This window comes from Corvus kubaryi, unplaced genomic scaffold, assembly GCF_017639235.1.
Source record: "Corvus kubaryi isolate FWS band 111438036 unplaced genomic scaffold, C.kubaryi_AGA036_p1.0 37270, whole genome shotgun sequence".
In the NCBI taxonomy this organism is placed as follows: domain Eukaryota; kingdom Metazoa; phylum Chordata; class Aves; order Passeriformes; family Corvidae; genus Corvus; species Corvus kubaryi.
Genome location: NW_024581083.1, coordinates 4,466,688 through 4,538,776, shown reverse-complemented (window position 1 = coordinate 4,538,776; position 72,089 = coordinate 4,466,688). Strand labels below are relative to the sequence as shown.

General features: G+C 37.7%; 1 protein-coding gene across 3 annotated transcripts; it reads left to right on the top strand.

The window, feature by feature from the left end:
* Positions 1–24,134: 24,134 nt before the first annotated feature.
* Positions 24,135–47,148, top strand: GABRA6 (gamma-aminobutyric acid type A receptor subunit alpha6). Of its 3 annotated transcripts, XM_042025431.1 has the most exons (11): positions 24,135–24,400; positions 24,555–24,673; positions 24,937–25,004; positions 26,236–26,456; positions 26,568–26,650; positions 27,244–27,387; positions 27,810–27,962; positions 28,049–28,201; positions 31,157–31,416; positions 41,106–41,366; positions 46,348–47,148. In XM_042025431.1, the coding sequence occupies exons 1-11, from the start codon at positions 24,363–24,365 to the stop codon at positions 46,396–46,398; spliced, it is 1,551 nt and encodes a 516-aa protein (XP_041881365.1). In that variant the 5' UTR covers positions 24,135–24,362; the 3' UTR covers positions 46,399–47,148. The 3 variants fall into 3 exon arrangements, with proteins under 3 accessions (XP_041881365.1, XP_041881366.1, XP_041881368.1); XM_042025432.1 differs by lacking the exon at positions 28,049–28,201; XM_042025434.1 differs by lacking the exon at positions 27,810–27,962 and having other exon boundaries at positions 24,138–24,400.
* Positions 47,149–72,089: the final 24,941 nt, after the last annotated feature.

Sequence of the window (72,089 nt, the reverse complement as noted above, 5' to 3'; positions counted from 1 at the left end):
ACCCTAATTCATTTATATTCTACAACCCTTGTGAAAAAAGAGGCACAGTGAAATCAACTTCCTATGTTGTTTAATAAACAGCTTTGTAAATAAAAGGAAGGCTGAAGTTTGAAAGCAAGGTGTAGGCAGTGAGACTGCAATAATCTTTGTTTGCACATGCAGACAGGATAACATCCTTAGCCATCTGTCTGCGGAAATACCAGCTTTTATTCTTTGACTCTGAAAATAGAGTTTTTAAATTGTACCCTGAAATTTCATAGAACACAAAAAAAAGTAAGATTTATTTTTATAGTCCTCACACTATATAGTAGTAAACAATAACAATATTTCTTAGAAATATAAAGATGCAATGCTTCTAGCTTGCCCATTTGCTTTACATTTCCCCATCTATTCTGACTGCATTGGGTGGGAGAAAGAATGGATTTATTAAGAATTTGTATGAGAACAGATTGACCCAAATGTCTGTTACCAAAATAGATTATATTAGCTAGAATGAAGTGTGTTTCTTCCATGCAATCAGCAACAGCCTTATGAAAATGTCAACACTTATATATACATTCTGGATGCAGGATAAGTCAAATTGTTTTTCAAGTCTGAAAAATAAATACATTAGAAACACTTTGCTTTGTACTATGAGCGCAGAATATAACTCTCCTAGAAATACTGTTCTTGTAATCAGTTTCTTTCAATGCTGAGTTTTATTCATCACTCTTGGTAGACTACCAAAATAACTCAGCTTCAGACAGTCCTTTAAAGTGATTAATAATTGAAATTATCAGATAGACATCTGGCGTGATCAGTGGTGATCTCTGGTAGACCAGTCTAGAGCTCCTTGTGTCTGGTCAAATCATCCCCCAGCATGAAAGCACAGCAGCTCATTCTCGTAGATTTAGGATAATGTATAGTTTCACTGGAGATTGCAAAAGATAGGACAAGTCTCTTGCCCTAAAATCTATTGCAGTGCTTCCATTTCATCCTGCATGTCAGAAGGAACCCAAGAACCCCTGCACACCAGACACCAGAGCATTTAAGTGTATGAAGACATTAAACCTGCAACGTGTTGCAACCTGCTCTATCAAAGATTGTCCAACTTGCTGTATTCCACCCTTTTTTTCATAACCTTTTTTCATTTAGGTTTTTATTTAAATGCATGTCTGTAAGGGCACATAGGGGAGAGCAATGCCTACTTTAATCTCAGTAAGTTACAGCTAGTTCACTTTTATCCAGAGTTTTCTAATCATTAGCTAACACAGCTGTAAGATCTGGGCTAGATAAAATTTATTTTAGAGTTGGGTGTCAATTTATTAATAATGATCTCCAGAATGTTTCACAGTGCCGCAGAATCACTTAAAATGGTCAATCAATTCATGTTAAAAAAAATACAGCAGAGAAAGAAACAATACAAATAAAATGGGACCCACTTTTGGGCCTAAGCATTCAAAAGCAGATGATAAGAGTTAATAAGGTCACTTACTATCACTGTATGTCATTCATAAGCTATTTCTCTCAGAAGACCCTCCTCTACACATTGTTTGTAATTGCTAAAACATTTACAACTCTATATTTACATGCAAATGACCAATACATTATTATTATTTCTTCTAATAAAATATTTTGCAAGCCATGACTATTTAACCACCTTCTGTTTTATATATGTGTATGCAGAAGAAATGCTACTGGCCTACTTATAAACTACTAAGTGCTGTTGCTTTATGTGTTCACCCTTGTCTTGGGGTGACCTTATGATGTGTATCCCATATCGCTGCCTATGCCCAGAAATTGATTTCTGTGCCTTTCTATGCCTCTAAACTGAGCCTGAGAGGGGGAAGGAAAAACTGAGCAAAACTTCTTCAAAGCAGTTTGCAGATTGTTCAAGGTCACACACAGATAGCAATTGGTTTTCCCAGCTGTGACAGGGGAGGGAGGAAGCACCCGGCTTGCTGTTTCCCAAGGACAGTTTTTTTGGCCAGGGGTTCAGCTGCTTTTTCTCCGGAGAGAGACTGAGAGTTGAATTTTTCCTTCCCTGGAATTTTGGATTTTCTCCCTTTTCTACTGGACTGCTTGATTGCTGTAACATCAGAGCACATCGGGAGGACTTTCCACCGGGCACAGAGGGCCTGGCCCTGGGCCAAGCCCCAGCTCCGAGGAGACCAAAGGGAGGACTCTAACACTTTCCCAGGTTTTTTCCTCCACAGCGAGAGATTTTATTATTTAGCATTATTATCCTTTTCCCGTGTGTTTGTTAAATAAATAGTTTTATCTCTTTCACTTTCCTTTGAGGAAAATTTATTTTTTCCGAACCTGGTGGGGGGAGGTGTGGTAGTGCCTTCTCTCAGAGGATGTATTTCTAAATTTGGCCAAACCAGAACAACCCTTTACACCTTTCAGTTAATTTACCTACATCACTGGAGTTACCTCTTATTTCTTTCATTTCCTGAATAGATTATCCCAAAACCTACTGGAAGGCATCCAAGTATTTACCAGGTATAGTCACCTGCTGTCAAATTTATGTGCTACCTTTTCATTAATAGTCTTGCAAACAGGATTTTCTTACTGAAATGCAGGTATCAACCAGCCATGGATAATATTTTGTGTTTTATATGAAATTATATCTTTAAACACCCTTAATGATTATTATTATGGAAAACTCCCTAGCCTGAAAGCTCAGCATTAAAATATTAATGTTAAGGCTCTAAGTTTATGGGTTTTATATGAATTGATTCATTATAAGAATAGATGTTTAAAAAATGAATAAGCAGTATTGGCCTGAGACCCTACCAGCACTCCCACTAACCTTAACTGTTATTTATATCTACATTTTAAAGAGTGAAGATTTGTACTTATTATAAATCCAGGCATATACTGCACACAGATTTAGCATTATATGATGCATCTGGAACCCTGTTCCATGAATTCAGTTGAATATTATTAAGAAAAACAAATGGTAACATCAATTGAGACTAGAAAGCAAAACACTGTCCACTCTCCCTTTCTGTGTTGTGGTATATCATTGTAACAGATGACTGTATACGAAGATGTACTTCCCATTGTGTTGGCTATATGTGTCATCTGTTAAATAAATCCATAAAATTATTTGGATACTTGTTTTAGAATAAAAACATTGCAGTGGGGGCTTTACTCATCCCTAGTCCCTACTACTGTGCAAGCTTAAAAGTAGAAAAGCTTAATATATATTTAAAAGCAAAAGAAAACACCAAACAGAAATTTATGTCTCCCATTCTGTAGGAGTTTGTTACTTAGCAAATTCTCTTCCTACAAGGAAACAGCTATACTTACTTAGGTTTATGATTATTTAAGTTTAGAAAATATTAGAATTGGTATTCAGCCAGGAACATTTAATAGTTCCGTTTCTAAAGGAAAAAAAGAAATGAGAAAAAGAAAAGCTTATGAAAGCACTGCAGTTGTGGTTACATTTCTTACAAAATTAATTATTTTAATGAAAAGTAATATGCACAGATGTTTCTAACAGGCCATACTGACTAAATGTCACAAATAATCTTAATATTCCCATTGAATAACCGTCTCCAAGGCTGAAATTCTTCTTAATTCAAGGACTAGCCTTAGAAATGTGATTTTCTTCTAGCAGCAGAAAACAGAAGTCTGCCTATAGCTTTAACAGATTTTCAACTGCCTTTGGGCCAGATATTTAAAGTGCCTAAAGATGTAGAAGATGCAGATGGGATTTACAGAAGTGACTAAGAGAAATTCAGTGGGAAGTAGATACTGCTGTCTAAATTGCCTTTAAATAATTCTGTTAAACATCTGACTGTATCGTCAAAGCACCTAAATAGATCTTTCTTTAGTAAATGCTTCTCTTAATCTTCAGTATTGCTGGACAATGTGCTCAGTTGTTCAAGATATTTTCTTTTTGCTTAGCAATCACACCAACTTTGAGATGTTAAGAAGCAATGGGTTATTTGGAGATATTATTTGAAGTAACTAAAAAGTTCAGAGTGTCCTGCAACCCAGAAGTCATATTCCATTGAAGTCTCTCAAATTCAAAACCAGAATGCTGTCAAATTTTTCTACATAGCCTTCATTGTACAAAATGAAGTCTTCATTTAGTTTCACTGCTTTCAAAATAAAATGTCTTTCCAATGATTTGATTACATTTATTTCATCATTACTTTTTTGGGGGTCATGTTATACCAAATGATGTCCCCAGGGGGGAGAAAACAGTAAGAAGAAAGGAAGAGGTGACTATCATAAACACACATATGAGAGAACAATTTACTTATGGACTTCTTAATTCAGATTCAACTTACAAATCAACAAGAAAGTTATTTTGTTATCATTGGACCTGTTTTTTTTGAGAGAAGAATATGTATCAAGGCATCTTTGTCATCAGGGTCTGCCCTGGGAGCTGATGGGACAGATGTGAGGAGAATGGCTTCTGCATCCCTGACTCCCTCCCTGCTACAAGGGCCAGATGCCCATCCCTCCCCTCTTTACTCCCCACTGCAAAATTTCCTTCAGATCATGATACTTAAAATAGGAAAAAGTCAGGGCATGTTCTCCTATCAGACAGATTTAATGCAACAGAAGAAACTATTTTCCAGCTGTACCTTTCACCTTGTGCTCCATGACTGAGCTGAGACCAATTATATATATGGGACTTTCTGTCTCCAGCCATGGAAATCCTCAGAACTGGGACAAAACCAGCTAAACACCATTCACCTGTACATGGTCACTCAGAGTCAACACTTCATACTCAAATGGTGTAAAGAAAATAATCAAGTGTGGTTACCCAGAAGGACTTGAAATATAGGTGAAATGCATGAGTTGTGATTAACAAGCCTACTAATTTTTAAAGTCATCTGTCCAAGTCTTGACAAAAGAGATCATATTTGCTATCAGGAGATTAAGTTAAAAGTGAAAGGCAGCAGAAAACTGTTGAGAACTCAGTACAGTGGATTCTTAAGTGACTTCTTAAAACAATTTTTAAAAGGATGTTTTGGTTTTATAAAGGAAGATTATGAAAATACATACCCTTTAGGTACTCTAGGTATCATGTATGGCTTTCCCTTGCAAGGGTTTTCTTACTCCCACTTGAATGAAGGGAGAGAAGCAATTTCTAATGCTCTCTGAAACTCCAAGAGAAAACTTTAACTATTCAAAGTTAGGTTCTGATCCTACACATTCACCCGAAAGGCCTTGCTTATTCCACTCATCTTTCCCTGTAGATACTTCTGGCAGCCATGAATGAAATTTCTCCTTCCAAATAAGTTGCTGCCCATCATCTGACAAAAGAATAACTCTACAGATCTAAAGACATGTTTGCCGGTTTTGCCCACTGGCGGGAAGTGGTGATTCTACTACAGCTTATAAACCCAAATGTGATGAAGTTTTGCTGTTACTGGTGAACCTCTGCTGTCAAATTTTCCCGTGATCAGGAAAAAGATATGTGCTTTAAAAATTGGAGTAATGAGAATGTTTTAAATAAAAAATGTTAAAACAACACCTTGTGCTCCAGAATACTGGAAAAATCTCCACATATTCACATTCTGTGACCCTATCTACTGATACAAACAGTGGTTATTTATCTCAAATTATCTTTTGATGATATAATTGCAGCTAGAATTAAGTAAATCTCTGCATAATGCTAATCTTGAGTGCATTTATGAGCTTCATTAGTCACATTTTTTTTGAGCATCTTACAGACATGCTCCATTCTGGTCATGCCAGGGAGAAAGTGACTCTCGGAACTGGACACTTTTGAGATACCACAGCCTGTGGAAGGGAAGGATAGCAATGCATCAACAGTCCAATTGATTGGTACAAGAATTGGAATTGTAGTATGGTAGTTCTGGAACTCTGGATTTTTTCTTTTTTTTACATTCGAAGTCATAAGTAAAATGGCAGGAAAACTGTGTATGAAACATCTGTAGCTTAACCTACTTGCATTACAAAAAGTAAAAAAACCAGACCAGTAGGGGAAGCCTTACCTTATTTTTTCTAAGCAACAAATTTAGAGGTTTCAAAATGATCAGGAGAATCAAATTGAAATCATGAGCAAAAGATTATAAAGTCGAGAATTCCAATTTAATTACTGTAGGGGTAGTTTTCCCTTGATTTATATTTTAGCTTTCAGTTTGGACATTTCAAAGCAGAACACAATTTTGTTAATTCTAGTGATTATATTATTGAGCTCCAAAATAAAACCAATACTAACATCCAATGCTTGCTCACCTACCCTAGTGAGTTCTCTCATAGTCACTGTTTTAGAAATGAAGGGGAGAAAGATTTGTAAGGAGAATTTGCCTATGTTGCAAAGGCTCCTGAATTCTAATTCTTCTCACATAATGGAGGTCTTCTCTAAATAAGGAAAAGTTATTCTGAGTTATCAGTTCTCCTTCTGCCCCATTAACACAGTTTTAGCATTTAAAAATCTCTCTCATTTACCTTAAAAAAAAATTTCAGTACCTAAACTGTATTTTCTGACAAAACTGACAAATTTATCACTTGCAAGAACTAAGAAAAGATCATAAACTTGAGATGTTGAAGCTGAGACAAATCAATTAGCTTGCATACACATAGGTATGCTCACCCTGTATTGAACATAACATCTGTGAGTGTGCTGAAAGAAATAATTGTCCTTCTAGGGAATGAAGTACATGTTACAGGTGTAATTGTACACATCAAACATTTTTCTTTCAGCCCAGCTGCAGCCTTCTTTTTAGTTTTAATCATAGTCTTATGCACTATCAGAACTATTCCAAAAGATCTGATTTTCTTCCTCAGTTATCTCTGTCATTATTCAAGAAATTTCGGTATTGTATGCCCTAATAATCATCCAAATAACTGAAAAGATTAGGGGAAAACAAAAATACATTTAACCCCCCCCATCCCAATTCTTTTGGTAGAGTTGTACTGAAAAAGACAAGGTGGTTCCTAAAAGGACTCCACAGATTGTAAGTTAAATCATTATCACGTATCTCTACTGTAGATCAACTAATGATTTTACTAAACTGCACCTAAACTTAATGTTTAATGTTCCATTAAATGGGATGATTTATTTGTGCTATGAATCTGGAAAAATTTTAAAGACTCATTTCTTATTGGAAAAAATGGTAATAATGGAAAATTGATAATAAGATTTAGTAGAAGACAAAATATGAGAAAAACTTACTAAAATAATTTTTTAGTTTATTAAAACATTGCTAACAAGGTAATCACAAATTTGAGACTTCTCTCACTGCATGAAATGACAAGATTTTAGGAATTATGCAAAGATTCAGATTTAGATAGGGCAGGTTTTGCAGAGTAGGAGAAAATTACTATACTTACTTGCCTGTAGTATACACATATAAATTAAGACAATCTGCATTTCAGGTGGTTATATAACATCCAACTTAGTTGATTGTTAAAATAAACTGAAAAACTCAGCACAAGGCAATGAAAGACCAATATAATTTTCTTCATATCTTAAACATCCTTATATCATTGTTACTGGCTTTGGATCAAAATGAACAAATCCTGATATAATGAATGCACATCAAAACTTGATTTTGATCATAGTTCAGCACAGTTCAGATAGAAGAAAGCACATAAATAGTAGCCTGATCTTCATCTTGAAATAAGTAACAAAATTTTCAGACTCCTAATATTAAAAAAAACCCAGGATCAGTCCTCCTAATGAGCAAAAGTTACATAACCATGTTCAGATAAAAGTAAAAAGAATCTAGGAAGTTCAAGCAAGTGTTGAGTAGATGGGTGGCTGGATTCACATGCAGCTGTGTACATAGTTTTTTTCTCAGATAAAATATTTTAGTAAAATATGGCACAGAGTAAAGGCTGGGTACAAAGATATTCTTCTTGAATGGTTCTCTACACTCAGTCAAACTGGGATTCTGGTGTACCACAAAAAAGCAAACTTCAAGAGCGGCAGCTGCTCTGCCAGGAATTTCTAGTACCTCTAGAACAGGTGATCACCAATAATCATGCAAATCTCAACCAATGAGCTAAAGATGTCAAACCCCACTTTCTTCTTTCTTCTGTACCTACAAAATAGAAATTCAGCCTATTGTGGATAATAAAACAAAAGAACATAATCAAACTTTGCAAATGAAAATATATAGTGGACATAAAAGATAAAGCAACTTTGATAAGGGTATAGAAAATAATAAATATTTTATTAGGACAATTTTGAAGCACTAATGCCTCTAATTTAGGGAATTTATGAGTGAAATTCCACAATATTTGCTGCTGTAGTCATAACCAAACTGCTAAACTTTAAAGACCCCCATTGCAATAAATTTTTTGTGAAAGATTTAATAAGTGCACATTAGTACTAACACAATTAATTAATGCTATGGATCAAAACCAATTAATAAAAATCAGTGATGCATTAACTGTTAAAATCAATAGATTTCATATTGAACGTTACTCTCCATAAGATTGTGCATATATATTATAGGGCAAAGTAAGCTGAAAATAAGATTTTTCCAATAATTTGAATTAAAAGAATATGGTTTTCATGCAAATTATCTTAATTGGCGCTAGGAGACATTTGATACGTTGCATAATGTGAAAGTTTAGTTGGGTGCTAAGGCAGTCTCAAAGCCTGGGTAACCACCCTCCAGTGCAGCCACTGTGCGTGCAGCCTCCAGCAGATGGAGACAGGAAAACAAATGAGATGGATGCAGCAAGCAACTGCTGGTCAACTTCTGAGAACTGGCATTGTGCAATTAGGGATCTGCATTTTTCAGAGCCATAGAAAAACCCAGCTGGATCTGTGTTTTCTTTTATTACGGTTGCTTCCAAGAATACTCTCTCCACCTCAGGTGCCCCCATTCAGTAGGAATGTTTTTGAAACTGCACTGTGGCCTAAAGGAGGCTCGTTGCTACTGTGTGATTATTATGTCCCATTCCTCTCCTTTCCCATTTCCCTCTGTAATTCCACATTCTCTGCTAAACTCTGTGTCACAGACTGTTATTATTTCCTGTCGTTCACTGTGTCAAATGCTGATTGTGTTGTTGTGCTCTTTCTGGTGTTTCAGGTACCTTGTGCAGGCTGGCAGCACCTGCGTGGTAGATCAGAGGGGGTGGGAGGAATCACAGAACAGTTGGAGTTGGAAGGGATCCAGAAGGATCATCAAGTCTAAATCTCAAGTGAATGGCCTGTACAGTGATAGAACCCTCGACCTCAGCATTACCAGCATCATGCTCTGACTAACTTGAAGGTTAAGTTTCACACACAGTAAGAGTTCCTCTGATGAGAGGATGAACTTTTGGTGCAGGACAGAAAGACTAAACCCCGAACGAACCTTTCCTCCCATTTCTAGAGAAGTTTTTTGTTATACATGGAGAATAGTTTTCTTTACTTTCTAGTAAACAGTATTAATGCACTAATATAAAACATGAAGAAAACAGAACACACTTCAAGAACAGAAATTCCAGCTACATAAATAGAAATAAAACTTCATGGGAAGATTGGTCAAACATTGGAACAGACTAGCCAAAAAGGTTGTGCAAGTCTATCCTTGGAAACACTCAAAGCTGAGGTAGATTTGAGCATACGCAAATTGATTTGACATTGAACCTAGATCCAACCTTTGAGCAGGGGGATAGAACAGATTACCTCCAGAAGTTCCTTCCAGCCTAAATTATTTTAGGATTTTATGAAAGCATATGGTTCCTTTTCTTATCTCAGATATACTAAAAGAGAAGATAACAATACCATTATAATAATACAAGGAAAAAGTAAGCAATTATGGGGGTTTTTTTCTTTTTTTTTTAGGACATAATAGAAAATAATCAAAATAATATTTTACTAGGGTAGGAATGCTAGTAAAAATAGTATTTTTATCTGTTGATAAAAAGCTACTTGTCAGACAATGACAACTCGGATTATTTAGTAGTCTTTGGTTGCTGAAAGTGACAGACTTTCAACAATACTCCCACAGAAAGAATTTTTGACTGAAATTTATCTGTCATTGATTTTAAACATACATTATTGAGGAAAGATAGCAATTCCTGTGAGGCATTTGATTAATAATTTTCAAAGCTTCTGCAGATAAGGATTACCACGTCAATGGAGGCTGTCATGTAGAAACACAAGAGCCAAATGTACCAGCACTGCAGAAACTCAGATTATCATAGACTTCTGCAAGCTATATCATCTAAATCAGAAAGGCAGATATGTAGGAGAAAAGAAGGACAAGGAAGGCAGTATCATAATTACCTTTGACTGAGAAAAGACAAAGGTTTTTTTGCAATGGATTTTGACATTTGGAGTTATGAAAGATAACAATATCCAAAACCACAGATATTGCCTGCAAAACTTCGACTCCATTGCAGCCTTCCAAGAGAGTTTTCCTGATCTGTGGTTAATGGGAGCCCAGATAATAAGACATGGCAAGTGTTCAGAGCTGCTGTTGTAAAGACCAAGTCCTTAGAGCAGGTTTAGATCATGTTCCCCTATTTAGGAGACAATGTGCCTGCTGAGGACCTGGGTCAGAAAAGTTTCCAAAGCCAACAGATGCTCCTCATAGGAAGAAGTCCAAGATTCTCTGCAGCTGAGACAGAACTTGAGCGTTCCCTCAGAGTATTTATTTTAATAAAAAGACATGAATAAGAAATTTTATTATCATTATAATTTTTCCAACTGGCTATTGCTATAACTTATCCTTCTTCACTAGTGTGGACTTTTGTAACGCTAGGGAGCAGCGGGAAGTCCCCAGGCAGGTGCAGAGGAGGAACTTTATTTAAAAAAACCTGGCCTTTTTATGCCATTGATTGGTTGTTAGTTTATATAGTTTTAAGGCACAACAAACCAAATTTAACCAACCACCATACAGCACGGTGCAGGCACGAGGCATTCAAGCAGCATGTCTCACTTCCTCTATTCTAGCTGAGTCATTCTCCCACAGTCCATTTCTGCTTAGGCTAAGTAACAGGCTGGAGCCATGATTTCACCAGAGCTTCCCTTTACAAAGCTTTACCCATCGGTCACAGACTTTTATAGAAAGTTGTACATAAAAACAAATTTTAGTAAGAGCTGGGCCATTAACAGACTCCCATATCTTCTTGTCAGCTGTAATTTTCTCATGAGGCAAGATTTACATATACTAGTTCTTTCTCATGAATCAATTTTCTTGCACTTATGTGAACTTAAATATGTGTTCTTGTAGATTCACACTCAATAATATTAAAATTAGAATAGTATACCCAAATAAATACACCACTAATAACTTCAGATTTTGATGTAGATAAGCTAAATCAGAAGTAGTTGAGGCTTCAAAATGTAAAATGATGACTCTGCAGAAAGACATTAATTTCCTGGGATACAAAGGAGGATGGAATTCATTGGACACAATAAAAGGTGGCAAAAGTCAATCTAAAATTACTGCTGCGGTAGTCTTCAGGCACTACGAAGCAAATGCTACCTGGGAAAAAGTTTGGAGTTTGGTGATGGACAATTCTGTTCACATAAATTTTGGGTAAAAATTACATAAAAAATAAGCCCAGTAATAGAGTGTACAAGCAGTGGAATTGCAGTCTCTGGCAGGAGCTATTTTTTATCCAACCCAGGTGCCACACGTCCTAGAGAAAACACAATATTACCACTTCATCAGTTCAGAAATTATGCAGAACAGTTTTCATCCACTGATCACCAGTTTCACCCACAGATTTCAAGGCATTTCAAACAGAACCAATATCCTCCTCCCCATCCACTCAAGCACTCAGACTTTAGAAAGCTGAATTTATGTTAAGACCTTAAGGCCACTGCGACCAACACACTGATTAAACTGAGAGGAACAGCATCTGTACCTAATTTTCTACAACTGTAGCATTTGCATAGGGAAATCATGTTAAAGATTTAATTAGAAATACCAATACTGTTGGGAAGAAAGTGCTGACATGTCAAAATTAAAATAATATAAGCACTTAGATTTTTTTTTAACTGTTACAAATACTTTTGTGAGAAATGGAGAAAATGTTGCTATGCAAGTTGGGGAAAACAAATTGAAAGGATACATTAGAGCAAAGGAAAAAAAAAACCACCAGTATTTTCACAGAAGCCAGCATGCAAAAAGGAGGACACTGATCCAGAAATAATTATACTGGGAAATAGGATAAAGAAGATAAAAATAGCTGTCATTAAACTGTTATTTTTCTTCCAGTTGTCCTACAACATAATGGGGTTTGTCCACTGCCTAAACTATTTTGTCTTATATATTACAGGTATTAGCACATATTTGAAAAGATGCTACAGCTGATGAATGTATGTTTATATGGTTATATGTAAAAAAATATTACCTACTATATACAAGAACTACTAAACACAATACTGCAAAAAACAGTGGAGGAAATAGAAACCATCTAGGTAAAGCAAATATGTACTTTCAGATGGATTTAATTTTAAATTGATGGGTTATTTCACTATTATGAAGTTTGAATGAGACTATGGAAAGTAAAATTATCAACTGTGAAGCATGAGGAGATGAATTTACTGGGAACAGAGTGGCACAGTCCCATAAAACCATAGGATAGCAGGCATTGTAATAAATCTACTAAACTATAGCCTTGCTTGATTGGAAAATCCACTGTCCATGCTTATGCTTCAACCACTCCCTGTGCAAATTAATACTGTACAGTCTTGGATAAAAGCACATGTGGGGGATTTTGGTTGTTAGTAGTCATAGCCATTATATTGGTCTTGCTGTGAGGCACAACATAACTGCTGACTTTCTTTCTTCAAGGTTCTAAAGTACAACCCAACTCTTTCAGGTACTCTGTACCCAAGGTCTAGAGCTTCTCTGCACAGAGCAGTTCACTGCCATGCCTTCATGATGTTCAGCAAAACCAGGAATTATGGATTACATGTCTCCTTCCTTAAGTCTTTCAGTAAGAATGTTCTGGATGAGATTTCACGTTCCAGATCGGATTTCCTAAGATTTGTCTGCTTTTCTTTATTTGCAAGGGTCCTGATGATGATAATAGAAGATAGGAGAGTTCATATGAACAGGGCTAGAATATCATGCATATATGAAGAACTATCAAAAATCCACTTCAATCCACTCCTGACACTGTGTTTATTTATCTCTCTATTTAAAGACTGAAAGGATCAATTTTTCATTAAGGTAAAAGTGTCAGAAACCTGATAAAGCTCTGAGTATTATATCTATTATAATAAAATTACTCTGGAATATGTTTAATTCTTTTACTACATATCATGTCAAAGAATACCTGGCAAATATTTGAAGCAAACAATTTTTCTATTTTCTTTCTCTCTGTCTTTCATTTCAGCCACTGCCAGATCCCCTTTCTAGTAAAGGCTATAAATATCTAGAAAGCACTTATTCTAAATAGTATTTCTATATTTTATAACCAGTGACAAATTACTGATTTCAAGATGCTCATCCAAGAAATACAATTTTATCTACTGTAAAAATAGTAGTAAATAGCATATACAGTACCATAAACCTTTGAATATAGGAAAAAAAACTACAGTAAGTTACAATTTTGAAGGCTGTTGTAAAAGAGAGCCAGATGATTCAAAATTCTTAAGAACTGGAGGACTGCTAAACAGCACATGATAAAAATACTGATAGCCTATATGAGTTTATAAAATTCAACAAAAATTATTTTACATTAAATATGTGGCAAATACATGACCAATGTAATAATCTTTTTTGATTCATGTAATTTTCTATATAAATAATTCTGCATGAAATTTTTGAAATAAACCTGCATCTTCAATTATCTTTTTATTCAGGATTGCATTGGAAAAGTGGACTTATTATATTTATTGCAAATAAGTTACATTTTTCTGTTTTGTTGTGTTTGGGTTTTTTCCCAGCAGCTCACACTATAATTTTGGTTGTGCTGTTTTTTAACACTTACATGTAAATAATGCTTACTTTTTAAGCAACGAGAAGATACAAAAATAGATATTTCCTTAAACTGCATTGTATTAGGCTTTATTTGAAACTTTCATCCATATGTCAATTGGCTGAGATAGTGAGCTCCCATTTAGAGTGAGACATTATCAGAGACTGAATGTTATAATTTATGCCTTAAACATCTTCATGAAAGATTGATGCCTATTATAGCAAAACTGTATTACAAAAGCTGCAGAAAAGACCACCATACTCTGAATAGGCCTTCTGACCTCCACTACTCCTTGATGAAGATAAGATAGCGACTCAGGCCTGGGCTGGGGGAAGAAGAGTACACTCACAGAAGGATCAAGTTTAGCACCCTTGGGGTAGAGACCACAACCCTGGGGTTATCAGCTGCCAGGCTCGAACAGACCCTCACACCAAAGGGTGATGGGGAGAGAGGTTTTGGGTGTGTAGTGAAAAAGCCTCTGATGAGAGGCAGTGAACGCCCATCCTCCGCTGTGCAGACCAGCTCAGCTGTGGGCCCCTGTGCCCCAGGAAAAGCTGCATCCACATGAAGGACAGCAGAGGAGGTGACATGGCCCATCAAAGGCCCCCCAAAGGGGTCCCCAGACCCTGCACCAGAGCACTGCAACATGATGCAACAGATCCACAGTGTTGCAAGGGACAGTGTCGAACCTGCCCTCCCCAGGGGAGCATTTAGGGACAATCTTTACAGATGTGCACAGTAAAGTCACTAAAACTGTAACGTTCTCTGAGAGGCCTAACAACTTCCGTTAGAAAACAAATGCAGCACCTTGGATATAAATATATAGTGATTTACTTGCAACATAAGAAGGGGCAAACATTTTTTTGCAGTATGAGAAATTAATATTTTAGTGCATCTGTTTGATAGTCTGAAATATTTACAGATGGGTAAGCAAAAAAATTGACTGTAAAATACCTCAGGAGATTTACAAAGACAGGCTACATTTTCCAAGATGTTTGGAGAGTTAATCTTTTACAGCACCATAACTTTCATGATGTTAGGACTGATGTAAAATAAAAAGCACATTCACTATTATGATTAATATGCAGGTTAGGTGAGTACAAAGGTTGAAATACTCTCCAAAATGGGAGGTAAAAGAAATTTCAATATTGTGAAATGAAGGAAAATAAGGAGAAACCTTTAAGGATTACCAAATAATCCACAAGTAATACTTTCAGAAATCTTGCTTCTTCCCCCTCCCCTCCTTTTTTCCCCTGAGATGGCAAGGAAGCAGGGGAAAGACTGATGGTTGTAATTACAGGAAAATTATTTGCCACAATAAAAGGGACAATTAAACATTTTAATTTCAAATGTTTATCGGAACGGATTTTGTATAAATGGTGCTCTACCGTATGCACTATTTAAAAGCTGGTCTAACTTGTGACTGCCAAATAACTTACAAGAGGCTCTTGCTTTCTGTTTGAGCACCCAGCTAATGACACATTCCTAAATGCACAGAAATACAAGTGCATGACTTTGGAACTTACGCATTTAAATTACGTATTTCAATTATATAACCATTTTTGAGAGAATATATAAAACAGAGACAAATATAGATGAATTAATTTTGCTAAAGTGCTTAGGTGAGTACCTACAGGGAAGTGACATAAATCCAATCTCTGATCACAGTCAAGTCTCATGTAAAAGCAAATAAACAAAACCCACTGAAGATTAAATCAGAAGTTCATTTTTTCACCTTCCTTTGTGTTTAAAATGAGCTGAAGGTTTTTAATAATATTTTTAGAAGAAAAATCATGTAGAGAAATATCCATATCTCAGAATTAAGTCTATAAGAAAGTTACCTTTATCCAAAACTTATGCGAAAACAAATTAAATTTAATCCTAATTCTCTACAATAAAACAAACCCCATTAGGAAATAGTTGGCAAAGTCTTATTAAACACACATCTGAAAGTTGGTTTATTCCTTTAGGCTAATTTCTAAATGTGGACTCCTAAAGACATGTCTTCAAGGAAAGAATATTAACCAGCATATTACAATCTCTTAAATAATTTGTCTAATTTATGTATCTTGTGCAGCCATGCATATATTTATCCAGACAGCTTTATCTTGATATCAGAGACAAAGATACTGAATGTGTCTATGCTCTATCTGTACATCTTTGCCAGCCCACCACCTACATGACTGAACAGAAACCCATTTAACTACTACCACACAAATAACAGAAAGCCAGCATGGATTTATTTGGCTTTTTTTCACTGTGCATTTGGGCTCAGCATTAGGTGATATAAACCAGAACTGCCTCCAAAAAAGCAGAAATGTCAAGAATCTGTGTTTACTGATTCTTCAAATGTGAAGGATGCCAGGCTAGAAACCATCTCTCTCTCATCAAACAGTTCCTGTTGAGTGAAAAGAAAGCATTGCCACCAGTATTACAATTATATAATCACAGGCATGACTATTAGTTAACACTGTCGAATTTGCTAAGCTTCACACCAATTCAGGTGCAGTGAGCCTGCAGTTCCCAGGACCTCCTACCCCAGGTACTGCTGCTAAAGAAGGATTTCCTTCTCATTTGGAGCTTGTACCAAACACCTTTTTTAGAAACTTATCCAAACAATCAGAGCATCAATGTGTTCTGGGTTGACAGTTACATATTGTCATAGGTTAGCAAGCATAGTCCCAGAAGGGACGTCCTTGCTAAGGGGTGTTTACAGTTTCCTCTGGGAACTGATAGAACCTATCAGCTGGCCAGTTTGAATATGGACAATTCTCTAAGCCACTTAAAGTTGTGATCACCTCTGTGATCCACATTTAAGAATAGGCAAACTCCCCCCCAAGCTCTCTCTCATTTCCGGCGCTGGGACAGGTGGCTGCGGGCCCCGAGTGGGGGCCAGCGGGCCGGGCCACGGCCATCCTGAAGCCATGGACCTCCCCCCTCTCCACTGCGATAAGAAAAATTCAACATTCCAGCTGCAAAGCTGCAAGGCTGAGGTGAGAGTAACCCTTTTTATTGCTGTGAAGAGCTGAAAACCTGAGGGAAGAGAGAGAGGAGATGCTTAAAGCTGAAATTCTGTTGTGAAGCTATGATATATCAGAGTATCCTGTTGTAATTCCATGAAGATATGGGGGGTGGAGTGTTCAACTCGTGAGCAAAAGCACCTGCGCTGAGATAGGCAGATGCTGACACAGCTGTAATTTCATGAGAAGTTTGGACAGGGAGAGATGGAAGCGATGAGGACTTTTGCTCCAAATGGGAAAGGAGAAAACCTCAGTCTCTAGAGATGAACCAGATGAGGACTTTTGCTCCAAATGGGAAAGGAGAAAACCTCAGTTCCTAGAGATGCTCCCAGAGATAGTGCGAACGATGAAGATGATGAAGACCCTTTGCTCCCAGGGAAGGAGAAGGGCCTCTGTTTTTGTTTCTGAATGGCTCAACCTTAAAATTGTACCCCAAAAAACTTCAAGAGTGGACCCTCAAAAGCAGTTGCGGGAAAAGCTGCAAGTCGGGGGAAAGGACTCACATGCAGGCAGAGAGACCTCTTCCTAAATGGACTGAACAATATTTGGAAGTGGGCAGCTGTCTCGTTGTGATAATGTTTTCATAGCACGAGCAAGAAGAGACTTCTCTTCCTAAATGGACTGAACAAGGTTATTATGGAAGTGGTAAACAGACTGAACATCTTAAGGGTTGTCTTTTTACATTGTCAGTGGGAGAAGGGAGGAAGGTGGGGGGAGGAGGAGAGTTCTGAAGGTGGTATAATTTTTTTTTCCCTCTTTTAGGTCTGTTAATAAACTTCTTTATATTCTTTCAAGTTTGGTGCCTGCTTTGCATTTCTCCTAATTCTTATCTCACAGCAGATAAACAGTAATGAGTATTTTGGACCAAACCACTACACTAAATTGGTGTTTCCGCCCGGTTACAAACCGAACCCGCGACACATATGGAGAACTTGCTTCTGCTAGATTAGGACTTGGACACTTGTCAATACAGTCAAGCTAGCAAAGTCTATGCAAGTTCAGAAAAACAGAGAATATGAAGTAGAACCTGCTTCCTGCCTTCTATAAGTTTCTGTCCTCAGATAAACGATATTATTCCTGACAAATTAACATTAAGCCTCATTCTTTAGTTGTGAATGGCTCTGTAAAGATTACTTAAATTGAAATAATAATGGATGGTTACTACCAAGTACAGTTAACCCAGAGAATCAGATTTTTTGCTTTCTGCATTGTATCTCTGAGGTAAAAGAGAATATCCTCTTTAAGAACAGGTCTGTCTTTGAAACACACACTTTTGAAACATCATAAGAAAATTTGGAACCTGACTACATAAATGAGATGATCTGGAGAGACAACAAGGCTTCAAAAAGTTCACTGACAGAATTATCACTCCACCATCAGCTCTGCTGTTGGTGATGGTGCTTAAAAATCAGGTGACTGAGACACATAGAAGTACATGATGAGACAGACTGTTAGAGAGTATTGCTGTCACTCCCTGATTCCTTCCTTCCGCAGTTCAGAATAGGAAACAGTTGCTGCCCTCTTGTCTGTTAATATTGAGAGGTGACTGGAATGGCACGTGGCAAAAATGCCGGCAAAATAAAAGGTCTTTCTGATGCCTTAAAGAACCTATAAATGAAACAACACACACTTTAAAGATAATATTAATACAGGAGGTAATATAAAGGTTGATCTTTGTTGGAGGCCTTCAGGGGCAGATATGGAAAATGTCCACAAAAGCCCAGCCCTCCATAGGGTGAATACAGTTTTATAAGTTTAGTAAATAAGCATCATTGACAAAAATCACCAATTAGGAACACCAGTGGTGATTCAATTCCTCCCACTTCAAGCCCCTTCTAATTACTCCCCCCTCAGATGGAACTGAACTTTGTTGATGAAAATGTGTCTTGAAGAGCTGTTTTTCAACCTTGGTTTCTAAAGAGAACCAAGATAGCATAGGGGTCTTGGAATATGTTTTGTCTTTCTGCCTATCAGGGCAGGGAAAAATACTGGGAAAACTAGCTACGGATGCAATAATAGGCTATAGACCTCCAAATGTATGTGTAAAGAATACAGAGAATATATAAAAGAAAATGAGGCAAAAATCATTAGGCATCATTTCAAGTGCTGGGGCAAAGGGGGGTTACATGGTTTATTCCTATGTGGTTTCTACCAGGTTTGTTTTGTGGTGTTTCACCTCTGTACAGCAAGGAAGAAGCCTAAGGCCTTCAGTTTGGTTTAGCCTCAACAGGCATCTAGAGAGAGCCCTCAGCTTTGTTTATGCCTCAATATACATCTAGAGAGAGCCCTCAGCTTTCAAAGAATGATTCATGGATACCTTACATTTCCCAGAAATATTTAATGCCTATGATGACAGAAATCCTAAGAAAAACAAGAAACCACACAATACTTGTATCGATTTGTACACACGATGTCAGCCAGTTCCATCTGTACTTTGAAATGCCATTTATATACCTGCATGGTAGGTGGAACAAGTACTAACAACTGAACAGCAGTCTTTCCCATATTCTTCAAAAATGCTTAATAAAGAATTTGTTTCATTTTCTGCCCAGTAGATTTGCCAAAAGCAGGCTTCTTTCCATTACTGAAGTATGTTTATGCTAGACTGCATATTGAATATGTCTAAGAATCAGCCTGAGATTTGAAATGTTATTGTTTCTGTCTGTTTGAACCTTTGATTTTCCTGGAAATAAAAGCAAACTCAGGTTCAATCTCCTATTCATACAGGATCAAATGCTTAAGCATTTAATATGAAAAATAAGAATGTATGTCTGTGCATGTGTTTGCAAGTGCATAAATTTGTATGTATCGATTAGAAACATTTTACTGTGGTTGAACTTTGTACAGGACAAGAATAAGTAGGACAGAAGCATCTTTACCTTCATGTGTTCCCTCAGTTCTGAGAGCTGCTCTCTCCTGTACCAGCTCCTGGTGTTATAGGGTACCAATAGGCAATTTGTGAGCAAATGACTCATCCACACTCAGAATTATCTGTGGCAGGGTGAGGTCAGCAGCATAGGTAACAATATGTGCATACATTCTCCCTGAAGGATTTGGAAGGCAGAGGAAACATTTTGAAAGGGTAAACAGAGTAAACACTGACAGCAAGATGAGCATGAAGGAATAGTAATCTGGCAGGCATTCCATTTATATAGAACTGTACAACGTTAAAAATATTTTACTTATATCTCACCTGTATATTCCCTACAAAAATAATTAATTCACTGGGAAAAAAAGCTTGTAAAAAGAAAAGCCAACAAAACATTGAAATGCAAATTTTTCCCACAAAGTAAGGGCAGTTTTAAAATAAAGCGTCCCCATGACCCTTGAGTTAATTTATAATCACACGCACAGCATAAAATCTTATTTATTCTTATCTATTATGTAGATGCTGAACAAAAAGAAAAGGGGGGCGCATTTCTTTGTCAGGGGCTGAACAGATAGCAAGTATCAGATTAACTGCAAATATGAGAGAATCAATTGCAGTCTTGTAAGTCTTTGTGCCAAATTTGTCATATTTTAACTTCTCAGCTGCCACAGAAACTTCATTTCTGTGAAGACTATTTTCATTTCAAAATTCCTCAGTTTCAAGAAGAAAACAAACACATTTCTCAAGAAGTTTTCAGCTGTTGCAAATGATCTAATTTTCAGCAACAGTATTCCTGAATGAATCAGAAATTTGATCTTTCATCTCAGTGCTAATGACATCCTACAAGGTGATAAAATTAGCAGCTGGAAAGTATAATCTTGCCACCATACTTCTCAATTTGCCATTCACTTTTTTCAAGCCTACTGTTCAGTTCATGCCATTTTCTCAACAAATTTCCAACTTGTCTGCTTATTTAAAAGCCCAAAGCGTATGTTGCTGACAAGCCTTTTATAACATTTTCATTATTCTCATGAGAGATTTGTCTACCAAGAAACATTTCTTCCTGTCTCCATGATCACTATTCCTTTTTAAAGGGTGCTCATTTCACTTATAAAATTCTAATTTCCAACTGATTTTCTCAGCTATGTTTATTTTCAAACTGGTTTGATAACCAGTCTCAATAGAATTTGCTGGTTTGACATTCTCTGATAGAGAAATTTGTGCATTTCATAGTGTGAACATTTCTCTTAATAAACAGAAAACAAATACAAGAGTATGCAACTTCTTCATGCAAAGAATTTCAAAACTGCTGAGAAGGGGAATATATCTGTTTCACTCTTGAAAGTTTCAAATCCACAAAAAGAAAACATTAACTGAAAGTCGAGATAAATTAGATTTAACAATCTGTCCAAAGCCTGTTTCAGCTCCTGAAATCATCTAGCTCTGTGACAGTAAAGCCCCCTTCTACTGCCTTTACCATGGAAAGGCTACTTTTAGCATTTTAGAAGGTAGGCTGGAATATTTTGAGTGGCTTAAAGATTTTTTTTTAATGTCTTTGACTCTAACTGCAAATTTCTTATGAAGAATATTATCATGTCATTTTCTTTCAGGGAAGCCCCAGACTGAAATTATACAACTATTTCAAAGACTGCAGTCCACTGCCCAATGTTCCTGCTTTGCCATCAGAGATCCTTGCTGCCATGCAAGAATTGCTAGGTATCACGGTATCCCGCAGTGGTAGGGAGGAGAAGAGAGATCCAACAGGCAGGAATTGTGCAGCAAGATTCTTTTATTTAATTATTTTTCAAACTCTTTTATAGACTTTTTTCTTCATAGTCTAATTGGTCAGAGGATCAGCCACCCCCTTGGGGTGATTGGCTAACATCCTAAAACATCCATTGTCAAAATATTTTCCTACTGTACTATAAACAAAGCTTTGCAAGGTCGCAGGTGTTCATAGTTTATAGAACTCTACTAATATCTTCGTGAGAGAGAAAAATATCTCACGGGACTGGAAAGAACCAAGAGAAATTCTTGCTAGCTGCATGTTTTCATCCACAGCTAGGCTAGACTCAGAAGTGAGATAATAATAGACAACTAAGGGAGTCCAGAGAACATCCCAACCTGGGATGTATGCCCAACCTGGTCCAAAAAGCAAATGTATTAAACTCCCCCAATTTCTAGGGTGAGGGGGAAAAAACATAAAACAATTCTATTTCTCTGACTCACATCCCAATCTACTCTTAGTGAAGACAGACTGTTTATGTTTTTACACAATAGGAGTCTAGTTTGGAACAGGGTGCTATTGAAAAAAAGGCAATTGTCAATTATGTGATTAACAGAAAATGTGACTTATCTAATTCACAACGAAGCAGAGTGAAGTAAAAGAAGTAAGGACTGGTTATTGGCCCTATGCAGCACTGGCCTTTTAATACCCAGGACATGCTTATTAAAAGAAGCTGCTAAAATAAACTTTTTAAAAGAAGACAATTTGGATATGTTCTATTCAGCTGGGGCACGCTGATGTGACACAGCATATGCTTAATTTTATAAAGTTAGCTCTTCTTGCACATTTTGTGAAGGAAATTTGAACACTCCTGTATTTTGCCAAGACTTCTTTTTCCTTTATTGAAAAAGGACATTATTCCAAGAGGACATGCAAGGTAAAACATGGAACACAGAACCCCTAGAAGTAAATAAAGTGATCCAATGGATTCAGAAAAAGAAAAGAAAAAAAAAAGAGCCCTAAACATTTAAGTGTATTTACATATTTAATACTAATGGAAGCATATTTACAAAAATAGATATTAATGGTGTTTACATGCTAAGTACAGTTTTAATATTCTGAGAAGAGCGATGCACACAAGTAACTCAAATGTGTCTAAGATTAAACATATTTGAAAAATGGGGTAAAGTTTCAAGTGGTAAGTTTTAATCAGGACCAGAGAGAAGAACATAACCCCAGAAGGTTCTGATTTGTTGAGTTCCCTTTTCTTCTTTTTCCCTGTTCCACTTAGTATTTCATACAAACCTCTGATTTTTCAGAGATGCAGTTGTATTGTCTGCAAATGAATTAATGCAGATAAATGGTTCTGAATATCAAAAAAACCCCCTGAGATATACCAGCCCATGATGAATTCGGAGAGGTTACATCTTTGGTGTATTCAGAGAACATTTCCAGGGATTCCGGGAACTCATGTTTCCAACTCTTCAAAGGCAGACGTGGAACTCTGGCAGTGTGCAGAGCCCACCTGTGTGGATTATATCACATTACTGCTCATGACAACACGGAAAGGGACTCAGTGTTAGAGGGTATCTTGTATTTTTAATTGCATCATTGAATTCTCTTGGTTTTGTAGCATCACAGTCTCTCTTAAACACAAAACACAAAACTAGAGCACAGAACCCCAGTTTTGGTCTTAATCTAGTCTTACTCCTGAATAAATACATTGTTTTCCTAGTTTCATGCTAATACATTATTCCATTTTTTGACAATGAATAAATTTTCTTAGAAGCTGGTAATGAAAATGAGGTTTATGCAACAAAATAGTATGAAAACAATTAATTTGCTTCGGTATATTTATTTGTCCCTCTGTATTACCATGGAAAGAAAATTGACCCAACTCCTTTGTTTAAAGTGTAGCTAAATTACATACCTGTTACATCATTCACCAGTTTTTTGAGAAGTAATAAGGCCACAGGAAAAGCCGGAGCAGCGTGAACTTTTTTCCTTTAGGGCTGACTACATTAACACTCTTACTGAAGGAACAGACAGTAATGATCCAGTCAGTACTTATCAGGACAAAATTAGTAATGATTTATAATCCCAGTGGTTTAAAAGTAAGGAGCTCCTGTTCTAACAAAAGTCCTGGTAATGCCTTGGTTTAAAGTCTGAGTGAAATCTGTGTGTGTAACCCTCCAAAACAGCTTAGTATTAAAAAAAAACCCAAATAAAAAAAGAAAAACAAACAAACAAATCTAGAAATCTGAACCAGAACCAACTTTTAGTGTTCAATCTCCATATATCAACATTTAGATACTGGAGATCTCTGTACAGTTCTGAAGAACTGTTGAGAAAGGTTAAACCCCCCAGTAAATTGTAAACTCAAGGGTTCCCCCCCCCCCCCAAAGTTCTAATGATGTAGAAGCTGCATAATAATCTCCCTGTGAACCATAAACATAATAAAAGCTGAGGCCATTTCTAACATAATCTCTATCAGCAAGATGCCAATGCTTTTCCAGATTTCCTAACGGGTGCCTGCTAATTCCATGCCAAAACTAGCAGTGGATTTCTTCCTTTTAATCTTCCCTAATACCTTATTCGATTATTGTCACTGCTCTCCGACCGCGCACCGTCCCTTCAAACCCTAATTCCCCCCCGGAACAGTCAGATGAGGCTGAACTGCGGTGGTGAATCCAAGGGACACGCACGGCCGCGGATACCCCGCACGTCCCCACCCCGGGCAGAGGCCGGCCCAGGACCGCGGGGCCGGGGCTGAGCCAGCCGGGCTCTCCCAGAGCCTCACCCGGCCGAGCCCCGGGGCCCAGGGGAAGTATGAACACCGACAGTGGCTCCAGCTGACGGGTTTGAAAGCACCCCCGCACACACCTGCGGCATGGCTCTGCTGCTCGCCTGGGCTTGTGTGGCTGTGAGGTGAGTGAGACCCCGCCGATCCCCGACGGCTCCCCGCAGCCCCGAGGAGCGGGCGAGACGCTCTTCCCTCCCTGCGCTCCCCGGGGCCGGGGCCTCGGCCTCGGCCGGCGTGACTTCGGCCGCGGGACTGACGGGGACTCGCCTCTCCCCGCAGCATGGGGACGGCGCTGGGGGACCAGGGCGACGGGGCGGACCTCTACTCGGAAAATATCACTCGGATCCTCGACAAGTTGTTGGACGGCTACGACAACAGGCTCCGACCGGGATTTGGAGGTAGCGGGGAAGCCCCGTCCCCTCGGGGAGCCGGCGGGCGGGGAAGGGCGAGCGGCAGCGCTCTGGCTGCCCCGGGCAGGAGCGGCTCGTCCCGCACCCGTGGCAGGAGGGAGGCGGTGGAACCCCAAAAGGGGAGGCAAAGCAGCAAAATTGCCCGTGCCCCGCAGCTCCCGGCTGTTGCGGGGCGTCTCCGTTGCCCTCGAACAGAGGGGCCCCGCAGCCCCTGTCCCGCTCTGCTCCCAGCCCCTCTCTGTGTCCCGCAGGCTCCGTGACAGAAGTCAAGACGGACATCTACGTGACGAGCTTCGGGCCGGTGTCCGACGTGGAGATGGTAAGGGCCCCACTCGCCGCCCCTGCTCTCTTTTCCCGGGATTCATTACGGTGGCATCTGAGTTGACCGTCATTAAAGCAGATTACGAGGCTTAATCTCTTTGACAATCTCTAGGGCCCAGCAGAGCAGTTTGGCCGGAGCTGCATACAGCTATTTCCCGGCAGCGCCAGCTGGGGCTGGGCGCACACAGCCTTAGGTGACGGCATGGGCCACAGGTGAAAGATGCCTCTTTAACCCTATGAAGAAGATGGTGAGCACCCATGTCCCAGGACAGCTTCGCAGAACGCTGCCTGGTAGGACGCAACCAAATGAGCAGCTGCAGGGGAATGGCGCCGTTGCTGACACGGCTGCCACTGGTCATGCTGGGTGCCCCCAAGCTCAGGCAGCTGCGGACTTGGGTGAACTCTGGCAGCTACAGCAGCAGCCCCAAGAACACGTTAAGTAATGGAAGTGAGGATGGTATTGCCATTCTCTTTCTGGAGATTGACTTGGGCTGCTATTTTTGCCCTTGTGCACTCCTCAGACCCCTGCTCACCTGAGCCTGCAGTCCAGTTTGCAGGCAGGGAACTGTGGGCTCTAAGTGCTACCATAGTTTTTCCGCTGCTCTTCATCAGTCAGTCTAAGAGAAGGCATAAGCATTAATTCTTACAAAATTTGCCCCTGGCCGGGTTTACCTCTGTTTCCTAAGCAAGTTCTGCAGAGGTCCTTTCTGAAGGCTTGTGAAAATATTACTAAGAATTCTTGAAAATAATCCCATAGATTAATAATAAATTGACACCATAATCCTACTGTGATGTGACTCAGATCAGTCATTACTTTGTAAATATCCAAAGAAAGCTGCAGAAGACTCACTGAACATGTCTTTTTGTTTCTGACAATTAAACATTGATAGTTTGGTTTTGCAATTTGAAAGGTAGATGTTTGTATTTCCTTAGACCTCAGTCACTTTGAATTAAATTATTTCTGAGAGGACAATGAGGGTTGTTTTTTTTTTCCTTACTCATGTTCACTGATTCATTTGTAACTATTCTTCAAGTAGTAAGAAAATAGGATATGTTTTCATGGACAACTTTTTTTAGTAACTACTTAATGGTAATAGGATTGAGTATTTAAGCAGTAAATGAAATGCCATTGACATGTGTGTTAGTTTGTCTCATGGAGTTACTGTCCCCACAGCCACTTGCTATTGCTGACCCCTGCACAGAAGTCAACCCCTGTTTATTTTCCATAGGAGTACACAATGGATGTCTTCTTTCGTCAGACATGGACTGATGAGAGGTTGAAGTTTAGTGGGCCAACTGAAATTTTGAGGTTGAACAATTTAATGGTCAGTAAAATTTGGACACCAGACACATTTTTTAGAAATGGAAAAAAATCAATTGCTCACAATATGACAACTCCTAACAAACTTTTCAGAATTATGCAGAATGGAACTATTCTTTACACAATGAGGTGAGAGCTTGTTCTTCTGCTTTTGGTTGATCTGTATTTTTGATTCTATCAGTATTTTTCTACATACCATATTTTTTCATTATCATTTTTTCATTATATTATGTATTCTAGACTAACCATTAATGCTGATTGTCCTATGCGGTTGGTGAACTTCCCAATGGATGGACATGCTTGTCCGCTGAAATTTGGAAGCTGTAAGTTTTTTCTGTATCTTTCAGTTTGTTAAAAGAACACATTTGTTCAGAAGGTCAGAAGATCCTAAGATATTGCTTAGTGACATAGCTGAAATTTTTAACTGTATTTTTATACTAGAATTTTACTTTTTTCTCTGAGACTCAGACCATTCATATGGACATGGATTTATTCAGTGAAGGATGACTGTTGAAGCATGTTTTATTGTTTATTATTCTTACACTTCTGGTAGTCAAAGTTGGTCCTTCAACAAGTCATAAAACCTCTGCTACATTTGCTATATTACTTATAATTTTGAAAACATATAGTCTGTGGTAATCAATTTTGAAAATATTTCATTGAGCTGCGGTAATAGGTGTGTATGTTTTATAGCAAATTAAGAAACAAAGCTAGTTCCTTTCAGGTCTCACCTCAGCCATTCTCTTATTGTGGATTTTTTTTTATTTTTTTCATTTTGTAGTTAATGAGTTTAGGAACTTACTGGAGTAGGATGCATGTTTCTGTGGGCATTTGAGCTACAAAAGGGATTATTCTGCTTATTTTTTCAATTACTTATACGTAATTAGTAATGGTAAATTTCCCCTCTGTTTCTCAGATGCTTATCCAAAAAGTGAAATAATTTATACTTGGAAAAAAGGACCATTGCATTCAGTAGAAGTACCACAGGAGTCTTCCAGTCTTCTCCAGTATGACCTCATAGGACAAACTGTATCTAGTGAAACAATTAAATCTAACACAGGTAAGATGGAGCCATGTGGAAACTACTGGTGTTACGAAACATCTTGATAATAAATTACAGGGTTTTTTTTTCATATAGAATGAAATTAATTTAATTATCTTTTGCCATTTTAAAAAGTAAAATCCTTGGACACATTCTAACCATTGTCTCTTAAAAGACAGCTTTTCAATACAGTCCCGTCAAACACAGAATTTTTCATGAGATTCTTAAGAATTCCCACTGCCTCCCCACCCCAGTAAAAAGAATACATAAAATGAATATTATTGTAATCTGTTTCCATAAGGTCACTTTACCTTTTTTTAAGCAGTTTATTTTTATGCACTAGGAGGTCTGTGATTTCATCAGAACATACTATGTTGGGTTTAAGCCAGTAATGTTTGCTCACGTTGCCAAAATATGCTGACATACTTGTCTCTTAACAGGTGAATATGTAATCATGACAGTTTATTTCCACTTGCAAAGGAAGATGGGCTACTTCATGATACAGATATACACTCCTTGCATTATGACAGTCATTCTTTCTCAGGTGTCTTTCTGGATTAACAAGGAGTCTGTTCCAGCCAGGACAGTTTTTGGTATGCTGCATTAAGGTCTTTGAATAGCTCAGTGTCATCTACCATTCATTCATTCATTCCTTCCTTTCACTGCTTGTTTGTTTTAGGCGAATATTCACTCCAGCTGCTCTACTTCCATCTTCAAAGGAAAATAGGCTACTATCTCATTCAGACATACATTCCATGCATCATGACTGTAGTCCTGTCTCAAGTTGTGTTTTGGATCAACAAAGAATCTGTTCCAGCAAGAACCGTGGCTGGTATTTGTGTTTTTCCTTTTGTCATTTCATTTCATTTCATTTCATTTCATTTCATTCACTGTATTGAATCCATTGTATCAATCAGATACTATAATCCAGGGGGGATTAGGAAAGGCAGCTAGTAGGTTTCAGTCAGCAAAAGTACATACTAAAGTGAAACCAAGTGATAGACAATTTGCCTATGAGGGTCAAAATTCTTGACTCAGAATGTTTGTTTACCCAGACTTGTTTGTGATGCTTTGCAATATATTTTTGTATGCAGGAAGGGACAATTTCAGAGTAAGTGTCAGCCTCTTCATTTTTTAAAGAGGGTTTTTTTGACCTAAGGATTTATTGTCTTGTGAAACCAACATGAGTTAAAGCTTTAAAAAAAAAAAAATCACAGGGAATGGAGTTATTATCTGACACAAGGTACCTCATCTAACACCCATTCTGGAGTGCTCTCTTTCCCTTGGCTACAAAGGTATCTAAACAACTAACAAGGGCTTTAGATGGATAAAGATCAGTGAGCTGAATAATGTCCCTAGCACAGGTTGGACTTAAAATGAGAAAGATGTATCCATATTGCATGGCAGGGCTTTTCTTTCCGGTGTTTGAATTAATGCTCTTAAAGCTTTAAGTCTCCTGGTTCATACATATATGAGGTCCATACTCCAAATATGATGCTACCTGCTTTGGCTTCATGTTGCATCTCTGGACTGTTGAGTTACATCCTCTACATTTTGAGTAAAACTTACTTGCAACATAGTGGTCACAGAAGGTAACTGTACATGCTTGAGAGATGTGCAAGTAGGTCTGTAGCTGATTTGGTAATAATTATATAAATACCCCAAACACTGGAATAACAGCTCTTAGGTATTGTACTGAAGAATAACACAGACTTGAGAAAATATTTTATGAAAACAGTAAAACAGACACCTTTCTGTATTGTGGAAAATAGTAACGTTAGCATTTTAAAAGAACATTTCAATCTTTCTCCCATTTGTATTTCTCCCAGGGCACAGTCTGAATTTGTAGTCCTGACTCGTTCAAAATCCCATGGATTCTGAATACCTTAATCTAAGGAAAAGAAGAGGAAATTCCTTATGACAAAAAAAGACTTCCAGTCTTTTTCAGTGAAAATTTTTTAAAATGGAGAAGGTTTAAAATGCATCATATTAAAAATACTTAAATTATAAATTTTCACTTTTACTTGTAAGTCCCAAAACTAAGCTTGAGAGAAGAGAAATTAATAGTAGAAGAACAATGATGTGCCTAAACCAGTTTCTCAGCACAAAATAATTTAAGGACTGTGTTTACCTCCAAAATGGATGCCAGTTATCAGATTGCAGTGTTTGCATTATATAACACATCCTTCAAAACTTACCAAGAAGTGTTCAAAGTATAGAGACAAGGGTAAACAATTCACAGTTGCACAGTTTACCAACTGTAATTTGGTATTCAGTTTGATAAAGTAGCTTTCCACAGTGCAGAGCATTTCATCAATATTCACTCCACACTGAGAAAATTCTTATCTATACCTGTAATAGAATAGGAGACCTATTCCTAATTTAAATTCTTGCTGCAGAAAGTTTTTATTCAGACACAGAATATATAAATTTATTACAAACTAGCACATAGACAGATTGTAATCTAATCACACATCATTTCGAAAAGTTCATTCTGGACCTTTGAAATTGAAATGTATCTCAGCATACTTGTATTCATATCATAAAATGAGTCTGGCAGATTTGGGAGAAGTAGGGGTCCTACATATTTCTATACCATCTCCTATTTGTATTTCATTAAAACATGTTAGGTAATGACATTGGGACGTAGTTAACCTCAGACAGCTGGCAAGCCACATCATGTGAAAGAGTTGCAGAGAAACTCTGAAAATAATGTCACCCTGTCTGGATGCTGCTATATGCTATGACAGTCCTTTCCTCCGAGCATCACTCACAGCATATTACTTCATCAATTCAACATGACCATCACGATATGACATTAAACATCTTTTACTTCCCCACCTACCCTTTCCCAACTGCAGAAAATAAAGAGGATATTTTCCACCTTACTGTCTTTAAATACCCATGGTTTTTACATTCTAGCAGGCAAAAGTAAATATGAGTCACAGAGGCTTCTATATAAATGATTGAGTTTGTTCTTGCATTTTTTGCTTGTATCAGGCAGCAGTAGGAAGTAAGTATATTTCCTACATTATTAATACTGTACACTTCAACACAGAAAGAATAAATTCATGAATTCATGTGAAGAACACCATGGTGCCCATGAGCTACATGACCAGATTTGCTCTGTGAAAATAGATAAGCGCTCTAGAGAAGTAGCTATTCTGTCCTTCCCTATCTGTAACTACAGGCACTTTTAAATCAAGATGCTGTTAGTGAATCTTAAAATATGTATCCAGTGATTAAAGACAACAGCTCAGGGGACCCAAGTGCTATTACTTGAAATGTTTGAATCAGGTTCCAACTGTTTTTAATGTAGAATTTGATTGATTTAGTCAGGGTTCTGTAAGCCACGGTCTGTCTTGTACAACAACAGGAGAAAGAGAGGATCACTGTTGGGGAATGACAATATGTGAATCCAGGTTTCTGCCAAACATTCCACTTATCAACCCCCCAAGGATCCTTTGTATTTCAAGCCTGGATTTTTTCATAGCCATGTTTATCACAATCCTAGGCAGCTGCACCATGTAGAATGTTGTTATCTTACTTTCCAGTCTGCTCAATGCATTAAGGAAGTTTTTCCAGAGCTTTTAGATGCTGAATCCAGTATGCATGAGTTATTTAAGGATACAAAATACTTAGGAGTGTTGTTGGTTAGCTGGGATGTAGGGTGACAGCTAAAACCAAAAAGAGTGTTGTGCTTTGGTTTCTTTCATATATATGAATTTAAGAGTAGCAGGCCTGAAGCAAAGTTCTAATGCCCCCATTTCTTACTCTTGTTTTCAAGGAATCACTACAGTTCTCACAATGACCACTTTAAGCATCAGTGCTCGTCATTCTCTGCCCAAGGTGTCCTATGCCACCGCCATGGATTGGTTCATAGCTGTGTGCTTTGCCTTTGTCTTTTCTGCACTTATTGAGTTTGCAGCTGTCAACTACTTCACCAATCTCCAGACTCAGAGAGCGATGAGGAAGGCAGCCAGGGCAGCAGCACTGGCAGCAGCACTATCAGCAGCAACTGTACTGGCAGAGGACGAGATTGTGTCGGTAATTGCTTGTTTTTCTGATAATAAGCATCATATAGGAACAGGCAGCTGAAGTAGTGAATGTAAAACAATATTAAAGTGATCTTAACCTGAAACAGATTGTGTAACCAGATCATGTCTATTTATCAAAGGCATTGTTCTGATTCCAGAAAATGAATATAATTCATTTATTTTTAGTGTTTATTTAAATTTGCAATATGATTTTCTAGAGAGAGATTTATTTGGCGATATGTTTAAGGAAACCTCTTAGACTGTTACCCATGATACTTCTCCTGAGCTATGCTGTAGGCAGTGTGGTCAGGCAGCTGTGGTTCTCAGTAAGTCTGCAGAATCTGTGGGATGGTGTACCATGAAAAAAACATGTGCATTGGCCAGATGATTATGGGATCACTGTAGTACAAGGGCACATACCGTAAGTGCGTCATCTGGAAGATGGGTAATTAGCCTTTACATAAACTTGGCATCTGTTTCTTTTATGAAAATCTGTGTTGGTGGAAGCTTGGGGAAAAAAACCATGAATGAAGGATAGATTTTAGTATATGTGAAAGACAGGAAGTCTTTCTAGTATCAAAAAACTGTGTCAAAATTGCTTGCAAATATTATTCTGTACATCTCATGCTAAATCGTGAATGCTGTCTCACAACATATGTTAATATATTTATCACTGTGGTCTTCCAGTTTCAAAATCAGTTCTACTACCACCACAATTTCCATTTTTAGAGTAATAACAGAATTTGAACAACATTTTGCAAAACCTCTGAATCTGTAATTGAATAAGGAGGTCAGTCTAAGAGGTGCCCGTATCAAGACAACACCTTACCCACCATATAGAAATTTTTCTACATTTGCTGATAAATAGCAGTTAAAGTAACAACATTTAAGTACTTTCCAACCATTAAAATCACAATTGATAAGTTTTGCTGACTCTTTTTTGGAGGACAAGCTATCAGAAAAAAACCCCAAAAAGTTCACCTGGTTTTATATAGCGCGAGGAAAATACTGATAGCTACTACATGATGAAGAGGAATAACAGCTTGGATCTGTCCTTCACACACTTTATTATTTAAGTTTGAGTTAATCATAAGGTGGTTTACTAGAAAGAAAAAAACCAAACTAAACCAAAATATACTACTTTTGTTTTCACTGAAGTCCCTGCTAAGCAGTATGAAAACAGGCTGACTCTGCACATGCTGCTGGTGCATTCACAGCCACTGCCACCCCCCCTCCCCGCGGCCCCATTCCCAGTCTCAGGAACGTTCCAAAAAATAATCTGCTTCTGCCCAGATAAGCTAAGAACTTGTTCCTGATGATAGGGCTCCTCCGGATTTACATGGTCTATGAATCATGGCAGACCAAGCTAAGCAACAAATACAAAATTTCTGTTGAACAAATGAATAAAAGATAAAGAAGTTAAAAGACTCAAGTTTCTTATCAACGTCTTCAGCCATAAACAGCAAAGAGCCAAACTCAAGACACTCCTTCCTATTTTGTAAATATTAACTTGTTAGATTTTCCAAGTAAAAACCAGCAAAAAAATAAGCATCTAGGAATAAAATACACATCTAGGAAGCACACTGCAACCATTTGCTCAAGAAAATTATTTACATCTAGCTGATGTAATGTAGCATACACTTTTAGAAGAGTAGTAAATCCCGTAACATTTAGGTCCCAAAGTAAACTCAGTCTCTAAAACAGCCACAGTGTCCACAAAATTCTATAGACCTGATCTTGCTCAAAGCAAGACAGAAATTTTCAAGCCCTATATGTCCACCACTGTTTTCTCCCAGGACCAGTTCTCTATGAGAACATACTGCGGTAATAGAAAGAGCAAATTCAATGAGATAGTAAAAATGAAGGGTGCTTACAATTGAAGGCAAGATGATGTAGTCAAAAAGGCTTCTAGAAGAATTAGCTATTGGATTTAGAAGGTTCCCTTCCAGAAAGGCATTCTGGGAAAAAGGAGTGATTACAGGATAACAGATTTTAAGAAGCTTTTCCTTTTTCAGTTTTTTTTTTTTCCCCCCTGTGGTAGAGATAAGGGAGAAGGAACTTTTGTATGTTGTCACATTGATAGATGTGCTGCAGTCAGTGATATAATTTCAGCTGAAACAGACCTGAAGTGTCTAATTTGAATGCTAACAGTGTATTTAACACAGGCTGATTGCATGAATATATGACCATTTCCTCAGGACTGTCATTCTCACTGAGTGTTGCGCTTCTATAGCTACATTACTGGTCTTAGGACAGTTATTTTTAAATAAGGCACACAGCATAATACTCAGTTTCTTTCTTAGTGTAGATTTAGGAAGTCCTATCTGAGGTCCCAATTTACTCTGTTGCCCTGTATTCCCCAACTTGTTCCAATTGTTTGCCTCTAAATTCTTTCAGCTCTTTTCCTTCGAGATTTTTCTCTTATGTTTTGGTTGCTACAGTGCCCAATTCTTATTCTTTGATAATTTATCTTACCTCTCCTACGTTTCTTTTACCTTTTTTTTTCTTTTCTCCTTGTTTTCTCTGTCTTTTTTTCTAAAAATATTGTTTTCCAAGTTATTAGGAAAAAAAGCTTAAGAGAATCCATATTTAATACATCGTTTTTAGCAGTCTACTTTATTTGATTTTAAAAAAATCTTTTTCATCTCTCATACCCTGTACTTTGGTATCTTTTCTTTTCTAATCTATGATTTTTTTTTTTAATTTCTTTTTTACTCTTTAGATGGCCTAGTAAAATTTTTCATCTATTATATTATAATATTTTTATGTGTGATTTTTCAATGCGTGAAAGTTGCTAGAATTTTACGTCTATGAAGGCACAAGTATAGGAGGAAGAGTAGCAAATTGTGTCAAAAATGCTGTCTTTAGCATTTTTAGAAGTCAGCTGATATTTTTAGATGAGGACTTAAAAGTTTACTTGGTTTCAGAGAGTCCATTTCTAAAACGAAAAGTCAAATGTACTTACTTGAGAATTTTTATGGCTGTACAACTGCCAGTGGAACTCTGCTACCAGCAGCAACATTAAGAATAACACACAGACTATATATTTTTAATGATCTATTATTTTAACTTGCCTGAAGAGGGGAATAAAGAAAACTGTGGTGGGAATAACCTTAGGATGTCTGAACTAGTAGTACTTTTTGTATGACAGGAAGACCCAGTGCTGCATAAGAAAAGCCCAGGGAGACAGGTTTGGTATAAATGAAAATAGAAAAGAGTTACAAAATAGCCAGTTAGAAACTTTTCCTGCTTGAGTGAGGGCCTAAAATCAAGATAAACATATCTACAGAATATATTCCTGTTTCTTTTTTTAATTCCAGATTAAATGTTTCTTGAACAAAAACAAACAAAAAATTTCAAAATATTATCAAGCAGGCTCCTTTCCCTCAGTCTAGTTAATTTTATTTAAAATTTTACTTTATTCAAATAAACTAAACTCTCTCACACATGTTTTTATTTTTATAATGTAGCCAAAAAACCTGTACACTCAGAAAAGAATTATGTCAGAGGACCAAATTCTGCTCTACTGTATAATGAAAGTAGGAGAAAATGCTGCAGCCATTGAACTGTGGTGGGTTCAGTAAGAGAGATGAGGCTATGCCCATGAGCTCAGTGGAGAGCTGAGAGCCCAGCAGGCCTGGGCTGGCTCCAGGAAAGCCTCTCTATTTACCTCAGTTAACTGACAGCAGAATTTGGCTTGCTCTCTTCATTAGCTGCAGGCAATCCCTGTGTGAAATACAAAGCTATGGGTGTTCCGCTGCAGAACACGATGGCAACAAGCTGAGTAGTCATCTGGACCCTGACACAAACCTGTTCTTACTCATATGGTGGCCAAGCTAGTTTTAGCATGTCAAAACCAAACATCTTATACATACATATATAAAACCATAATGGCACTTAGCTTTTAAATCCATTTCGATTCTATATTTTCTATATCAATCGCATTGTTTCCTCTTGATGACTTTCTTTACCTAAGAAGATCCCAATCCTGGAAGTTGCAGGGGAAGGGAATTGGTGATACTGTGGAGCACAACATTGGCAGTAATGCTTTATGGGATGATCAGGGAGTAACCCCGTGGATCAAAAGACATCCTTTCCATGTGAGAGGCTACATGTAAAAGACAAAAGATTACCACCCTCTAACAGCTTGATTACAGTTATGTTCTAGAAGACCTCTTGTTTTTACAGAAATCAGCACAGAGCAGTGAAATACCTCTGGGAGAGCTTCCTTCTCCCTCCAGCCTTGTGTTTCAAAACAACATGGCTTGGGCAGGAAAGGATTCTCATTTTCTTTGACAACCCTGGCCAACTGCAGAGCAGCCGTATGTCACTGATATAGAGGATTTAGTTTCCTATAATTATGTCAGAATATATTGAGTATGTTTAATGAGTATCCTGGTGTAACAGAGTACTTCTATCTGGATTATCCACCACCCCTTAGGTATTATCCTAGAAACAGCTACATGCTTTAAAGTCTTGACTGAGAACATTGAAGCCTAATCCCAGTACTTTTTTTGCAGGAGTGTAGTAAGGACAAAATAAAGTAAGTTTAATTATAGGAAAAAAACATATGGGCAGACACTGATTTAAGAGCCGAACATGACTTTGAAAATTTAAATCTGTTTAATGTAAAAACATATTTTGACAGCAGAGAGGCTCTGTGCCAATTACATGTTTTTTCTGGCATGCTACAAATAAATGTTAGGAGGAAGCTCTACCATAGCACATCCCCATTGAAAAGAGAATGACCAGGATTCCAGTCGCTGCTCTCCTTACTGCATATCTGGTTTATATAACAGTAATTTTAATAAAATGGGCATGGGGTATTTTTCAGTTATGCTTCCTGCAGCTATAGATTTTTCCATGCAAATTAAAATAGCTTTGAAGTAATAAGGTAACAGCCTCTCCCCTTATTCACCTTCACCTGATGTTTAGGCTATATTCTGAGAGAAGTGAATTTCAGTTCCTGGAGGTTAAGAAAGAATTTGAACATGGTTTTCCCATGCTTCAAGTGAGTAATTTAACCTAAGTGATTTAACCCTTTTACTAGAGTAAAAAATGCTGAAAACAACTCTTCATGTTTTTCGTCAGTGTTTCTAGCAAACATAACTTAACATTCCTAAAGAGATGCCTAAAGCTAGGGTTATTAATGACTTCTAAACTATATTCAGCTTTTGATTATGCAGGACGCTGTTTATATCTATAAACAATACACATCATTTGCAATAGACATTTTTTGTATCAGATCCCACAGATGAGACATGCAAAGAAGTGTCTAAATTAGGGTGTGAAATGAATCTCTGTCATGAGATGGATACCGAAACTGCACAGGACTGTATTGGATGAGGTTCCTTAGTACATGGCCGAAAGATGATGTTACATACCATAATGAACTTTCTTGCTGTAAGTTGCTGCATATGGATTGTTCAATAGCTAAGGAGAGTTTTTACAGTTCACACTGGTGGATGTAGGGGCTCAACCGTGTTTAGCACCCCCTTGGGGAGATAAGTCATTAGCATGTGCTGTTATATCTGTAATATGAATGGTTGAAATTACTCAAACTATCTACTAATGAGCAGAGGCAAAAACGTTATATATTTAATTAAGCATTCTGCCTTTTACAGACACTGAGTTCTGGTTCTAGGTTGGTTTGTGTGTGTGTGTTTTGATATGAGGAAAGCTCAGTGTCTTAAATAAATTATGAAGAAAAGGAGAAATAACATGTTATTTTTATCTAAACTTCTAGAGTTTATTCTCATGAACCTCTTTTTACTGGATTGCTAGTAGGAAAAAGAGATGTGAATAAAAGAGAGATAAGGAAGGACATACAGATATTCATTTGTTTAAAGTTAGCCAGTATCTGGGTTGCATATATAAGATGCTCATGTTACTGTTAGATCATAAACTAAACTGATAGTAAGAATATGCATTTGCAGTACAAGGCAACAGAGAAGACAATTCTACAAATATGAATTACAGAAATCTCTTGAGGGAAAGAAACACAAGAACGAAGTGCATTCATAAATCACAGTTAGCATCCAGCAAAAAAAATCAGAAAAAGCAGACAAAGAATTCTGTTTACTCCAAGGTTATATATGCTGTATTGTTTTAGATCTGGAAGGCAAGAAATTTGCTGAAAGCCTCTTGAGATATTCTGAGTATAAGCAAATTCTAGTGATATTGAGGAGAGTTGTGAGAGAGCAGAACTTTATAGATGGGATGAGAGTGCTTTGTGAGCTTTGCAGGGGATGAGATACCTTGCCTACAAAAGCTTAATAAGAAGGCAGACTATATAAGAAGGCCATCTACATACCAGTGTTTGTCTAGTCCAGTGTGATGGTGTCTCACATTAACCAATGAACTGGCAATCTGTTCTGTGTCACTGCCTACTCATACAGAGTCGCAAGTTTAATTGTCTGGTGGACTAACATTCCACATGAGTGCAATAGTCCTCCTCTGAATCAAGGTTCAGTAACTTAAGAAAATCCATTATTTTCTTATGACACAGTGTGCCATGCCTCAGGCTTCTTGTTCTTGCTACTTTTAAAACAGTCCTTACTTGACCAATTGGCTCTGTGAGCTATGCAAAATAGGCTATTCATTTCCATTTTCTCTCTGTGTTGTGTTAACATTTAATGATGTTATTGTATGTAATCTTTGTCAAAAGGAGAAGTTAAATCTAGATATAGCAGACAAATTACTGTAGCTACTTTTCAGAACAATTGTAATAAGAAATTATATGGTCTCCCGACTCCCTCCTCTTCTTGGTTTACCAGTGAATTCCAATGAAAAATATGAGGTGGGGTTCTGGGACAGCTGTCTGGTCTACAAGCAGTTCCCATACTGAGAACATCCTCATTACACATCTGAGATAAATTTGGACTTAGAATTCCATATCCTGAGAAAGGATTTACAAGAAAATAGACTTGACCCTGATTTTGCTGTTATGGGGACCCTGGAGTGTTAAAGACAGTGTAAAGAACTACTCAGGGTTTTTCTTTAGACGAAATCACATTGAGATAATCCTCCTACTTTAGCAATCCTCCTATAGGAATGAGATTTAATAAATATAAATAAAATAACAACCAGGATTACACTCTTCCAAGGGCCTATTCAAATGATCACAAAGATTTTACTACCTCCACGTTCTAAATATGTTCAGTACTAAACATCTTCCAAATACCATATGCTACAGCTGTTCTACTTACTATTAACTCCATCACCTCAGCACTGTAATTCCCGATTTATGCTTGAATAATCCAGAGTAGAATTTGACCCACCTTGTACCAGAATATTTTAGATAGAAAAGGCTAAGATTCAACACTTGTATTTTTAGGAACCACATGTTGTTCACAAAAGGTCAAGTTGTTCCACAGTAAATTGAAAAACAAGATACCTTACAACTTGTACAGCTCTTTTCAAAGGAGGGCATGCAGGCAAAATGGAATAGAACTTGAATGAAAGCAGGAAGGCAGGCTCAACTAGCCAATCTGTTTATAGAGTGGGATTATTATTATGATTAGTGCAAATGGACATGGATAACGCTCTTTCTGTTTCTGTGACACATCTGTAGATCCTCCTCCATTTAAATCTCTCTGTTGTTTGCTGTGTTACTGGAAAATACAAAACGAAACATCTGTGTTCCAGATAGGCAGAGAGATAGAATGCTGTTTAATACCCATTCAGACCATGACACCAGTCATATAATGTATAGAGGGCAAATTGGAAGTGATGATTGGTTGCAGGGGGAAGAAAAAGGGCAATAGATAAGAGAAATACATAATGAAAAAGTACCTTATTCCTTTTAAGGTAAGAGGATGGTCTCTTCACCTTTTATTTAGAGTAAAATCAGCTGTGAGGAATCCCATCTCTCTCTAATTTTAGTTGGATACTAGTCCGTTCAATCATGAACAGAACTTGGCATCCTGTTGTAGAAGTGTCACTTGTTCTGATTCTCTGACAGTAACAATGACTTCTGGAAGGATAATTCCTGTTATAACTACTTTAAGTCACCCAGGATACACCAGTTGTGCTAGGTTATTCTGTTATCTGGAAATTGTGGCCCAAGTACAAGAGTAGGCAATGTATTTCAGAAAATGCTTCCTTTCCTTTTAGTGACTCAGTCGTTTATCCGATTGACTAAAATCTGTTCCCGTGCTTAGAAGTCCTGCAAGATACCTCCCAAAAATGCTGACAGCAGACTACATTTAAGTGAATGATTGTCATTAAAACACTCCAAAAGAATACCTTTGGAAGTTGCCTATCTAATAGCATTTTTCTACCTTAAAATCATTCCAATGTTAGTCTTCCATTTTACTATGGATGTATGTGCTGTTACATTGGGAGTTATTTACATTGTCCAAGACTTCCCTCATCCGCTTCAATCATTTGGTCATTGTTCTGCTGACCAAAAAAACTTTGTATTCAAATCCAAGAACATCTGTGTATGTTGTGTGATTTTGTGCACAAGATTTTCCATTAATAATCTGGGAAATGAGTTTTGCAATCCTTTATGGACGAAGTTTTAGGCTTAAGCTCTATATTAACAGAACTGACTTCATATCAAAACAAACAGCAAACAAAAAAGTCACTCTCAGCATCCTTCTGTATTTTCTCAGCCATCAGATGAATCTTACAGCTGCTGCTGTGCATCCACTAATGGCCATCCTGGGATATGGCAGTAGCAGCAAGGCTTTTGACTACTTCCTCCTATTTGACACTACTGTGAAAATGGGTAATCGATATCCATTAGAGCAGGGTTAGAGCCTGTGGTAGATCCTATTCCTAAGCCATTTGTGGAGGGAAGAACTCTATTACTTCTACTCTTGTGAAAATAAAATAATGGCAACTTGGCCCCAAATAAAACAGATGTACAAAATGAATATACATGTTAGCCTAGTAACTAAGAGGTAAGCTCCACATGTCCCTGAGTTCTGGCTGAACTTTCATAAGAGTTTTCATACAGCTTTCTGAAGAGTAATTGAACCCGGCTGCGAATACTGCACAAAATATGGGAGTAATTTGGTTTCATTTTACCATAAATGAAAATAAAAATAGTCCCATTATAGATAAGTATATTTTTCTTCAGTTGTATGTATGGAAGTGCTGTGGGAATTATGAGATATATTTAAAAATGAAATTTTATCCTGGAAAAAACCAAGAGGACAATTTAGCATTCATGTCTTCAGCAGCTGTAAAGTTAGTCCATTGCCTTTTGCGCAGCAGTTTTCTAGTTCTTGCATGACTGCTTGACTCCATTCAGTGTTTACGAAACTTATCAATGGGTTCAGCCAGGGAAGACTGCACCTGAGCCAGCCCATATGTGCTGTTTTGTTTAATCTTGATCCATATCTACACAAACTTCAGTCATACCAATCTACTGCAATTTAGATACACCATTAGCTTCTTTTCCTTTTAGCCCCATCTTTTCTTTTCTCTTTTGGAGCTTCCACTTATCACAATGTTAAAAATATGAAAAGCACATATTCTTTCATGGTTTTACAACAAAGCTTTAGGCCATAAACATATATATCCTTCTGTAGATATTATTTTTGTGATTTTCTGAGATTGCACTATAGCAGAGAAGCAACAATAAAGTCAGAAGGTTAAGTTAAAAGGCGGAAAGAAGTCTAAAGATCACAAAACCGAAGACTCTGTATCCAAAGATCACCCTTTATTTTCTTCTTTTTTCTTTCACAGCATTCTGACTCCAACTCTAACCTGAAGAAGCGAGTAAACTCCATAACGTCTCAGGCAGAGCAGTCTCCTGAACCCAGTGTAATATCAAATACTGCATCCCAGTGTCAACCACCGTCTGTTCCTCCACAAGCCCCACCGCAACCACCAGCTATTGGAGGTGCAAGTAAAATAGACCAGTATTCCAGGATCCTCTTTCCAGTGGCGTTTGCAGGATTCAACCTGGTGTACTGGGTTGTTTATCTTTCAAAAGACACTATGGAAGTGAGTAGTAAATTTTCTGAATACTTGTTTATAATATGTAATATGTTTACTTGGCCAGCATTATTTCAATTGTTCATTTACTCTTGCATCTCAGTTAATCAGTTCTTTCTGAGGAATGCTAGAATGTTTTTCTCAAAAAAAATCAGCTGTAGCACTCAGAACAATGCAGAAAGGCTGTTTGAGGAGGGGAAATGTAAACACCTCTTTAACCCATGCTGCACTGAGCAGAATATGCTCTGTAAGACAACATAGAATGTCATTCTCAGCAAACAAAATGATCTTAAATCTTCTATTTCTTAACCTGCAGTAAGGAATGGTAGAAATGTCTGTTGAAGAAATGAAGTGAAACAGATAAGAACTTTAATATCCTAAGGTTTTCTCAGTGAGCTAGTACCATACGTCTCCCCAAAATGTTTGTTATTTAGAACAAAGGATTAATAACTGCAGTAAAAAGTTTGTGAATCAAGAGTCCCTCGTTTTGTACATTTCAACACATTTTTCCCATTTTTTTCATGTAACTGTACTGTCTTATGCAGATAAAGCTGAAAGATCTTTGCTTAAGTTTGTTTGAATCAGGCAGAGAGTGATTACATCTTTAGATACTCATGAGATCCAGAAGAGACATGTGCCCTGCAAATTGAGCATATCTAGAATAACCAGTCAGTAATCAGTCATTAAACTTTAAGTCTTTAATGGTTTAAATCTCTATTTTTTTCCCTTTTTTTGCCTAAATACATTTCATGGTGTCCTATTTCCTTGGTAAAAAATACATTCCTTTGCCTCATTGCGATAGAGTTTTGGATCTCACTGTACATTGCAGTCAATATGATTGGTACATTTAGCTTTATTTAGGACAGCTAGAGAGATAATGATGTTATTTAGATAGCACCAAATGCACAAAGTCCCTACATCAATAAAAACAGAGTCTGGAAATCTGGTATAAGTGGGGATCAGGCTGTACCTTTATTGCCTAGATTAAAGGTAAAGCAGGCTGAGGGAAATCTCATGGGCAGCCAAGAGATGTTGCAGTTCAGAGGAAACGAGACAATGCTGATCAGCTGATTGGTGGCATCTTGCCTCTGCTAGAAGGCTGCTGCTCTACCAGCCTCTAATTTTGCTGATTTTTGCTACCAGTATGATCTGGAAAATGCTGTCTCTCAGAGATGGAGTGTGCTGCCAAGCAGCTTCTATGGAATTGTGAGGGCAGGAAGGTATGAGACACTGTCTCTTACAAATGTTCCTGCAGATGTCTCTCTCAAGAGGTCACAGCTGCCAACTCCTGGCCACTCCAACCCTGCCCAGTGCTAAATTTAGCATTTTTGCCAGAGTCACTGATCCCTCTGTTAAAATACTGACTATGTGTGCAAATGACTTAGTCAGAGAAGGGAAGTACTGAAAAAACTCATGTCTGATCATTACAGCTTCTGTTTAGAGGCCAGATCCTCAGCTTGCATAGCTTGCTGAGACTCCAGTGGTTTCATTCAACTGTTCACATTTTGGATCTAGAAATATTTGGAACATAGTTTCCATTTCCCTTAGTAGTGATGAAATATTTACACGAAACCTTGTATATTAACATTAGAACCAGGCTTTTAAAATACTTCCAAAGTCTCAGATTAAGTGCTGACTATAAATATTTTTAAATGCTACTGTGCAAGCTCACAAACATGCTCAGAAGCTCAGAAATTGTGTTCTGTAGTAGTGTTACAGAATGACAGAAATCCAGCAGTGAGATTTAGAAAAGAGAACGGTATTGACAGCTGGGGTGTTTTGAATTATGAAGAATACAAACAATTATGTAAATTTTGACCAAGCTCTTCTTCCTAAATTACATTTCTCCATTTGTGTATTCAGTTATAATTAATAGTAATTGTGAAATACACTGCTTGGTTTCTAATTCAAATGTTGTAGCACCAGTTGTTACTTTCAACAACCAGGATTGTTTTTGCTTTAAAAATATTTTAAAAATATGTAAATCTTTTCCTTTCAAAGAGAGGAGATACAAAAAGTTAGGTGAACAAACCATGGTGTGCTTCAAGGGCAGTTAATCTTTGGCTCCCTCAGGCCCAATAGATTTAATGTCGTTACAGTATTATTCAGCTCATTCAATTTAAAAAGTGCATTTTGTGCAGTATTTCAGGTATATTAGCTTTTTAAATTTACTTTTTAGAGTACATGTGGCTTTTGTTTAAAAAACAAAAAGAGGAAAAAAACCTAATTAATTAATTGAAGTAAACAAATTTCCAGTGCACCAGTTCTTGTAGTGCAGCTTTCCAGGATTTTTATTAGTAGTGTAGTTTGGAGTGCGGAAGATCATTCACCAATTCATGTGCTTAAACCGAACAGCTACCTACTGTCTTTGGAGGTACAGAGAGAATAAATCAGGCATTTCATGAACCTGTTTGTAAAAGCAGGTTATTATCACTGGAATCAAAGGTCATTTTCAACTCCTATCATTATTTTCTGGCCAGACTCTTCCTTTGGCTTTGAAGGAAGTGCAAGAACAGTTTTTTACTTCATGTTCTGGATTCAGAGCCTCAGCTGGAATGAGCAGCCTTGTTAATGTATGAAAGTTGTAACGTAATGAGAGTTGCATGAAATGAGGAGCTCTTTTTTTGAGCTGTTTGGTACTAGTTCTGTACAGTACTAAGCAATTTTCTTATGGCTTAAATAATGGACTATATGTTACAGAAATGAAAAAGTCATTTTTGTATCTGGAAAGATTTATGAGAACCTTGAGGACAGAGTACTTTTCAAAGTGCTGCTTGCATAACTTTTTCTTCCCCCTCCATTTAATAATTTTTTTCTTCAGGTTAATCACCTTTTCTCTTACTACACGTGTAAACTAAGAGTACATAAATTACACAGAAATTTTTTTATTTGGAAGTTTATATAAAGAAGAAGGTGTTTTTAATAAAATGTACACCTTGAAACATTTGAATGTTATCATCATAAACTGGTTTGGATTGGAGGGGAGCTTGAAGATCATAGAATTCCACATCCCTCCCATGGCAGGGACACTTTCCGCTAGACCAGGTTGCTCCAAATCCAATCCAATCTGATCCTGAAAACTTCCAGAGATGGGGCATCCACAGCTTCTCTGAGTAACCTGTGCCAGGGCTTTACCACCCTCACAGGGAGGGGCAGTCAGGGTTGGACAGACAGCAAAAGTATCTTAGACTGAACTCTGTATTTATACTTCCATACATACTGCACCAAGTCAAGCTTTGCAAACCAGGAAGCTTAGTAGCAAACTTTCATTGCAAGATTAATATTTTTCTATATTTTAAGTCAAAAGAGCATCATTCTCTGAAGAAAAAAAATGAAAAAAAATCCAGGTTAAAATCAAGTAATTCACCTGAATGCTTTTTATACATGGATGGGGATAACATTAATCTTCTGATCTTAATGTTTAAATAAAGGTATCGATTCTCCATTGGAACAAATGGGAAACATTCATATTCAATAGCAGTCATCCACCATGCAACTTTTTACATAAGATGTTTCAGTGTAAATGGGTTTGCACTGGGGAGTAGCAATAGCATTGCAGGACAAAAACTGTATTGGTCAAAGCAAAGAAATTAAACTAGCATAGTTGTCTGTCTCCATTTTGTTTGACTGTGTAGTGGTAGAATCTGATATAACCAAAGAACTACAAAATGTATGAAATAACAGATGCTAGTTTTTAGACCGCAGAAAATGCTGTGAGATACTTGTAAGATAAGCTCTCCTTTCTCTCTGAATGTTTTATAAGTTAATGCTGACAGGTGTTAACTATAGTGATATCACCGTGCTATTTATATTATGGAAAAAATAAAGCATCAGAGTTACTCTAAGAGGCCTTACTCCCTCTCTATGTAAGATCAGTTAATTTAGGTGGATGGTTTGAAGATGTGGCATCCCCATGATTTATACATGGGGGATGGAACAGGCACATTTCTATGGTTCATGTTCTTCTGTAGAGTACAGTAATATCTGCCATCCACAAGAAGCTCTACACAGTAAAAAACAAGACACATTTGTGTAAATTAGTCAAATAGAAAAGTTCTTGAAAGAAGAACAAACCTTTCTGACAAATGAGGAAAAAGACATTCTAGCTTTTTATTTTATCATACAGCATATTTTTTGCTTTGTTTTCTGTTTTAAATCTTACTAAATCCTTGAGCTGAATGCTAATTTATGACAGTGACCTTGGTAGGTGAATTGCTCACTTAGTTTATTTTAAAATCTGCTTGATTTAGAGTACAAAGAGTCCCATTTTAAAGATCTGCAAGTACTTTTCTGCTTTGCCATACAACTCACAATGCATCTGCCACTGCAACATTATCTTATGCACTTTATTTCTAAATTTATCTATTTTAATTTTTATATGTAAAATTATATTCCCGTTTCTCAAGTAATAAAACATGGAATGATGGAGTGAATCAAACTAGATAAGGAGATTATGTTAAAATTTTGATGATAAATTCAGAAAAAGAAGCAGAGGTCAGCTTTAATGTTGGGGAGCACAGGAAGATACAAAGGCACTGAATGGACCAAAGTTGCTGAGTCCTGGATATTATTTGGATGCAGAGAACATAGCAGGATGGCAGGAGAAGAGTTACATAATAAGTCAAAGATGCTAATGATGTCAAGTGGGAAGAAATAAGAACAGAGAAGGAAACAAGAGCAGGAAAAGTATTTAGCTTCAATACACTGATATTCATAAAGCTTGTAGTGCCATTGTTACATCATGTTTCAGTTTAAATATTGGAAAAATAAAGTTTGGGAGGAACAGTCATTGCCATACATACTTAACAACTGAGCTTTCATGATCCAGGTAATGAGCATCAAATTCTAAGAGGATTCTCCCCTGTAATGTAGTTCTATTTTGAGTCTGCTGAGAGAGTTCGAAATCACACAGGTTTGTTGGTTAACTCAGTTGTTGTTAACAATGGTTACCAAACCGCAGCCTAAACTTCTCTCTAAACTTTTCTTCCAGTTTTTTGAACCTTCTGCAATGCATTTTCGAAATGACCCTCAGTTGAACTGAAGAACAGCTCAAGATTTCAAAGAAATCACTCAAGGTCGCCGAGGATTGAAGAAACTTCAAAGGATTTGTCTGTCCACAGGTGCTTTCAGTTTTCAAACAGGAAATACTTACATTGGGCATTACCTGGATCCAAACTCTGGACAAATCAAGAGCTGCAAACTGCTTAGGGTTCTAACAATGTTTTCTTAAGATTTCTTACAGTGATTCTACTACAAAAATTCTTGTTAAATTATTTTGTTTAATTGTCAAAGGAAAGAATGTTCATTTGTTCTAAAACATTCATAAACAATTGAATGTTTACATTTGTATGAAACATCAATAAAAGGATTTGGATTTTTTTAATAGAATAAGGATTTCTAAACTCAGCTGATTCTGAAATGGTATAACTTGGCATATAATTTTACAGGAGATACAGAGAGTTGCTAAATAGTCACTATTTCCTTGAAATCTAGTATTTCAACGTATAAAATGGTGGTAACTTCGTGATTAGGAAGGAACTTAAAAGTGGTGTAGTAGCTCTTGGTATTTAACAACACATTTCAACATGAGCACAAAGACTGCTCATCCTTTTTTCCGAAGAGCTTTTAATGTGAATATGACAGAGGAGGGTTGGATCTCCTCAGGTTTTTTGAATGGTAGGAAGGGAATGTGTATTTTTCCTCTTACATACTTTGTAGAGACACAGGTGTAATCAATAATGTTAATAATGTCAAGTTGTATCTTAGAATAAATGTAATTACTTACAATTAATGTCAGTTTTAAACAATCCTGTTTATGGTCAAACACTAACCAACCAAGCAAGTAAAAGTGCAGCTAAATAGAAAAAGGTTTTATATATTTATGTATATATTTCTGTGTGCATATATACATATGTATTTCTGTAGAAAATATAAATAATAAATAAATAATACTATAATAAATTATATATATTTCTTTCCTTAGCACAAATCAAAAGGAAATAAAGGGATATGGGTTTCTTCCAGTATTTTTGCCTTTACTGCAATAGGAAGAGCAGGAGCTAAAGTTGCTCTAAGATGGGAATTCCTATGTGTTAAACAGGGTACTGCGGGGAGAAGATGTGCAATTACCTTGAGATATTCCATTATTCAACACCAACCTACCTTTCTATGGATCCTGGTAGAAAGGATGCTCTGGTTTTATCCCACACAAAGTGACCAAATGTAGCTTACATTCAGTTTTGGCATGTTCTGCTTGATCAGAAGTGCAAGGAACAGGATGACTAAGAACACAATTACAAAATTATGTCACAGTACATTAGAACCTTCAATTACATATAAAAGTTTATTATTCTTGATCTGGGCTCTCCTCCCCATTAGTGTTTTCATAATTTCTAGGCCAAATAAAAACCCAGCAGTTTTAAGACATAGAAACTAAACAACGACACAGAAGATCAGCCTTGAGACCATCCACTTCTGTGTTCAAAGGGTAGTCCTCCCCAGCAGCTAAAGCAGGAGCTGCATAAACCCCATAAATGTGAAGAAAAAAGTCTTGATGAAGGGTACTGTCCAGTGTTTTGATATTTTGATGCTACCTGTCAGGTTACAAACTCAAGGCCTTTCTCTTATATGCAAATAAAATTCAGAGGTGACTTTGTCATTACTTAGTTCATTACGTTCTTGTTTCTCTTCCAGTTCATAACAAGAGCAGCATTCCTCATCTGCCTTCTCTAAAGAATTCATTCTTGGAGGATTTTCTTCTAACTGGTAATCAATCAAGGCCTTCCAACTTTCTGCATAAATGATGTCTGTCACCTGGCCTTATGGAGAAATCTGTGAAGGAAAAAGTCCTTATCCACAGTCAGAATGGGTAGGGAGTTTAGAAGTAAACTGTTGTGTTCTGCATCACTACTTCAATAAAATCATCCCTCAGCCAGCACTGGAGTGGTGCTTGTGTACAAAGAATAAAGCTCTGAAGCTCATTTTCAGGCAGCAGTTTGATGCAACACACAGCAACTCAGTGTCAGGAAAGTATATTGGAAATAGAAGTTGGTGACAAAGCACAAATGAGACTCAGCCACACTTTGAGATGCAAGTCATAAACCAGAAAATTTGACCAAGAGAAAAGAAGGAATCCAGAGAAATCAAAGCATCTCCACAACTGTAAAGTGGGAAACAGAATTCCATACCTCTTGAGAGTCCTTAAAAAACAAACTATTCTTACTCCTGCCCAAACCAAATTATATATGATCTTCCAATCACAGTTAGAGAAAAACCACCTAAACCATGTATTTAATGTAGTTCTATAAAAGTAAGACAATACAAGGCATCGAGGAATCTCATAAACCATGTAACATACATTTGTACTAAATCACTTTGCAACACACTTGGCTTGCTCTTAAAGGAGTCATTAGTTCATGGAAACATGATCTAACCTCAGTTGTGACTAGACTATTTTATTCTCCATAAATAAGAGTAATCTCTAATAGTTTTAAGGTACTACATTCTTTACATACCTTAAGAAGCCAATAAACCTCCTCTAGGCCATATATAGTTACATATTTAAGTACTACAGCAAAGTTTTTCTCCCCACTGTATACCTGCTTTGTTTATAATAACATTTTCATGGAGCAGATAAAAATACTTCATAATTTAAAACTAAATAAAACTAATAAAGGAATATTTATTTCTGCTATTCCTGTACATTTAAAAAAAAAGCTAGAAAATAGCAACTGTTAGAAGTCGACTTTTCTATAAACTTCGTGCCCTGATGTAAACTATGTGGAGTCATGGTTTTCCCAACTGAGACATAGGGAATGCATGTGAGATTTAAAAGTGGGGTCTAAGCAAGTCATGGGTTTTATCTGCATGTGAAACAAATCATAGTAAAAGAAAAAAACAGAAGTTTAAAATATTTCATCCTCTTCGTGTCTACTAAATGATCTAACTCAACTGTTATCTAAGTCGATGCATTTGCAATCACATGAGGAAGTTATATTAATTGTGTGTTCCATAGATGAGTCTATTGGAAAGATTGAATAGTGATGGTGAGAGCAACTAGAAATGATCATAAATAAGCTACGACTGCATTCAAAATTCACTGAAATGAACTTTTAAAAAATAAGACAGGAACATCTTTGTACGAATAAAAAGTTGAAGTTTTTCATAAATGTAATTAATGTGCATTCTCAAGATTTAGTAATTTATAAATTCCTTGTGGGGTAAAAATTATACTTCACACCCCCCACACCTTTCGTTTTAAATTAGTAAAAACTGTTCCTTTCTGGTACAGTCTTCACATAAAATCCAACATTAATTGTTTGGCATGAGATGTCTGCTTGCAACTTAAATGTATTCAAAAGTAAAAATAAGTCAGACTTCATGGTTTTAATGGTTGATTTTAAATCAATATGATGCAGCTGTGAGCTTTGCCCTTACTACTTTAAGGGCTTTAATCTGATGTCACTTCCAACACAATAATAGTGGAGTAATTCTAGTGAAGCAGACAGAGGAAGACCAAAGTGAAAGGAAATAACTAGTGACATATATAATAAGCTGTTTTAAGTACCAGGTTTTAAGCCTATTTGATAATTCAGTTGTAATAGTACTGCATTATTCAACTCACATAGACCAACTATTACAAAAAAAAATTACATAAATCAGTTTAGACTGAGATGCCTTAAAAAAGACCAGCTACAGAAAAGTAGGGTGACCTACAACTTTCAGTAATTGTTACAGCGGGGATTACTGTAACACGCATATATCAAACCAGGAGGCCCATGGAAAAGAAATATATATGGACGGATTCTTGGTAGATGTTTCAGAGAGATGTTTATTTCCCCAGCCGCATGGCCGGAGCTCTGCCGAGGAACTCTCACAGTCTGGGTTGAGGGTCCTTGCCCACGGAGGGAAACACAAAACAACCAATGGGGAACGAGGCTGACCAGGGGCAGGGAAACCCCGTGTCTCCCCCCCAGGGCCCCTCTCCCAGGGCTACATGGTGGGGAGAAGGGACCCCAACATTTCACCCGTTTATTTTTAACAAAAGAGATGTAAAACTTAACATTGAAAACTGGATAAACATAACAAGAACAGTTTCAAAACAAAACAAGCCACCCTCCTGAGTGCTTAAATGTCCAAACAGATTCTGTGGAACATCTTAGGGCTGACAGAAGGGAGACAGAACTCTCTGAGCATGCTTTGTGGGGAAACTGAGGCAGGAGAGGGTTTAATTTCTTCCCTCCCCCCCTTTTCATCCCCCACTAGGCATTGGAAAGGGATTTTTGGGGAAACAATTAGCAAAGGCATGGTTTTGTGAGGGAAACCATGGATGAAAAAACAGATTGGGAATACATTGGGGGTAATAGGACATGGGGTAAAGGGGAAAGGTGGGATTAGGAAAGGGAGACTGTAGGGGGGGCTTACAATGGAGATATTGTCTAACATGACTACGATTTTTTGCATATATACTGCCTTTTACAGGAACACCATCAGGCCCAGTGACCTGCGATGCTTGTAACCCTTTTCTACCTTATATAATTTTGAATTCTACCATCTCTCCATCTCCCAAGCTTGGGGTGCATTTTTCAGGGTTATTCTTTTTAATAGCAGTTCTATGAACGAATATGTCTTGCTGGTTGTCACATCTCATTATAAAACCATAATTTTGTTTAACATTATACCATTTTACTATTCCTAAAGTCTTAGCTACAATGGTATTTTCCTTTTTCCGAGTGGCTGCTTTCTGTCTCGCTGCGTCTTTGCTCTCTCTTTCGGTCGCTCCCGTGTTGGAATTGTCGGGGCTGCTGGTGCCTGCGCGCTCTTCCCGGGGTCGCGTTCGGGGCTGCGCGGGCCGGGCCGGGCCGCGCCGCTCAGTTCTCCGTGCGTCACCTCCTCTGGTCGCAGCTTCGCTGTCGCTGCCAGGCCCTGCAGCCATGTCTCGGCTGGACCCCCGAGCGACAACTTCCCCGTGCTCTGCTCCAGTGCGCTTTTTGGCTGGGCGCAGCTCCGCTCCGCCGCCGCCGCCAGCCGCTGCCCACGCGCTGCCCCTCTCGGTTGGGCGTTCACGGGGCTCGCTCCACCACGCGCTGCGCGGGGCCGGGCGGGCACTGCTGGGTCCCGCCGCTCCCGCTGCGCCTCGCTCCGCCGCCGACACTGCAGCTCATGTGGCTCCGCCCACGTGCAGGAACTACCTCGCTGCTGCTCGCAGAGCACTCGGTGCACGTGGCCGAGGCTGCACGGTCCCTGAGCCAGGCTTCCCTTTGCCAGGACACAGCTGACATTGCTCAACAGTCTCGGTAATTAAATAATATTAACGAAAATATTCTTCCATCGGCATGTATTTTGACTCAAAAATTAACTGTGTCCAAACGGCCTTCCAAAAGTCTTTGGTAAGTACTAAATCCCAAGAAGCATAGAAAAAGTTCTTAAACAACCATGCCAGGAAGTGTTTCAGTCCTTTTCGAGCTTGAATCAAGCTAAAATTTACAAATCGTTGTTCAAGAATCATTTTAAGATAGATGTCCATATGTGGCTCTGAAAGCCAAGAGTCTTCCCATGGTTCTTCCATAGTTTAGATATGGAATAGCAAAACAAAAACAAGAAAAGGAATCCAAAGTTTCTAGGGTTTACTCACACAAATCAGTCGTTTAGGGATCAGGGATCATTCTGCTCTCAATTCACCACCATTTGTTACAGTGGGGATTCTGTAACACACATTTATCAAACCAGGAGGCCCGTGGAAAAGAAATATATATGGACGGATTCTTGGTAGATGTTTCAGAGAGATGTTTATTTCCCCAGCCGCATGGCCGGAGCTCTGCCGAGGAACTCTCACAGTCTGGGTTGAGGGTCCTTGCCCACGCAGGGGAACACAAAACAACCAATGGGGAACGAGGCTGACCAGGGGCAGGGAAACCCCGTGCCTCCCCTCAGGGCCCCTCTCCCAGGGCTACATGGGGGGGGGAAGGGACCCCAACAAGTAATTACATGAATTAATGCAAATGCTATAGTAAGAATGCCTATTACAGTACTTTTTATAAAGAATGAAAACAAAACAACCCAAGCCATTGTTTATGTGCCATATGAAGGCAGCATGAGGAGATTATAACAGTGAATAAAAGACAAAACCCTCACAGGTGCAGGAACTTAGAAGCCAGAAACACCTCAGAAACATAGAGTCTTTATAAGAAGTTCTATATAGAGTGAACCTATTTGTACTTCTGCATGCAAAAATTCTATATCCAAATCCACTTTTTATGTTTGAGATTTGTTCATTAATAGCTCATTATAGAGCAGTCACAGGAGTATTATTGTGTGCTTGAAATAAATTAAAACCGCTGGGTAAATGTGCTCTACTCAGGACCAATAAGGAGCAAACAAAGCTAAGTGATCTTATCATTCCAGCTGCACTAGAAGTTAAGATCCACATGACTCCAACAGCTTGCCTTTATTTTAAGGTTTGAAAGTAATTTATTCACTCACAAGGTAACATTTCTTTGCGGGCTGATTGTAGAGTCACAAATTTTATAAGTGAACACCTTTATGTTCTGAAATCACCAGGAAAATATCCAGGTCAGTGATGTGCAAGCTAAGACTTTTTCTCCCTGCAAGTTCCGTTTGAAGGTGCAACAATCTCAAAACATCTCCCATGACACCCTTGCAAGGAAAAAATAATTTCTTGAGTTGCTAATGGGAAAAGAGTAATTGGAAACTGTTCTGATTTAAGTACTAAAATGAGAAGGCAAAACTGGATTTTGTCATTCTATATTTTTGCAAAGGACAGTTTGCTCATTAAGATTATTCAAATAAATGTCTTTTGTGATGGTCTCCAAAAAGGAACAGTGACAGTTACAGACAAATTAAAACTCACATTTACCATCTGAACCGTATTCCTGATTGGCCACACTAACATTTCCTCAAAGGCTGAGAAGATTGAAAAGGTTTTGGCATTATTACATAGAAAACTTGGAGCAAAGAGCCATTTGTTTATGATGTTGAAGGATAGGGAGCCTTCTAGTTCCTTCAAATCACTGGAGCAGCAGAAATGTATTAACACTTGGACTTGAGTGCAGTGCAAGCACGTGCTGCTAAGTGTTCTTTCACTGACATTTCATTGTCCATGGAAGCCAAAATGTCACATAAAAATTAGCATCAACAAAGGTAAGCAGAAAGTACTCAAGTCAGCACAACTGTGCTTTCAAAGAAAAATGTTTCATTCTAGAGACAGTAAAAAATTTTCTCAGAAATTGTCAGGGCACAGTTTTCCTCTGTCATTTCTCATTTTATTCTGCATGCTTTTCTAGGCAGTTTAAAGAAAACTGGATAGGTTAGGTCAGTCTGTGGTCACCAGGAGTGGCACCACAGATGTGTCATTCCCTCTTAAGCCATTTTTAATACAAATGCAGGTCCTTCTGTCTAGGAGGAGTTCTGAGTCAGGTTTTTATTTCTGTGAAGTGCAGCCTGTCCCATGCCAAAGCTGTTTGCATCTGCATGACAGGACTGCACAAAGGCTGCTGGATGGATTCTCCAGTAGGGGAAAAAAAAGACTGAGGATCAGACACGGGAGAAGTGGTTCTTGCACTAGAAAGCTTAAATGTAGAACTGGACAGAAAAATGAGCCTGCCTTCCCTCCCTGTGAGAGTTTGATCAGCACAGATTAAATCAGAGCATTCACATAAGTTGTGATTTTATTAAAATCAAAACATTAGTTATCAAAATTGTTTCTTTTGTTCATCTTGATTCTTCTGGCTAAAATTTTTTAGGTTTGGGTCCAAACTCTATCGCCATCCCCACCACATCTTCCTTAAAGATGCTGGATTATTTTTTCACAAAAAAACCCCTGAAAACCTTCTCTAGTGAACAAAAATTTGTTTGTTGAACAGACCAATTTTCCATTGAAAACCAGTATTGCCACAAATAAATTAGAGTTTATTTATAATTAATCACAGAGGCAAGAGAGTTGGGAAAGTAAAAAAGTGACATTCAAGGAAGTTATTTTTTTTCCTAATGATAGCACAAAGATCACTTCGCAGTAGAATTAATGATAAAATGCAGGACACACATCCAGAATACTATTCCTGGGATGGCATGCCTTTCATTATGAAGAAATTCAGTGGGTTGGAACACCTTAAATTTGAGACAGCAGTGCCTGCTGCAAATTTGAAGATGAAACAAAGAAAATTGATAGGACTGTCTATATCTGATGCCATCCCCACATAGCAGAGCCAGTGTAGCAACTGCAGTGTAAAAAAGCATGTGGTCTTCAGAAGAAGAACTCACACAGACTGAGAGGAGCATGGCAGCTATCCCAGACTTTGCCAAGATACAGAGACAAAATACAGTCAAGGGTGTCAAGAGATTTTCAAAAGGACACAAACTGAATGAAAAAAGCACCACCAAGGTGCCAGCAATGGAATCTGCTCAGTCTATGGTTAAGAGGAGGAGGTATGGACAGTCATGCACAACAGTGAGGAATTATGACCTAATTCCAGAGAGTGGTTATAGCCTGACATAGACAGCCAAAGGTCTTCTGTTCCAGACATTCCCTGAGAGGGAGCAAATGCTTCATTATTGGTGATGAGCTGCTGCTAGCTGGGACAAGCTGGGAGTCTGACTCTCTCTTAAATTTGAAATCAAGCAGCCTCAGCTATTTCAGTCATCAAACTACCTGGCTGAGTCTGCCAAAAAGGTTTTTTTTGTCTTAGGAGGCATCCAGAAATGTTCCAGTCCTGTGAAACCAACTGGTTCACAGATTCCTGGGTTGCTGAAGTTCACGCAGTTTTTTGTTTTGTTTGTTTTCCACTTCATTCCAATAAAAATGATGAAAAGAACAGCAAACTCCATTGTAACTCATTAAGGTGTATGGGATAGGTATTGCTGTGGTTTTTATGACAAGGCTGTACCATCACCTACTGTCATCTACTCAAGGCAAGAGCAGTCAGTCTCAGCATTCCTTCCTCATTTCTGTCAAGTGTGGTTCCCAGTATCTCATTCCCATTATCTAAAACAGCACTCAAGAATTTTCTTCCAAAATATGAAGACTTTCATAATGCCAAAACCCCAAACTTGCTTTATACAACCACTTAATCTCTTTTTTCACATTATAGTCTTTGTACGTGTGGCTGAGTAACACAAATCACTGCTTTCTGATATTTTTGTCAACTGCTGAATACATTATTAATGAATATTTATTTATTAATTCTTAACCAGCTCTAGAAATAGCAAAACAATATGCACTAAGTAGTTTTAGTGTGCTTTTATTTTTATAAACCAAATAGTTTGGGAGCATATTATTTTTTAATCCAGTGTGCTATGTTCATTTTAAGGACAGTGTACTGTGGTTAGATTGTCATAAATGCCTTCCCACAAGGAAGGTGGACTAGCATATCTCCTGATAGCTATTTAAAAGATAGAAAGAAAGTATTCCAGAATATGATGCCAGTTATGTAGCTAAGGACAGACAAGTAATCACCCTAAATCCCATGGTCCTTTTTGGGTATGCAATTCTGTTAAATCATTATGCTATTCTAGATGCTGTAGACATATGTTTTTGCAAAAACATGAGGGCACATATACTGGGACAAGCAAAGTTAACAGCAATTTGAGATCTTAAACAGACCTTTAATTACCTTACCACTAATTTAATGCAAATTCACATCCAAGGCTATTAACATGGTTTTAATAGTACATATTTGTCACATAAACAGTGGTTTATGCCCACCTTAGAGAGAAAGGCTTAGGAAAAGACCGGTGATGTCTTTGGTTTTATTTAAATACAGCACTATTTTCCATGGGCAGAGTTACATGACCCCTTAATTTTTTATGACACATACAATATGGAAAAAGAATTGCATTATATATTTAACCTTTATCTCTATCTAACTGCTAAAACATGAATTATCTGCTACTACAAACTGTAGAAAATGGCACCTCTGATACTGCCAGTGAGCTTTTCTTCATTAGCGCCACACCCCCTCAGTTTTCATACTCTTACAGTCCTTCCTTTAACTTCATCTCATAGCAAGTTCTAAATAGGAGAGAGGCAACTTAAAAGAGTGGAGATATTTCAAGTTTTCACAAAATAGGACAAGGCCCCTTACAAATCCCAAAATTCCAAACATGTGCCCATCCAATGCATATCTCTTTACAGAAAGAAACCCCTCTGTGAAAGTCACTTCACAATTGCATCCAAATACAGACATTTATAGTAAATCAATACTAATTCACCGTTACTTAACCTTGTACAAGTCTCCTAGCAAGTTGATGCCATCACTTTGTCTTACAAATATTTTACGAGTGACTCAAAGCTACTTTTCCATAATAGTTTCTCCAAGAGTTTATTTCTACCTTTCACTATTAAATGTTTTGATTAAAAGGATTATGATAGCCCTGTAATTTATTGAACTTTTATTTACCTTGTAGACACACATATGTTCATCTGATGTTTCAGTGTATGAAATTCAGTGCCCATAATGCTGGTTTATTGACTGAAATGCCAGAGTTTGCTGGAACCCAGACAGTATTTCAGGCCAATATCTTACTGAGTTAGTGCACTTAAGCAATAGAATAATGCTAGGGTTGTATGTATGTGCCAGGTGAATGCACAGAGTAATTAATCTCATGACAAATTAATAATGCAGAAAATGTAGAATTTAAATGTCTCCAGTCAGAACAGTAGAACAGGCAAATATGCTGAGAGGCATCTAAAACATCTCATCATGCAACAGATGGATTAACAACTGCAATTAAACTCTCCAGTACTATTTGTCTAAATTTTATCTATGTAAAAAGTGTAAAATAATCTGTGATGAACAGGTAAAGGAGACGAGAGATGGGAGGTCCTTTTCAAAACAGAGAAAAAATTTGAATGCCTAAAATCTTTTACTGAAAAAAAACCCCTACCTGATTGCTTACAAGATTGTCAGAAATATATTTGTAAATTTTAAATATACCAGGGCTATCTTGTTTTATTGCTGTGGTTGTACGTTATGTAATGCAGGATATAAAAATGTATTCAAGTACATCATGAAGCACTGATGAGTCAAAAGTTCAGCACTAAGCATCTGATTTTCAGTCTAATTCAGCTCCCAGTCTGCTATCAAATTAGATTGAGATAAACTGGGTCTAAATAACACCCATTAACTTTACCTGGTCTTTTTATGACCAGTATTTTCTCTCTGAAAATATTTAGAGAAATTTGAAAATGGAGTTGTCATTTTTCTACTGCTAAGAGCAAAGTGGTTCACTTCAGAAAGTGCCTTGGGTAACTATCTGGCTGCAAATGTCATGCTGAGGAAGGTCTGAGGGAACATTTCTTTAAAGTGTCTTTTATATCTTGTTTTGATCTACTTGGCATCCATTCTGCACATTTGTTAACCCAAGTGCTTGATCCTTTAAATGCATTTATCATTGTAGAGAAAGCAGTTTTGTACCTCTTTATCAGCTATCTGCTGATCATATAGCACCTATCTGCTATAAGCTCTTTAAGATGGGTTTATTATCCTAGTTATTATATTAGTACCATGACAGCTTAAACCTGTAGCTCATTACTAGCAAAACCAACTCTAGAAAGTAAACATGTCTAATTTAATAACAAAAAGGAAGTTTCTTTTCCTTCTAAACTTGTTAAATTGCTATATAGCCTTTGTTGTGATGGGATACTTTCTAAATGTGGATATATGTATAGTCCAGTCACTTAAATTGCAGAACATATTGGACACATTTTACCTGCTTCTGTTTAGGTACACCTAAAATGTCCCTCCAGTGCTAATAAACTGGCAAAAAATTAATTTTCTGCAGCCATCATCTTCTACCTTCTATTTCCTCACCTTTAAGCACAACTTACAAGTGGGACATTTTGCCCCCAGTTTGGGGCATAAGGACAGTAAAAATAGAGTATTTTCACAATAATTTCTGAAATGTTGCTTGAGTATAAGGCCAAGGGGAGGCAGACAATGGGGGGAGGATGAGGGCATCATCATATACACAAAATGAAAACAAAGAACAAATCCAACAAAAATCAAAATCACCAAACCAAAACAGGCCAAATTCATGAAAGTCTGATCACTAGCATAAGAGAATAACCTCTAATTTTGCCATGTCATATAATCTTTCTGTAGGGTGACATTCCCCACCACTGCAGGAATGGAGCAGGCAATGAGCTCTATGATAATCCTAAACTAACCATGAAGACCCCCCTGGCAGCATTGATCTGTTATTTGAAATGAGACAAAAAGAGGGTGAAAAATACAGTATTTCTATACAATCAGCCCATATTCAAAATTTCCAAGCCAAAGAAACACTATTTGGGAAAATAATTCTCAAGCAATTCAGGTTACTAAACTTTACAGGGTTTTGTGAAGAGAACAGTGTTCCTGTTTTAGGCTTGTTGGTCTTCTAATTCTGTCTCATTACTTCCCTGCAAATTGTGCAAAATTTGCAGTTACCTACTAGCAGCTAAAATCTGGTATCAAAGCCCCGCTTTAATTAAAAGAAAACTGTGCACAGAGCTCAGGGGCTGCACTCATTTTGCTAAATAGAGAAATTGACAGAGGTACTTGTTAATATGAGAAGATAATTATGGAAACTCATATATAAACATACCTTTCACAGAAATTTTCACTTGGTGGCCTTATTAAAAGTGCTCAGTACTACTCTTGCTAGCAAAGAGGCGCAAAGCCTGAGGGGTGAGTGGAGAGCATCTCTCTGCTGGTTCCATTCATCACTTCTGAGACTTAACCACCAAATTTTTCAAAGGTTAGAAGAAGCAAATTTAATTCATATGTTGATAAATAAATTTTACATCTAATGTAACATAGTCCATTTTCACTGTGTCCTTAAAATAGGGGATTTTCAATAGGCTTCAGTAATGCCAAGCCCCCTTCGTTTATCTTCACAGAGCATGAGAACTCAATATGGAAGTGTTGGAAGACACCGGCTGTATAGTTCACTGTCTTGTTTCCGAAAGCACAAGAGATAATTGTGAAAGTTTTCAAAACTAAATTCTGCATGCCGTTGAATTCCTTTTAATTAATTATAATTTCTTATAATCTTATTTACTTCGACGTGATGCACCTTTGATTATGTAATTATAAAAACCTGCATTTGTATTAAACATTTTTAAGATGAGACTATTAATGTGAATTCAGTGCTCCATGCAAGATTATACATGTATTAAATATAACAGTAATTTGAGCATATTGTAATTGCAGGTAGCACCAAATGGAGCAGTTACCGGTCATAGGACTTGTTCATCTTCAGTTATGAATTACTTACTTAATAAAAAAACCATAATTGTTTGTTTGGCAACTCAGACTCTACTGGCTGCTTGTTTCAAAAGAAAATGGAAGTGTTCTCTGATTTTTGGTCTCTACCTTTTTAGTTGTTTTAGTCTTAGTATGGATTTACATACCCCCCTGCTTCCCCCAAGCCAATAAACTAATGTTTGTTCTATGCTTCTTGATTAAAAGAAGAAAAAACCCACATTCTGTTGATGAACATCTGTTCAAGACAGTTAAATGCAAATTCATGTTTATTATTTCATTTGCTGGGTGGGCTCAACATCACTGAAGTCTCTCCCCATGGGAATTCTACACCTATTGATATTCAGATAGGCCTGCATTGTTCACCCCTCACCTAGTCAGCACATCCAAATATTGACAATTTTCTTCTACCACTGCCACACCTGTAGCTGCAATGAATAAGAATAAGCAATGTCCTTTGGAAAAAAGGCATTGATTATGTCTATAAATAAAATGAAGAGATGCAAATTAGTATCCATTTTGGAAACAAGGGGCTTTCTGAACATAAAACTTGGAAGATTTGGGTCCAAAGTGCCTGACACTTTTCCCTAATATGTATTTTTAAAGAAAGCTTAAAATTAGAGCAATTATTTCAGAAAGTCCACATTATTTTGGTCTTGTCCAGTTTTACAACATAACTATTTTAGTAATAGGTTTTTTCAGAAGACTTTTCAATATAAACTACTTAATTTTACATCATTCCTGTGAGATGAATGCAAATGTGGTAGAGGTTTTGTTTGTTTTTTGGAGGGTTTTTTGGATTTTGGTTTTTATTTTTTGTTTGTTTTGGGTTTTTTGTGTTTGTTTTTTTTTGGGGGGGATGTTTGTTTGCTTGTGGTTTTTTAGCTTTTTTTAACTGATGAGAAAACAAAGATGGCAGAGTCATCAGCTCAATATGACAGTCAGCACCCTATGCACTGGAAAATTCTAATTCTTAATAATTTAGGTTAAGGTCGTGGTACATCTCAGCTGACATAAGACATTCAAAATTACAGATCTCAATGCAATTTTCCAAGGTCAGATGAGTCAAGACAGAAAAGAAATGAGAATTCATAAGTTAACTCCTCTGTGGCACAGCACATTTTATAGTTACCAATAGACTCACAATAACCATACAAGGAAATCCAAGTGTCGTACCATTGCAAAATAAAACATTCTGCAAAAAATAATGTCCACCTGCTCTTCTTTTAGCTGGAATTTTACAACCCTCTTTTGCGTATTCAACAAAAACTGAATTCTGATTTTAAGGAGGCAAAGGATAGCACTCACCTACCAATAGGTGGATTTGCTCCCACATTCGAAGAAGTGAGGAACTAACACACAATTTTCTCAGCTACAGTCCAGGCTCAGGTATAGCAGTGTGGACCCAATTTTCATTTACCCAAAGAACACCAGTTAGATAGTGAAGTTTCAAGTAAATACACTAAACAATAAATTATTTTACTGATACAAAATCTCACATATGACCTTGAGAAGTTAATGATTTCTCTGGAATTTACATCTGGGAAATCCTCATAGTAATGATTTCTGTCTCTTCTACATACACTGTAAACTCTTCAAATCAGGGTCTGTGCCTTCTTACATGTTTATTGCACTAAAAATTCCCAATTAAGTACCATCCCATAATTCTCTGAGTTTCCACAATATATAAACACACTAAGAATTATTTGAGTATTCTAAATCATGCAAGTCAATGTCAGGAGACATTTTATCTCTTTAAAGAGGATGTCAGGAGCCTCTTCATCCCACTAATTCTGCAATTGGTGAACATTCATCCACCTCACTGTGGGTAGAAACACCTCTCACTTTCAGAAGATATGATATTTTTATGCACACACTTATATGCAGCTGTTATTAAGAATGCAGTCACATCATTTTTTATTCTAATGGTGGGAGTACATCATCAGTTCAAGTGCTGCACTAGTAAGGAGAATTCAAGACAAATTATAAGTCATAGATAATTACTATTAATAGAAAATATGCTTCAAGGAGAATGGAGTTATTAGATAAACATCATTGCAGTGCTTAGTAGCTCAGGAGTGGAAAAAAGAAAGGAAAATGACTTGCTCTGGGATTCCTCCACCCTATAGTATTTGAAAGGGTATTTTTAAAGACTCCTTTCTGTTCCTAGCCACATAAATGCAGATTTCCTTAGGAGGCATGAGGAACTCCAGAAGTGCCATCTTGGAGCAGTGCAGTATTTGGTACCTGCTGCAGGAGATGTCCCAGCTTTTCAGCCAAAGCAAAGGCTCTCTCACATTCCTGCCTCAAGGGATCGCAGCTGAACTCCTCACAGAAGCACTGCTAGAAACAGGAATTACTTATCGAAAATGAGATTTCATGTATATGACTTGGCTGCTTTAATTTGAATTTGCATAGAGGCGACATATTTTGCTAGCTGTGGTTAGCTTTATGCCCTGTACTGGATGAAATCTTTCCAAGCTTGCTCCTCTTCTCTTCTTCTGAAATTTCTTATAAATCTTTTGTTCTTCCTTTCCTCTCAACCCCAAAAGCTGGACAGAGTGTCTAACTGAGGCAGCTTAATAGAGGGGAGACAATCCCTGTGGAATATTGGCCTGCACAAGGCTGCTGGAAGCTGAGAAGGAGCATTCAGGCAGCAGGAACGTGAGAACTGAAGTTGACACTGTCTTTTTGGTGTTTTGTGAGTGAAAAACAGTCTCCATGGGAGTTACATGAATCTCAATCTATATATCTGCCTGTTTGAGTCTCTGTTACGTTACATGTGACTTCCCAGACACAGTTCTGTGGCTTTTTTGTCAGCACAACACAAGCTCACAGACACGCAACTCCCCTGTTGGATTGAACATCAGTGCCAAATTTGGCACAGTTTGATCCCCCTCTGCGTAAAGATGGCTCAAAAGGAACATCCGTGAACTCAAGTGGGAGGCAATGATGGCCCTCTCTTGCCAGCTGGCTGAGGGGTAGCAGGGATGTCAACTGCAAAACATCTGCTCTTCCACCTCCAAGAGCCATGGTGGCAAAGCTGCTTTCTGACCAGTGGGAGAAGAGACAAATGTATATTTTCTAATTATGCAATTGCACTCTCCTGCTTATTTTCCATTTGGGAAAGCGGAGCAAATTGGCACAACTAGAAGTTTTGCTCACTAAGGCACACATGGAATCAGCATCACATACCGGAAACAGTAGTCAAAACAATTCTTAATCTATAACCAAAGTAATGACAAGAGTTATGATGTCAAGTAATTTGATGCAAAGAAACACAACAGTGGTGTAATAGCAAAGAAATGACATGAGGAAATATTTGAAGCCAAAGGCTAGATTCCATGAAACATATAAATTTTTCCTTTATAAGTCACAGCAATCAGAAGGGGCATGATTTGTCTTTGAGACACTTTACAGAACAGCTAGTTCATGAATTCAGGAACCTATGGTAGCTTTATTTATTTATTGGAGGTGTGCCAGAGCAGCTCTGTTTCCATCATTGGCCACAAACACACCTGGATGGACATTTCAAAGTGTTCTGCACTGCTCATCATCTTGACTTGTAGCTGACAATACTGGAAGGTAAACAAATAGGTACTCAAAGCAGAACCTATAACAGCTGGTTTTGGTATTCACAGCACAAATATTCTCCCTCAAAATACAGTTCATTAAGAACCCCTTATTGCAGTTTTGGACTCTAAAATACTTAATACAAATATAAAGTAGAAAGGTGTGAAACAAAGACTTAGGCAGCTCAATAAGCCTTCTGAATTGTCATACTCCTTTCAGACTCACTGTCTGAATGGCATCCTAAAATTCTCAGTTGGTCATTCCTATTTATGGAATAAAATGCTGTATCACACAGTAATAATTTACCTAAATTTACCCCTTTTAAGTAAATATTTTTTTAAAAGCAGGTTCTTAAGTAAAAGGAAACCTTTAGGATAGAGATAAAACATAACTTTTGCACGTAACCCTTTCTGCCAGCATCCTGGTGATGGGTAGCAGGTCAGAAGCCTGAACAATGTGAACATGTACAGAAAGGATCCCTGTTAAGAAAAGTGGGGTGGGAATCATTAGATAAGGACTTAATATTTCTGAATGACCACCCTCTTTAGATCAGGGGAGTGTACAGTCAAATCCGTCTTTGGAGCTGTGCTTGTCAAAAGCTCTCAGAAGCAGGTTTTCAGGCTCTCACTATTGATGTTTGGAGCTGTGTTGCCAAGGGAGGAGAGCTGACAATAAAGTGCTGTCATTAAGACCATACAACTAAACTCTTCTTTCAGGAAACAAGCACCAATGTAATATAAAAATAGTTACAGATATTCGGGATTTTTTTGTTGTTGCTTTATGTATATTTTGTTGGCTTTCTTAAAGATGGGAATGTATCTTCCAAATCTGATGTTTGAAAAGTACCCTCATAAGGCTAACTAAAATTAGAATGAATAGAACTAGAATAAACACAATTTTATATTAATTTTCATCAGTTATTATTTTCAGCTCTCCATTTAACTGTGAATGATCATGGACAAAATTTGTTTCTCTTACTAATGATACAGTCCTCTTTCATGTGGGATCACTCAGATTGAAACACACTAATGAGGCTTTCAGAGCTGAGCTCACATTTCCCATTTTCTTTGAGCATTGCTTCAGAATGCAGATTTGCTATTCGTGGAAGTAGAGAAGATGAAGATGCTTTAGAAATGAACCCAGGGTGGGTCCAAGGGATGCTCCTCAGGATGCACCATTGCCTTGTAAAGAAAGGAGGTGGGGGTGGGATGACAGAGGAAGCAGTATGAGCAACCTGCACCCTACAACATTACAGCAGTACCTAATGTTCTCTTTATCGAAGGTGTACAGCACTCATTAACTCATACAGAATCAGGGAGGTGATGAGCACTGCGGGTCCATATTACACCAAAATAATTCAGTGTAAACCTAGCACTTCCAACAGGCTGAGAAGCAGAGAGACACCAGGAATGGGTAAGAAAGAGTCTCCAGGAGTTCTTTTGTATGCAGCAATAACAAAGCACTCTTGCTCAAACACAAAATAAAACCAAAACCCAGAACACTTGCGCAGAAACATTTTTACTCCATAATAGGTTTTTGCTCAAGACAAAAGTTACAATAGTGACATCTTGTTTTCAGTAGTATCTTAAGACAGCAACAGTAGATGTATTAATAACAAGAGGCTAAGCAAGCTGTACCTGAATGTTTTAGGTTGGGAAGATTTTTCTGCTCTTATTTATGTACTGGAAATACATTCAGAAACCTAGAAGAGAGTGGTTAGAAATCAAGGGGCCTACAGAAACAGTAAAAAAAAAAAAAAAAAAAAAAAGAGAGAGAGAATCAGAAACTTACACAGCAAAAGAATTAGAAGAATGCAGTTCTATAAAAGGACAAAAATAGAACCTGTGAATATTAACAGGAAGGCAGGAAGAAAAAAATGAATATGAAACATCATTCCAAACCCTTGAGAAGGTGATTTCAAAGAAAACAGGGAGATAAATGGATGACAACATGCATATTAATGATCCCAAAGCAATTCTCAATTACAGTTCATTATCATTAACCATTTGAAAAGTAAAAAGCAGATAAACAACTCGGCCTGCTCCAGCAGGAGTTGAAAATTGCCTGGCAAGAGATTCTTCCCTCTCAGGAATTCTAAGTAAAGGCAAAGAGTGTTTCTCTCAATGTAACACTTAGGATTCAATTCAGATAATAAAAAAAAACTTGGGGAAAGGGGAATTTAGCTGCATTATCCAGAAGACAACACAAATCATAATATTCTGAACCATCTGTTAAATACATCCTCCCATGCTGACTTGCAATAATATGCTAGTCTGAGACCAGGTTGCAGTGCAACTCCCCTGAACTTTCCACCTCCATTTAACCTTTTCAACTCTCACCCAGACCAGCTCACTCTGAAGTAATGCCCTGTCAGCAGGTTCCAGGGTCTGCTGATTGTTTTTCTGGTGCTCACAACTGTAGGAACCTTCCCTGAGGATTGCTGACTAAATACAATTCCCATGCAACTGCATGCATGCTGGGGATCAATTCACAGCACAAACATTATAGGTTCAATGTCAAAAATTTCTTGCCTTGTAAGTATAAAATGAGTCACCTGCCTTGCTTAGATTAAGTTTTGGAAGGAACAAGGATATCAGAAGGGGACATAATTTAGAAACTAAAAGAGCAAAAAAACTGGTAGAGAAACTTTGGGAGCCAAAGACTCATGGTACTTGCTGTGAAGAGTACAGTGTGCTGTTTGTCACACTGAAGTTTTAAAAACTTCTCTCAGAGCCTGTGACTGGCTGCTCTGGTGAGCCTAAGACACCACAGTTTCCTTGGAATGAGTGTCTGGAGTTTGATAATTTGCAGACACCTGGAAGGATTTTGGTGACCTGCTGGAGCTGGAAATGAAAGGGAGCTCAGCACGATATACCAATACAAGCAGGTTTTAATTTTGGTAGTCGGGCATCAAGCATTTCATTCACAGAGCAGATGAGGCACCTAGAGGAAGATTCTGGAGCACCCTCCTGCAAAATAATCAAGAGTTTCGCACCAGTGAGGAGATTATCAGAGCGCTATCTTGGAGTCAGCTTCCCTCCTGGCAGGAGGGGTGTAACTGTGCCTCTCCAAGGAGCCTGCCCTCCCTTGAGGCCCTGGCAAGGGTTTGTGCCTTGAGGATGCTGTGAATGTCCCCGTGGGGCACAGAGGATCCAGCTCCACCTCCTCCAGCTGCAGCACCCATGAGCGGACGGGCCCTTCTGCCATGGCACAAGCAGCAGCTCCCAGGCAAAACTTCATTAATAGCAGTGTAATCTGTTTTAAACCTATTTCATCCATATTCTAAATCTATTTCATCTGTGTTCAAAATTTTTTTTTCTATGCCAAAGCTTCATAAATAAACAATTTATAAACTCTTTTTCCCACCAGACTTTCAACCACACAGACATAGGAATGTCATGGGTAATAATTTCTGTTTCCATCAGAATAGATGTATTTATGCCCTAACTGTCCCTATAAAAGTCTGTATCAAGAAAACAGTGGGTAAGAGCCTGGCAGAGAAAGAAAAATCTTGCAGTAATTTGGTATGAAAACCAGAGAGGATCAATTCAGTACTTATTTTCATTCTTTCACTTACTAAATCTTATTTACAAACTTTTTTTTATAACTTTTGCTAAATTCTACGCATTCTTGGTATTTTTCCTCTTTTGATGTTACAAAGTCTTCTGCTTTCATAGCTCCATTCTGTACAAAATAGGAGGCCATTCTGCTAGCCTCCAAATTTTTTAAGAATTTCATAATTGGAGCTTGAAAGAAATTCATATCCTGCCACTGGGTCCTCAGTACAATAATTAGTGATTCCCTTGATGTAAGAAATATTCATTTAACTCTGTAAAGTAAGTTGCTTTAAACTTCTATTGCCATCCTGTATCTAGTATAGAGGGAATAAAGCATTTGTGCAACACTAGGCCATTACAACTTCTAGGAACATTTTATTTCTTAATCAAAAGCTGAGAGTTTGTGAAACCATCAGAAATAGAGACTTGGTTTGTTTAATGGTGCCATATGATAAAGTTACCAGACAAAGAATTTGTTCAGAAGTTCCATTTCTTTGAACATAAAAACATGGTTCTTGCTCTTTGTGGTGAAATCAGGCAACAATTTGGGTCTGTACAATACACACTTCATTGTGCTTTTTTTTACCAAAGCTTCTATTGTCCAGTCCTAGTCAGAATCTCAGAACAAGTTCTAAGACTTGGAACAAAGGAACAAACCCATCATTTTGAAACCTTTTCTCTAATGAAATTACCATCTTTGATTCCCAGTTCTACACAAATACTTCTAACACCTCTAAATGAGAATGACCTAAATTTCCAAGTTTTTAATAGAGTAAGCAGAAAACTACATATATGTAGTTGTTCAATATTTGCATTTGATCACTAAAATTTAGTAATTGTATCCTGATATTTTGAAAGCATTTTAGTATTTCTTGAAAGAATTTTTTAAAACTAATTTCACAGCAGCTTCCCTGTAGTACATAAATCTGATTTTGCTTTACTTTTTATTTTGATGTTGGAATACTGTGGGATCCTTTCCTACAAGAATAATTATTTCCCAAAGCAATTGAAATGTATGTGGTCAGTACAGGGTTTCAGAAAACAGAGCAGGAATAATTAATCTGGATAAAGAACGCCAAGACTTGTCCGTTTGTGCAGACATCCTTCGAACACTTAAACCAGAGTTAACCAGTCATAAGTTCTTTGATGAGAAGGGCTCTAATGACATTTCTTTTAGCAATTAACAGTACCTCTTCTGAATTTGAATATGTTTAGGCAGGCAGAGCTAGGGTAGAAATCAGGGAATAGAGAAGCACACAATTACAAGATCTATTCAAATAATATACTCATATTTTAAAGTACCTCCCTACACACCAAGTCCACCATGTTCAGGTAGCAATTGATAAGAATGGTCTAAAATTACTTTCTGAAGCAGAAATTTCTACATAGAATTAAGAATTATCATGATTTTTTATATGTTCTTTAAATGACTTTCCACTTCACTTACAGGAGACCTACGCAGATTCACACAACTCACTGGCATCTCACATATTTATGAAGTTTCATTTACTCTTCATTGCAGCGGCATAATTTTCATGACTTCTGGCAAACAGGTGGTTTGGAGAAATCACACAGCTCTTTACCAATGCCTCTACAGAACCCTCAACAACAGCTACTATTCTCCTATTCCTAAAGTCGCTGTCATATGTGGCATCAGGAAAATAAAAAAAAGGGGAAAAAAAAGCATCCATAATTTATTTCATATTCAATTCTTTTCCCTGCAGCTTTGATTAACAAAGTTCACTGTCAAAGACGTTTTCTGCTTTATTGCTCAATATTACAACAATGCTGTATTTTTTCATTTCAGAAGACATTTCAATGTAACATCTACTATTGAAATTGTCTTGTGGACTATCAAGCCAACAAAAGTTTCACCATTAATTTCAATAGGCATAAGCCTTCAAATTCATATTAAGAAATGTATTTTGCTGATGTGCCAGTAAGTAATGTGATTAGGGGGGTATAATACCCACTGATCATTTCAATGGATGGTTATTGCAATAAAACATTGGGTTTAACTGAAAGCTTTGATGTCATCAGCATCCATGAAAATGAAGCATAACGAATGTGTGAATGGGAGACCTCTCCAATCTGGAAGTTAATTTGCATGACATTATGACCTTGTTTGCATTGCAGAATATTAAAATATTCCTTTTAGCAAACACTGGCATTTTGAATACCCAGGAAATGCCACGCTGAGGTCTTAATAGGTTATTAGTTATATTTCAGCTTCCCCAAGTTTTTCCAGATGGGTGTAATAAAAGAAAAAATATCCTTATTTTGGAAGAAATGGTAGGATTTTTTCCTTTAAACATCCAAAATAATGTTAACATATATTAAGAGAATGGTATTAAGCTATTGTCAGTCCTCCCTGTTAATATTGCACTGTATTTTAGAGTAATACACATCCTATCATTCTCTGTAAGAATGACTGTTTTTCAGGGTAAAATTATTTCCTTTATAAAAAGCTGAATATTTTTATTATTATATTCATTAATGAATGAACACAAGGAAATAAGGCAGGAATAAATTTCATCCATCAGCACAAAATTTTCAGCACTGAAGTAAGCAAAAATGCCTTATTACCCTCAAAGACAACTGAAAGGAAAAAATAAACTTGGCTCACAGCCCTAGCCCTTAGTTACCACTTTGGCTGTGGGGGTCAGGACCAGAGCCTGGGCTGCCCTGCTGCCCTGCCCTCCCTGACTGCTGACTTGAGGCCATCAGGCCCAGGGCTCCTCCAGTGAGAGCAGTAAAAAGAGGAGCCTGTGGCCAAGGAAAAGCTGAGCTGCTCCCAGCTCCTAATGATGGCAGCAGCTGACAACATTCCCCAATGGATCCGTTCAGCCTGTGTCCCATCTCCCATCTGATGGTGACAAACTTGACTTCTTCAATACGAAAGTCAAGAAAGAGACAGCAGATATACAATCACATTTAGTGGTTGAGGTAAATGGTATTTTGCTGTATTAAAGTCGTTGTTATTAATCGAAACTAAGCTCCGGAAATATTTTCAGAAAGTATCATAATTCCTTCAGTCCTATACACGATGTCACTGCACATGCATATCTTACTTGTACTTGGGAACGCAGCAGGAGGTTCAGGATGCAAGATATTTTCCCTAAATACCTGGCTTCCAGACTGGCTCTTTGGAAAGCATTCATTCAAAACAGACTGAGAAGGGAAAAAAAAGTTTTGAGCTTAGGTTAAGCATTCCAAACTCTGCTTTAAAAAGGGACATGAACATCCTTAAGGCAGGAAAAAGATTATCTAATGGCAGTCTACAGATAGACTCCTATTTTCATACATAGAGATATCTTCTCCTTCAAAAAGAACCCAAGAACAGCTCTTGTTTGCTGGAAAGTGGTACTTAAATAACAGTATGTTCAAGAACTCAGAGATGTAGAGTATTCAAATTGATAGCCAAAATGTTCTTGTTTTTCTATTTATTCTTTTGCTTCTATTCTTTCCAATATGTTAACATGCTGCTGTTAATGAAAGTATTAAAAACCACTGCATGATTCTGTGATTACCAGAGGTAGAACTGCGAGATCAGAGACAAGTGGAGTCAAAAACCAGGTGGGTCATTCCCAGTCCTTGGATTGGAAGGGAATGCAGAGTCCCTGGCAGGCCCACACAGCCCAGGCCCAAGGGCAGGCTTTTAAAGAAGGATTCGCACACGGCTCAGACATGCAGGGCACCAAGAGAGTATAGAATCTCTGACATCAGACTTACTTATATATCCAACTTATATCCCATGAGATTCTCCAGATATACAGTCATTTCATCTGCAAAACAAATATTAGCTGTCTTCAGGGAAGGGGATAAGAATTTCACTCAGAAATGCAGAGAACAGAAATTGGAAGGGAAACCTAAAGCTCTTCCCAGAAAGCAGAGGCTCTGACCATGAATGGGAGGGCAGAGGGCCTAGCCATAGTCAGGCTGCTGACAGACCTGCAGGGCCATGCAGAGATGCACCAGTCTCTCTGTTTCCCTTGTACTTGTTTTCCCTTTTCTTTTTCTGCTGTGTTGTTCTTTCCCTGTGCTTGTTGCCTTTGCTGCTTTCTAGACTGTTTGGACATTGTCCAACTGCCAAGTGACAAACCTATTTGACTGTGAGATCTCCCCTTCTCTGTGGAAGGACAGAGCCTAGGCTATTCTAGGCTAGTCCCCTGACCTTGATGTTAGAGAGACCACCTTATGCTAATTGCCTGGAAAAGGTAAAAAAAAAATATTCTTAAGTGACTTCATTTTCTGAAGACTGACAATACCACAGAATCATCAAGTCCATGTAGGACAGGGACCTGTCATTGAAAGGCAAAACCCCTTTTTATTCTTTATGGGCATAGAGATAAGTTCTGAAATTTTTGAAGAAATCTTCTATACTGGCTGACAGCATGTGCCAGCCAGTCTGAGTTTATGTAACAAGTGTGATAAATCCAAACCCCAGCTCTTTACAGCAGACAAGCACTGCCTTTGAGGACTGCTGGGTGAGTAGCAGGAGTGAGCTAATGCTGGAGAGCCCTAGCTGAATCTGAACAGAACAGGAGGTGTGATTCACAGTATATCTAAAAGCGCTGGTCTTTCCCCATCACCTCAGGAGAACTTGAGCCTTCATCTCCATTGTGTACCTGCTTTGTGCAGCACAAGGGACTGGAGGGGTGGCTGGGAGGGACTCAGGTGTCAGTTCTTGCCATGATCTGTGGACACCAGCTAAACAGAAGCTTAATGGCTGTTGTGTGCTGCAGTTCAAGCATAGGCCACTTGATCCAGCGAAGCAAATGTCTATTCAACTGCTGCTATACTTAAAGTGGTACTGAAAAGGGGACTAGTAACACATATGCTACTTCTGACTTTTGCAGCAATATCTGAAAGAAAAGAGTTATTGAGACCTTTTTTGTAATTTTTAATGCAAGAAGACAGCTCAACTTGAAAAGAAGCAACTAGAGCAAATTTAGCCAAAAGACAATTTGAATAGGGACTACAGAATTTGAAGGTAAACTACAGAAAGGTCACTGAGTAAATTTTCAAGATTTGGGTACTTCATAAGGCCTCTGAGGTCTTGTAGATTATTGACCCAGCTACTTTCAGAGAAAAACACATTCTGATTGAATGCATGTTGAAAAGATACTTTGAGCAGAGTGCAGTGTTATACTCTTTTTATCAGTGACCTGAAAATGGAGTCTTGGCTGCTGCTTCCTGCACTGCTACTGAAAGCATTATGCCCACTTCACATGAAAATGGGACAAATTAGATGGGCCATAAGGGCAGATAAGACCTGAAGCAGTTTGTCTTTGGTTAGCAGGTATGGCCAGCATGCTTGGCTTAGTAATGTTCCAGACAGA

Coding starts and splice junctions, on each gene's coding strand:
- GABRA6 (XM_042025431.1), top strand. CDS start 24,363: ATGGCTCTGCTGCTCGCCTGGGCTTGTGTGGCTGTGAG. Junction 26,651..27,243: donor TCCGCTGAAATTTGGAAGCT/GTAAGTTTTTTC, acceptor TCTGTTTCTCAG/ATGCTTATCCAAAAAGTGAA. Junction 28,202..31,156: donor TCCAGCAAGAACCGTGGCTG/GTATTTGTGTTT, acceptor CTTGTTTTCAAG/GAATCACTACAGTTCTCACA.